We start from the raw sequence: 62,500 nt of genomic DNA, 5'->3' as shown, positions 1-62,500 counted from the left end.
GTGTGTGTGTGTGTGTGTGTGTGTGTGTGTGTGTGTGTGTGTGTGTGTGTGTGTGTGTGTGTGTGTGTGTGTGTGTGTGTGTGTGTGTGTGTGTGTGTGTGTGTGTGTGTGTGTGTGTGTGTGTGTGTGTGTGTGTGTGTGTGTGTGTGTGTGTGTGTGTGTGTGTGTGTGTGTGTGTGTGTGTGTGTGTGTGTGTGTGTGTGTGTGTGTGTGTGTGTGTGTGGGTGTGTATAGCTGAGCCATACTGGGTAAAGGAGCCCCTGTCGCTGCTGTATTCCCCTGGGGAGACAGTGAGGATAGACTGCCAGGCCGAGGGCATCCCCACCCCTACTATCACATGGAGTATGAACGGAGAGCCTGTCACAGGTACACATTCAACCATTTGTTTTTTCCATGTTTGATCTAATGAGGTTCTAATGTAAAGGCCAGACTGACTAAATCACCATGGAGATCCGTAACAGGGTTTGAATGATTAAATTAACATCATAGTCTTGTCAGCTGACGACATCAACCAAATAGATGTCTCTCTCTCTTGCCTCAAAATGTCTATTGTATTTCTGCTATCATGGACCTATTCTATCCCCTGACCTCAAACCTCTGACCTCTGACCTCTAACCCCTTCTCACAGGCTTTGGTTTTTCCATTTATGTTTTGAGGTTGGACTTCATTATGTATAGCTCATTAGCACTTAGGGCGCACCGATTGATGTCACCTCGTCAGTCAGTGTGTGTTACACCTGTGCTGGTTGCCATCTCGTTAGTGGGAAGGCGTTTCACCTGTGTTGGCCCAGGTGGCCCAGTGCCCCAGTGCAGCTTGGGAGATGTTAGGAGAACTACGCTGCACGTCAGCTGAGGTGCGATTTTGAGCTCAACCAGTTTAAGTTTGATAGAAGCCTGAGTGTTGGTGTCCCCCTGTTAGTTTGATAGAAGCCTGAGTGTTGGTGTTCCCCTGTTAGTTTAATAGAAGCCTGAGTGTTGGTGTTCCCCTGTTAGTTTGATAGAAGCCTGAGTGTTGGTGTTTCCCCTGTTAGTTTGATAGAAGCCTGAGTGTTGGTGTTCCCCTGTTAGTTTAATAGAAGCCTGAGTGTTGGTGTTCCCCTGTTAGTTTAATAGAAGCCTGAGTGTTGGTGTTTCCCCTGTTAGTTTGATAGAAGCCTGAGTGTTGGTGTTCCCCTGTTAGTTTGATAGAAGCCTGAGTGTTGGTGTTCCCCTGTTAGTTTGATAGAAGCCTGAGTGTTGGTGTTCCCCTGTTAGTTTGATAGAAGCCTGAGTGTTGGTGTTCCCCTGTTAGTTTAATAGAAGCCTGAGTGTTGGTGTTCCCCTGTTAGTTTGATAGAAGCCTGAGTGTTGGTGTTTCCCCTGTTAGTTTGATAGAAGCCTGAGTGTTGGTGTTCCCCTGTTAGTTTAATAGAAGCCTGAGTGTTGGTGTTCCCCTGTTAGTTTAATAGAAGCCTGAGTGTTGGTGTTTCCCCTGTTAGTTTGATAGAAGCCTGAGTGTTGGTGTTCCCCTGTTAGTTTGATAGAAGCCTGAGTGTTGGTGTTCCCCTGTTAGTTTGATAGAAGCCTGAGTGTTGGTGTTCCCCTGTTAGTTTGATAGAAGCCTGAGTGTTGGTGTTTCCCTGTTAGTTTGATAGAAGCCTGAGTGTTGGTGTTCCCCTGTTAGTTTGATAGAAGCCTGAGTGTTGGTGTTTCCCCTGTTAGTTTGATAGAAGCCTGAGTGTTGGTGTTTCCCCTGTTAGTTTGATAGAAGCCTGAGTGTTGGTGTTTCCCCTGTTAGTTTGATAGAAGCCTGAGTGTTGGTGTTTCCCCTGTTAGTTTGATAGAAGCCTGAGTGTTGGTGTTCCCCTGTTAGTTTGATAGAAGCCTGAGTGTTGGTGTTTCCCTGTTAGTTTGATAGAAGCCTTAGTGTTGGTGTTTCCCCTGTTAGTTTGATAGAAGCCTTAGTGTTGGTGTTTCCCCTGTTAGTTTAATAGAAGCCTGAGTGTTGGTGTTTCCCTGTTTGATAGAAGCCTGAGTGTTGGTGTTTCCCCTGTTAGTTTGATAGAGGCCTGAGTGTTGGTGTTCCCCTGTTAGTTTGATAGAAGCCTGAGTGTTGGTGTTCCCCTGTTAGTTTGATAGAGGCCTGAGTGTTGGTGTTCCCCTGTTAGTTTGATAGAAGCCTGAGTGTTGGTGTTCCCCTGTTAGTTTGATAGAGGCCTGAGTGTTGGTGTTCCCCTGTTAGTTTGATAGAGGCCTGAGTGTTGGTGTTCCCCTGTTAGTTTGATAGAAGCCTGAGTGTTGGTGTTTCCCCTGTTAGTTTGATAGAGGCCTGAGTGTTGGTGTTCCCCTGTTAGTTTAATAGAAGCCTGAGTGTTGGTGTTCCCCTGTTTGTTGTGCTCCATGTTCTTTTTACTCTCTATCCAGTTGTTGTGGGTTTTTCTTTTAAAACAAATCAAAATGTATTTGTCACATACACGTGGTTAGCAGATGATGTTGCAGGTGTAGCGAAATGCTTGCAAACCTAGTGGGTCTTTTAGAACCCCTTACTATTGGCTTTGCCAACTTTCAGAACCCCTTTTGAACCCCTCTGTTTTGGTTGTTTTAAGTGATTTTCTTTGTTCCCTTTTAAACACACTGTTAGGTAGAGTTCCTGTCACTGACATCAACCTTGATGGGTTATAAGGTGCATAAACACACAGGCTAAGAAAACAAAGCCATGGACTTAAAGTTGGAAACATTTGTGGAAAACCCTCCATGGAAGATGCTAAATAAATGTACAAAGGTGAATCTGCTCATCATTGCAAAGCATTGACTTCAAGGTGGCATCTGACGATCCAAAAGCGATCCAAAAGCGTTATTCTAGACTGCGTTGGTGGAGGAGGAAATCCTTCTGGAGAGGGAGGATGATGAAGAGGGTGGTAGGGGTGGTAGATGACACCCCATAGAGATAGATATGGTAGAGGACACCCCATAGAGATAGATATGGTAGAGGACACCCCATAGAGATAGATATGGTAGAGGACACCCCATAGAGATAGATATGGTAGAGGACACCCCATAGAGATATATATGGTAGAGGACACCCCATAGAGATAGATATGGTAGAGGACACCCCATAGAGATAGATATGGTAGAGGACAGCCCATAGAGATAGATATGGTAGAGGACACCCCATAGAGATAGATATGGTAGAGGACACCCCATAGAGATAGATATGGTAGAGGACACCCCATAGAAATAGATATGGTAGAGGACACCCCATAGAGATAGATATGATAGAGGACACCCCATAGAGATAGATATGGTAGAGGACACCCCATAGAGATAGATATGGAAGAGGACACCCCATAGAGATAGATATGGTAGAGGACACCCCATAGAGATAGATATGGTAGAGGACACCCCATAGAGATAGATATGGTAGAGGACATCCCATAGAGATAGATATGGTAGAGGACACCCCATAGAGATAGATATGGTAGAGGACACCCCATAGAGATAGATATGGTAGAGGACATCCCATATAGATAGATATGGTAGAGGACACCCCATAGAGATATACATGGTAGAGGACACCCCATAGAGATAGATATGGTAGAGGACACCCCATAGAGATAGATATGGTAGAGGACACCCCATAGAGATAGATATGGTAGAGGACACCCCATAGAGATAGATATGGTAGAGGACACCCCATAGAGATAGATATGGTAGAGGACACCCCATAGAGATAGATATGGTAGAGGACACCCCATAGAGATAGATATGGTAGAGGACACCCCATAGAGATAGATATGGTAGAGGACACCCGATAGAGAAAGATATGGTAGAGGACACCCCATAGAAATAGATATGGTAGAGGACACCCCATAGAGATAGATATGGTAGAGGACACCCCATAGAGATAGATATGGTAGAGGACACCCCATAGAAATAGATATGGTAGAGGACACCCCATAGAGATAGATATGATAGAGGACACCCCATAGAGATAGATATGGTAGAGGACACCCCATAGAGATAGATATGGAAGAGGACACCCCATAGAGATAGATATGGTAGAGGACACCCCATAGAGATAGATATGGTAGAGGACACCCCATAGAGATAGATATGGTAGAGGACATCCCATAGAGATAGATATGGTAGAGGACACCCCATAGAGATAGATATGGTAGAGGACACCCCATAGAGATAGATATGGTAGAGGACATCCCATATAGATAGATATGGTAGAGGACACCCCATAGAGATATACATGGTAGAGGACACCCCATAGAGATAGATATGGTAGAGGACACCCCATAGAGATAGATATGGTAGAGGACACCCCATAGAGATAGATATGGTAGAGGACACCCCATAGAGATAGATATGGTAGAGGACACCCCATAGAGATAGATATGGTAGAGGACACCCCATAGAGATAGATATGGTAGAGGACACCCCATAGAGATAGATATGGTAGAGGACACCCCATAGAGATAGATATGGTAGAGGACACCCCATAGAGATAGATATGGTAGAGGACACCCGATAGAGAAAGATATGGTAGAGGACACCCCATAGAGATAGATATGGTAGAGGACACCCCATAGAGATAGATATGGTAGAGGACACCCCATAGAGATAGATATGGTAGAGGACACCGCATAGCGATAGATATGGTAGAGGACACCCCATAGAGATAGATATGGTAGAGGACACCCCATATAGATAGATATGGTAGACTACACCCCATAGAGATAGATACGGTAGAGGACACCCCATAGAGATAGATATGGTAGAGGACACCCCATAGAGATAGATATGGTAGAGGACACCCCATAGAGATATATATGGTAGAGGACACCCCATAGAGATATATATGGTAGAGGACACCCCATAGAGATATATATGGTAGAGGACACCCCATAGAGATAGATATGGTAGAGGACACCCCATAGAGATATATATGGTAGAGGACACCCCATAGAGATAGATATGGTAGAGGACACCCCATAGAGATAGATATGGTAGAGGACACCCCATAGAGATAGATATGGTAGAGGACACCCCATAGAGATAGATATGGTAGAGGACACCCCATAGAGATAGATATGGTAGAGGACACCCCATAGAGATAGATATGGTAGAGGACACCCCATAGAGATAGATATGGTAGAGGACACCCCATAGAGATAGATATGGTAGAGGACACCCCATAGAGATAGATATGGTAGAGGACACCCCATAGAGATAGATATGGTAGAGGACACCCCATAGAGATAGATATGGTAGAGGACACCCCATAGAGATAGATATGGTAGAGGACAACCCATAGAGATAGATATGGTAGAGGACACCCCATAGAGATAGATATGGTAGAGGACACCCCATAGAGATAGATATGGTAGAGGACACCCCATAGAGATAGATATGTTGAGGACATCCCATATAGATAGATATGGTAGAGGACACCCCATAGAGATAGATATGGTAGAGGACATCCCATATAGATAGATATGGTAGAGGACATCCCATAGAGATAGATATGGTAGAGGACACCCCATGGAGATAGATATGGTAGAGGACATCCCATATAGATAGATATGGTAGAGGACATCCCATATAGATAGATATGGTAGAGGACACCCCATAGAGATAGATATGGTAGAGGACACCCCATAGATATAGATATGGTAGAGGACACCCCATAGAGATAGATATGGTAGAGGACACCCCATATAGATAGATATGGTAGAGGACACCCCATAGAGATAGATATGGTAGAGGACACCCCATAGAGGTAGATATGGTAGAGTACACCCCATAGAGATAGATATGGTAGAGGACACCCCATATAGATAGTTATGGTAGAGGACACCCCATAGAGATAGATATGGTAGAGGACATCCCATATAGATAGATATGGTAGAGGACACCCCATAGAGATAGATATGGTAGAGGACACCCCATATAGATAGTTATGGTAGAGGACACCCCATAGAGATAGATATGGTAGAGGACACCCCATAGAGATAGATATGGTAGAGGACACCCCATAGAGATAGATATGGTAGAGGACACCCCATAGAGATAGATATGGTAGAGGACACCCCATAGAGATATATATGGTAGAGGACACCCCATATAGATAGATATGGTAGAGGACACCCCATAGAGATAGATATGGTAGAGGACACCCCATATAGATAGATATTGTAGGGGACACCCCATAGAGATAGATATGGTAGAGGACACCCCATAGAGATAGATATGGTAGAGGACACCCCATAGAGATAGATATGGTAGAGGACACCCCATATAGATAGATATGGTAGAGGACAACCCATAGAGATAGATATGGTAGAGGACACCCCATAGAGATAGATATGGTAGAGGACACCCCATAGAGATAGATATGATAGAGGACACCCCATAGAGATAGATATGGTAGAGGACACCCCATAGAGATAGATATGGAAGAGGACACCCCATAGAGATAGATATGGTAGAGGACACCCCATAGAGATAGATATGGTAGAGGACACCCCATAGAGATAGATATGGTAGAGGACATCCCATAGAGATAGATATGGTAGAGGACACCCCATAGAGATAGATATGGTAGAGGACACCCCATAGAGATAGATATGGTAGAGGACATCCCATATAGATAGATATGGTAGAGGACACCCCATAGAGATATACATGGTAGAGGACACCCCATAGAGATAGATATGGTAGAGGACACCCCATAGAGATAGATATGGTAGAGGACACCCCATAGAGATAGATATGGTAGAGGACACCCCATAGAGATAGATATGGTAGAGGACACCCCATAGAGATAGATATGGTAGAGGACACCCCATAGAGATAGATATGGTAGAGGACACCCCATAGAGATAGATATGGTAGAGGACACCCCATAGAGATAGATATGGTAGAGGACACCCCATAGAGATAGATATGGTAGAGGACACCCCATAGAGATAGATATGGTAGAGGACACCCCATATAGATAGATATGGTAGAGGACACCCCATAGAGATAGATATGGTAGAGGACACCCCATAGAGGTAGATATGGTAGAGGACACCCCATAGAGATAGATATGGTAGAGGACACCCCATATAGATAGTTATGGTAGAGGACACCCCATAGAGATAGATATGGTAGAGGACATCCCATATAGATAGATATGGTAGAGGACACCCCATAGAGATAGATATGGTAGAGGACACCCCATATAGATAGTTATGGTAGAGGACACCCCATAGAGATAGATATGGTAGAGGACACCCCATAGAGATAGATATGGTAGAGGACACCCCATAGAGATAGATATGGTAGAGGACACCCCATAGAGATAGATATGGTAGAGGACACCCCATAGAGATATATATGGTAGAGGACACCCCATATAGATAGATATGGTAGAGGACACCCCATAGAGATAGATATGGTAGAGGACACCCCATAGAGGTAGATATGGTAGAGGACACCCCATAGAGATAGATATGGTAGAGGACACCCCATATAGATAGTTATGGTAGAGGACACCCCATAGAGATAGATATGGTAGAGGACATCCCATATAGATAGATATGGTAGAGGACACCCCATAGAGATAGATATGGTAGAGGACACCCCATAGAGATAGATATGGTAGAGGACACCCCATAGAGATAGATATGGTAGAGGACACCCCATAGAGATAGATATGGTAGAGGACACCCCATAGAGATATATATGGTAGAGGACACCCCATATAGATAGATATGGTAGAGGACACCCCATAGAGATAGATATGGTAGAGGACACCCCATATAGATAGATATTGTAGGGGACACCCCATAGAGATAGATATGGTAGAGGACACCCCATAGAGATAGATATGGTAGAGGACACCCCATAGAGATAGATATGGTAGAGGACACCCCATATAGATAGATATGGTAGAGGACAACCCATAGAGATAGATATGGTAGAGGACACCCCATAGAGATAGATATGGTAGAGGACACCCCATAGAGATAGATATGATAGAGGACACCCCATAGAGATAGATATGGTAGAGGACACCCCATAGAGATAGATATGGAAGAGGACACCCCATAGAGATAGATATGGTAGAGGACACCCCATAGAGATAGATATGGTAGAGGACACCCCATAGAGATAGATATGGTAGAGGACATCCCATAGAGATAGATATGGTAGAGGACACCCCATAGAGATAGATATGGTAGAGGACACCCCATAGAGATAGATATGGTAGAGGACATCCCATATAGATAGATATGGTAGAGGACACCCCATAGAGATATACATGGTAGAGGACACCCCATAGAGATAGATATGGTAGAGGACACCCCATAGAGATAGATATGGTAGAGGACACCCCATAGAGATAGATATGGTAGAGGACACCCCATAGAGATAGATATGGTAGAGGACACCCCATAGAGATAGATATGGTAGAGGACACCCCATAGAGAAAGATATGGTAGAGGACACCCCATAGAGATAGATATGGTAGAGGACACCCCATAGAGATAGATATGGTAGAGGACACCCGATAGAGAAAGATATGGTAGAGGACACCCCATAGAGATAGATATGGTAGAGGACACCCCATAGAGATAGATATGGTAGAGGACACCCCATAGAGATAGATATGGTAGAGGACACCGCATAGCGATAGATATGGTAGAGGACACCCCATAGAGATAGATATGGTAGAGGACACCCCATATAGATAGATACGGTAGACTACACCCCATAGAGATAGATACGGTAGAGGACACCCCATAGAGATAGATATGGTAGAGGACACCCCATAGAGATAGATATGGTAGAGGACACCCCATAGAGATATATATGGTAGAGGACACCCCATAGAGATATATATGGTAGAGGACACCCCATAGAGATATATATGGTAGAGGACACCCCATAGAGATAGATATGGTAGAGGACACCCCATAGAGATATATATGGTAGAGGACACCCATAGAGATAGATATGGTAGAGGACACCCCATAGAGATAGATATGGTAGAGGACACCCCATAGAGATAGATATGGTAGAGGACACCCCATAGAGATAGATATGGTAGAGGACACCCCATAGAGATAGATATGGTAGAGGACACCCCATAGAGATAGATATGGTAGAGGACACCCCATAGAGATAGATATGGTAGAGGACACCCCATAGAGATAGATATGGTAGAGGACACCCCATAGAGATAGATATGGTAGAGGACACCCCATAGAGATAGATATGGTAGAGGACACCCCATAGAGATAGATATGGTAGAGGATAACCCATAGAGATAGATATGGTAGAGGACACCCCATAGAGATAGATATGGTAGAGGACACCCCATATAGATAGATATGGTAGATGACACCCCATAGAGATAGATATGTTGAGGACATCCCATATAGATAGATATGGTAGAGGACACCCCATAGAGATAGATATGGTAGAGGACATCCCATATAGATAGATATGGTAGAGGACATCCCATAGAGATAGATATGGTAGAGGACACCCCATGGAGATAGATATGGTAGAGGACATCCCATATAGATAGATATGGTAGAGGACATCCCATATAGATAGATATGGTAGAGGACACCCCATAGAGATAGATATGGTAGAGGACACCCCATAGATATAGATATGGTAGAGGACACCCCATAGAGATAGATATGGTAGAGGACACCCCATATAGATAGATATGGTAGAGGACACCCCATAGAGATAGATATGGTAGAGGACACCCCATAGAGGTAGATATGGTAGAGGACACCCCATAGAGATAGATATGGTAGAGGACACCCCATATAGATAGTTATGGTAGAGGACACCCCATAGAGATAGATATGGTAGAGGACATCCCATATAGATAGATATGGTAGAGGACACCCCATAGAGATAGATATGGTAGAGGACACCCCATATAGATAGTTATGGTAGAGGACACCCCATAGAGATAGATATGGTAGAGGACACCCCATAGAGATAGATATGGTAGAGGACACCCCATAGAGATAGATATGGTAGAGGACACCCCATAGAGATAGATATGGTAGAGGACACCCCATAGAGATATATATGGTAGAGGACACCCCATATAGATAGATATGGTAGAGGACACCCCATAGAGATAGATATGGTAGAGGACACCCCATATAGATAGATATTGTAGGGGACACCCCATAGAGATAGATATGGTAGAGGACACCCCATAGAGATAGATATGGTAGAGGACACCCCATAGAGATAGATATGGTAGAGGACACCCCATATAGATAGATATGGTAGATATGGTAGAGGACACCCCATAGAGATAGATATGGTAGAGGACACCCCATAGAGATAGATATGGTAGAGGACACCCCATAGAGATAGATATGGTAGAGGACACCCCATAGAGATAGATATGGTAGAGGACACCCCATAGAGATAGATATGGTAGAGGACACCCCATAGAGATAGATATGGTAGAGGACACCCCATAGAGATAGATACGGTAGAGGACACCCCATAGAGATAGATATGGTAGAGGACACCCCATAGAGATAGATATGGTAGAGGACACCCCATAGAGATAGATATGGTAGAGGACACCCCATAGAGATAGATATGGTAGAGGACACCCCATAGAGATAGATATGGTAGAGAACACCCCATAGAGATAGATATGGTAGAGGACACCCCATAGAGATAGATATGGTAGAGGACACCCCATAGAGATAGATATGGTAGAGGACACCCCATAGAGATAGATATGGTAGAGGACACCCCATAGAGATAGATATGGTAGAGGACACCCCATAGAGATAGATATGGTAGAGGACACCCCATAGAGATAGATACGGTAGAGGACACCCCATAGAGATAGATATGGTAGAGGACACCCCATAGAGATAGATATGGTAGAGGACACCCCATAGAGATATATATGGTAGAGGACACCCCATAGAGATAGATATGGTAGAGGACACCCCATAGAGATAGATATGGTAGAGGACACCCCATAGAGATAGATATGGTAGAGGACACCCCATATAGATAGATATGGTAGAGGACACCCCATAGAGATATATATGGTAGAGGACACCCCATATAGATAGATATGGTAGAGGACACCCCATAGAGATAGATATGGTAGAGGACACCCCATATAGATAGATATTGTAGGGGACACCCCATAGAGATAGATATGGTAGAGGACACCCCATAGAGATAGATATGGTAGAGGACACCCCATAGAGATAGATATGGTAGAGGACACCCCATAGAGATAGATATGGTAGAGGACACCCCATAGAGATAGATATGGTAGAGGACACCCCATATAGATAGATATGGTCGAGGACACCCCATAGAGATAGATATGGTAGAGGACACCCCATAGAGGTAGATATGGTAGAGGACACCCCATAGAGATAGATATGGTAGAGGACACCCCATATAGATAGTTATGGTAGAGGACACCCCATAGAGATAGATATGGTAGAGGACACCCCATAGAGATAGATATGGTAGAGGACACCCCATAGAAATAGATATGGTAGAGGACACCCCATATAGATAGTTATGGTAGAGGACACCCCATAGAGATAGATATGGTACAGGACACCCCATAGAGATAGATATGGTAGAGGACACCCCATAGAGATAGATATGGTAGAGGACACCCCATAGAGATAGATATGGTAGAGGACACCCCATAGAGATAGATATGGTAGAGGACACCCCATAGAGATAGATACGGTAGAGGACACCCCATAGAGATAGATATGGTAGAGGACACCCCATAGAGATAGATATGGTAGAGGACACCCCATAGAGATAGATATGGTAGAGGACACCCCATAGAGATAGATATGGTAGAGGACACCCCATAGAGATAGATATGGTAGAGGACACCCCATATAGATAGATATGGTAGAGGACACCCCATAGAGATATATATGGTAGAGGACACCCCATAGAGATAGATATGGTAGAGGACACCCCATAGAGATAGATATGGTAGAGGACACCCCATAGAGATAGATATGGTAGAGGACACCCCATAGAGATAGATATGGTAGAGGACACCCCATAGAGATAGACATGGTAGAGGACACCCCATAGAGATAGATATGGTAGAGGACACCCCATATAGATAGATATGGTAGAGGACACCCCATAGAGATAGATATGGTAGAGGACACCCCATAGAGGTAGATATGGTAGAGGACACCCCATAGAGATAGATATGGTAGAGGACACCCCATATAGATAGTTATGGTAGAGGACACCCCATAGAGATTGATATGGTAGAGGACACCCCATAGAGATAGATATGGTAGAGGACACCCCATAGAGATAGATATGGTAGAGGACACCCCATATAGATAGTTATGGTAGAGGACACCCCATAGAGATAGATATGGTACAGGACACCCCATAGAGATAGATATGGTAGAGGACACCCCATAGAGATAGATATGGTAGAGGACACCCCATAGAGATAGATATGGTAGAGGACACCCCATAGAGATATATATGGTAGAGGACACCCCATATAGATAGATATGGTAGAGGACACCCCATAGAGATAGATATGGTAGAGGACACCCCATATAGATAGATATTGTAGGGGACAACCCCATAGAGATAGATATGGTAGAGGACACCCCATAGAGATAGATATGGTAGAGGACACCCCATAGAGATAGATATGGTAGAGGACACCCCATAGAGATAGATATGTTAGAGGACACCCCATAGAGATAGATATGGTAGAGGACATCCCATATAGATAGATATGGTAGAGAACACCCCATAGAGATAGATATGGTAGAGGACACCCCATAGAGATAGATATGGTAGAGAACACCCCATAGAGATAGATATGGTAGAGGACACCCCATAGAGATAGATATGGTAGAGGACACCCCATAGAGATAGATATGGTAGAGGACACCCCATAGAGATAGATATGGTAGAGAACACCCCATAGAGATAGATATGGTAGAGGACACCCCATAGAGATAGATATGGTAGAGGACACCCCATAGAGATAGATATGGTAGAGGACACCCCATAGAGATAGATATGGTAGAGGACACCCCATAGAGATAGATACGGTAGAGGACACCCCATAGAGATAGATATGGTAGAGGACACCCCATAGAGATAGATATGGTAGAGGACACCCCATAGAGATAGATATGGTAGAGGACACCCCATAGAGATAGATATGGTAGAGGACACCCCATAGAGATAGATATGGTAGAGGACACCCCATATAGATAGATATGGTAGAGGACACCCCATAGAGATATATATGGTAGAGGACACCCCATAGAGATAGATATGGTAGAGGACACCCCATAGAGATAGATATGGTAGAGGACACCCCATAGAGATAGATATGGTAGAGGACACCCCATAGAGATAGATATGGTAGAGGACACCCCATAGAGATAGATATGGTAGAGGACACCCCATAGAGATAGATATGGTAGCGGACACCCCATATAGATAGATATGGTAGAGGACACCCCATAGAGATAGATATGGTAGAGGACACCCCATAGAGGTAGATATGGTAGAGGACACCCCATAGAGATAGATATGGTAGAGGACACCCCATATAGATAGTTATGGTAGAGGACACCCCATAGAGATTGATATGGTAGAGGACACCCCATAGAGATAGATATGGTAGAGGACACCCCATAGAGATAGATATGGTAGAGGACACCCCATATAGATAGTTATGGTAGAGGACACCCCATAGAGATAGATATGGTACAGGACACCCCATAGAGATAGATATGGTAGAGGACACCCCATAGAGATAGATATGGTAGAGGACACCCCATAGAGATAGATATGGTAGAGGACACCCCATAGAGATATATATGGTAGAGGACACCCCATATAGATAGATATGGTAGAGGACACCCCATAGAGATAGATATGGTAGAGGACACCCCATATAGATAGATATTGTAGGGGTCACCCCATAGAGATAGATATGGTAGAGGACACCCCATAGAGATAGATATGGTAGAGGACACCCCATAGAGATAGATATGGTAGAGGACACCCCATATAGATAGATATGGTAGATATGGTAGAGGACACCCCATAGAGATAGATATGGTAGAGAACACCCCATAGAGATAGATATGGTAGAGGACACCCCATAGAGATAGATATGGTAGAGGACACCCCATAGAGATAGATATGGTAGAGGACACCCCATAGAGATAGATATGGTAGAGAACACCCCATAGAGATAGATATGGTAGAGGACACCCCATAGAGATAGATATGGTAGAGGACACCCCATAGAGATAGATATGGTAGAGGACACCCCATAGAGATAGATATGGTAGAGGACACCCCATAGAGATAGATACGGTAGAGGACACCCCATAGAGATAGATATGGTAGAGGACACCCCATAGAGATAGATATGGTAGAGGACACCCCATAGAGATAGATATGGTAGAGGACACCCCATAGAGATAGATATGGTAGAGGACACCCCATAGAGATAGATATGGTAGAGGACACCCCATAGAGATAGATATGGTAGAGGACACCCCATATAGATAGATATGGTAGAGGACACCCCATAGAGATAGATATGGTAGAGGACACCCCATAGAGATAGATATGGTAGAGGACACCCCATAGAGATAGATATGGTAGAGGACACCCCATAGAGATAGATATGGTAGAGGACATCCCATATAGATAGATATGGTAGAGAACACCCCATAGAGATAGATATGGTAGAGGACACCCCATAGAGATAGATATGGTATAGAACACCCCATAGAGATAGATATGGTAGAGGACACCCCATAGAGATAGATATGGTAGAGGACACCCCATAGAGATAGATATGGTAGAGGACACCCCATAGAGATAGATATGGTAGAGGACACCCCATAGAGATAGATATGGTAGAGGACACCCCATAGAGATAGATATGGTAGAGGACACCCCATATAGATAGATATGGTAGAGGACACCCCATAGAGATAGATATGGTAGAGGACACCCCATAGAGGTAGATATGGTAGAGGACACCCCATAGAGATAGATATGGTAGAGGACACCCCATATAGATAGTTATGGTAGAGGACACCCCATAGAGATAGATATGGTAGAGGACACCCCATAGAGATAGATATGGTAGAGGACACCCCATAGAGATAGATATGGTAGAGGACACCCCATATAGATAGTTATGGTAGAGGACACCCCATAGAGATAGATATGGTACAGGACACCCCATAGAGATAGATATGGTAGAGGACACCCCATAGAGATAGATATGGTAGAGGACACCCCATTGAGATAGATATGGTAGAGGACACCCCATAGAGATATATATGGTAGAGGACACCCCATATAGATAGATATGGTAGAGGACACCCCATAGAGATAGATATGGTAGAGGACACCCCATATAGATAGATATTGTAGGGGACACCCCATAGAGATAGATATGGTAGAGGACACCCCATAGAGATAGATATGGTAGAGGACACCCCATAGAGATAGATATGGTAGAGGACACCCCATATAGATAGATATGGTAGATATGGTAGAGGACACCCCATAGAGATAGATATGGTAGAGAACACCCCATAGAGATAGATATGGTAGAGGACACCCCATAGAGATAGATATGTTAGAGGACACCCCATAGAGATAGATATGGTAGAGGACACCCCATAGAGATAGATATGGTAGAGAACACCCCATAGAGATAGATATGGTAGAGGACACCCCATAGAGATAGATATGGTAGAGGACACCCCATAGAGATAGATATGGTAGAGGACACCCCATAGAGATAGATATGGTAGAGGACACCCCATAGAGATAGATACGGTAGAGGACACCCCATAGAGATAGATATGGTAGAGGACACCCCATAGAGATAGATATGGTAGAGGACACCCCATAGAGATAGATATGGTAGAGGACACCCCATAGAGATAGATATGGTAGAGGACACCCCATAGAGATAGATATGGTAGAGGACACCCCATAGAGATAGATATGGTAGAGGACACCCCATATAGATAGATATGGTAGAGGACACCCCATAGAGATAGATATGGTAGAGGACACCCCATAGAGATAGATATGGTAGAGGACACCCCATAGAGATAGATATGGTAGAGGACACCCCATAGAGATAGATATGGTAGAGGACATCCCATATAGATAGATATGGTAGAGAACACCCCATAGAGATAGATATGGTAGAGGACACCCCATAGAGATAGATATGGTAGAGAACACCCCATAGAGATAGATATGGTAGAGGACACCCCATAGAGATAGATATGGTAGAGGACACCCCATAGAGATAGATATGGTAGAGGACACCCCATAGAGATAGATATGGTAGAGAACACCCCATAGAGATAGATATGGTAGAGGACACCCCATAGAGATAGATATGGTAGAGGACACCCCATAGAGATAGATATGGTAGAGGACACCCCATAGAGATAGATATGGTAGAGGACACCCCATAGAGATAGATACGGTAGAGGACACCCCATAGAGATAGATATGGTAGAGGACACCCCATAGAGATAGATATGGTAGAGGACACCCCATAGAGATAGATATGGTAGAGGACACCCCATAGAGATAGATATGGTAGAGGACACCCCATAGAGATAGATATGGTAGAGGACACCCCATAGAGATAGATATGGTAGAGGACACCCCATATAGATAGATATGGTAGAGGACACCCCATAGAGATAGATATGGTAGAGGACACCCCATAGAGATAGATATGGTAGAGGACACCCCATAGAGATAGATATGGTAGAGGACACCCCATAGAGATAGATATGGTAGAGGACACCCCATAGAGGTAGATATGGTAGAGGACACCCCATAGAGATAGATATGGTAGAGGACACCCCATATAGATAGTTATGGTAGAGGACACCCCATAGAGATAGATATGGTAGAGGACACCCCATAGAGATAGATATGGTAGAGGACACCCCATATAGATAGTTATGGTAGAGGACACCCCATAGAGATAGATATGGTAGAGGACACCCCATAGAGATAGATATGGTAGAGGACACCCCATAGAGATAGATATGGTAGAGGACACCCCATAGAGATAGATATGGTAGAGGACACCCCATAGAGGTAGATATGGTAGAGGACACCCCATATAGATAGATATTGTAGGGGACACCCCATAGAGATAGATATGGTAGAGGACACCCCATAGAGATAGATATGGTAGAGGACACCCCATAGAGATAGATATGGTAGAGGACACCCCATATAGATAGATATGGTAGATATGGTAGAGGACACCCCATAGAGATAGATATGGTAGAGAACACCCAATAGAGATAGATATGGTAGAGGACACCCCATAGAGATAGATATGGTAGAGGACACCCCATAGAGATAGATATGGTAGAGGACACCCCATAGAGATAGATATGGTAGAGAACACCCCATAGAGATAGATATGGTAGAGGACACCCCATAGAGATAGATATGATAGAGGACACCCCATAGAGATAGATATGGTAGAGGACACCCCATAGAGATAGATATGGTAGAGGACACCCCATAGAGATAGATACGGTAGAGGACACCCCATAGAGATAGATATGGTAGAGGACACCCCATAGAGATAGATACGGTAGAGGACACCCCATAGAGATAGATATGGTAGAGGACACCCCATAGAGATAGATATGGTAGAGGACACCCCATAGAGATAGATATGGTAGAGGACACCCCATAGAGATAGATACGGTAGAGAACACCCCATAGAGATAGATATGGTAGAGGACACCCCATAGAGATAGATATGGTAGAGGACACCCCATAGAGATAGATATGGTAGAGGACACCCCATAGAGATAGATATGGTAGAGGACACCCCATAGAGATAGATATGGTAGAGGACACCCCATAGAGATAGATATGGTAGAGGACACCCCATAGAGATAGATATGGTAGAGGACACCCCATATAGATAGATATGGTAGAGGACACCCCATAGAGATATATATGGTAGAGGACACCCCATAGAGATAGATATGGTAGAGGACACCCCATAGAGATAGATATGGTAGAGGACACCCCATAGAGATAGATATGGTAGAGGACACCCCATAGAGATAGATATGGTAGAGAACACCCCATAGAGATAGATATGGTAGAGGACACCCCATAGACATGCAACTGATGGAGACAGAACTAAAGGCAAAATTGGAGCAACAGAAATTAGTTAGAGCACAGGGAAAGACAAGATGAGCATGCAGCCAAACAACGAGAATGTGCAGCCAGACTAGAACAAGAAGAATGTGTGCGTGCCATTCGCTTAAAAGAGATCGATCTGGAAACACTCCGAACAGGATCGTTAGCATGCCATTCGCTTAAAAGAGACCGATCTGGAAACACTCCGAACAGGATCGTTAGTGTGCCATTCGACTAAGAGAGATCGATCTGGAAACACTCCGAACAGGATCGTTAGTGTGCCATTCGACTAAGAGAGATCGATCTGGAAACACTCCGAACAGGATCGTTAGCGTGCCATTCGACTAAGAGAGATCGATCTGGAAACATTCCGAACAGGATCGTTAGCGTGCCATTCGACTAAGAGAGATCGATCTGGAAACATTCCGAACAGGATCGTTAGCGTGCCATTCGACTAAGAGAGATCGATCTGGAAACACTCCGAACAGGATCGTTAGCGTGCCATTCGACTAAGAGAGATCGATCTGGAAACACTCCGAACAGGATCGTTAGCGTGCCATTCGACTAAGAGAGATCGATCTGGAAACACTCCGAACAGGATCGTTAGCGTGCCATTCGACTAAGAGAGATCGATCTGGAAACACTCCGAACAGGATCGTTAGCGTGCCATTCGACTAAGAGAGATCGATCTGGAAACACTCCGAACAGGATCGTTAGCGTGCCATTCGACTAAGAGAGATCGATCTGGAAACACTCCGAACAGGATCGTTAGCGTGCCATTCGACTAAGAGAGATCGATCTGGAAACACTCCGAACAGGATCGTTAGCGTGCCATTCGACTAAGAGAGATCGATCTGGAAACACTCCGAACAGGATCGTTAGCGTGCCATTCGACTAAGAGAGATCGATCTGGAAACACTCCGAACAGGATCGTTAGCGTGCCATTCGACTAAGAGAGATCGATCTGGAAACACTCCGAACAGGATCGTTAGCGTGCCATTCGACTAAGAGAGATCGATCTGGAAACACTCCGAACAGGATCGTTAGCGTGCCATTCGACTAAGAGAGATCGATCTGGAAACACTCTGAATCCAGTCAGGCCATCCTACACCCTCAACAGAGTTTGATCTTGGTCGGAGCAGCCGGCTTGTACCACCTTTCAACGAAAAGGAGGTGGATGGATATTTGACTCTGTTTGAGCGGATTGCCACATCCCTAAAATGGCTGCGAGGTATTTGGTCACGGCTCCTCCAAAGTGTTCTTGTGGGAAAAGCTCAGAAAGTGGAGGCCGCTGTATCTCTTGACCAGATTATGATACTGTTACAGCTGCTATCCTTCGGGCTTACGAGTTGGTGCCAGAGGCATACAGACAACAATTCAGTAAATTACGAAAGACAGAATCACAAAGCCATGTTGAGTTCGCAAGGGAACAAGCATGTCTTTTTGATTAGTTGTGTGGTTCTCAAGAGGTCAAGGACCTTGATGATTTAAAAACACATACTTCTTGAGCAATTCAAGAATTGCCTTCACGAAAGGGTTGCTACCTACATTTATGAGCACAAGGATCTCACTCTTGAGAAAGCTGCAGTTCTTGCAGATGAGTTTGTGTTGACACATAAAACTACCTTCACAAACAAAGCACCCAGTAGTTCTCCCTACGCAAAAAGGAATCCAGAGAAGTCACCTCCTACTGCGAGGTTATAGTCCATTTCTGCAGATAAAGATTGGCAGAAAACAGGTTTTTCGTATCTGCCAGTTTGTCATTACTGCTGTGAGAAAGGACACATTGTCTCTGTGTCCTAAGTTGAAACAGAAAAATGAGCGAGAAAAATCTGTTTCTTCTTGTTGGAGCACTTCAGCCCATTAAGTCTCTGGTTGAGACTGGTGTATCTCCTCAACAAGATTTTGGATCAGATGTGTATGAACCCTTTGTTTCAGACGGGTTTGTGTCTGCAGAGTGGTGATGCTGTTAAGCAGCTGGTGAAGATACTGAGAGACACTGGGGCAGCCCAGTCCTTCATGTTGGAGGGTGTTTTGCCTTTGTCTGACTCTTCAGTAACTGGTTACAGTGTGTTAGTACAAGGCGTGGAGATGGGTTGCATGGAAGAATCGCCGACTCCTTCGCTGGAGTCTTATATTGCAGGAGTTTCCCCTTGAAATCAGACATGTCTGTGGTAAGGACAACTTGGTTGCTGATTGTCTTTCAAGGGTGGGCAGTCAAAAAGTGTTGTGTTTTGCGTTTAATCAGTGTGTTGCCCTGGCTCCATGATTTTCTTTGACTGAACGTTTTGCCATTTTGGAGATGAGTTTATTTTTATTTGGCCTGGTTCCAAGGTGACGAGAGTAATAGAAATGTATATGAGTTTCTCAAAACTTCAGTTTGATGCAGCTATAAAAACAAAAGATAAAATAAAAAAGATAATATATATTTACCAGAAAAAAGGTGGCTGTTTTTGTGTTGTATTTTATGATTGACAGACAGTTCATATTGGCGAAGGCGACGCATAAGTAGCAACGCATTTAAATTGATTATGTTGTGGAAGTTGTTTTCTGTTGGTGGTGAGCAAAGGGGGAAGGTGTTACAGGCTTTAGTTTTTCCATTTATGTTTTGAGGTTGGACTTTAGCACATATAGCTTGTTAGCATGTTGGGCGTCATTCACCTCGTCATTCAGTATGTGTTACACCTGTGCTGGTTGCCATCTCGTTAGTGGGAAGGTGAGAGGTGTTGGGAAGAGTTACACTTCACGTCAGCTGAGATGCGATTTCGAGCTCAACCTGTTTGAGTTTGATAGAAGCCTGAGTGTTGGTGTTTCCCCTGTTTGTTGTGCTCCACATTCTTTTACTCCCTATCCTAAGTTGTTGTGGGTTTTTCTTTTAGTTTGTCTTTTCAGAGGCAAACCTAGTGGGCATCCATGGTGGGTGTCTTTCAGAACCCCTTACTAGTGACTTTGTCAACTTTCAGAACCCCTTTCTGTTTTGTTTTGGTTGTTAAAGTAATTTTCTTTCTTAGTTCCCTTTTTTTGTGAGCAACATTTTGAGTTTGTCTTGTGGGAATGTAACACCCCTGACCTATAACCCCTGACATCTAACCTCTATCCCTTGACCTTTATCACCTGACCTCTAACGTCTATCCCCTGACCTCTAAGCCCTGACCTCATCTAACACCTGTTTCTGCTGATCAGTGATGGAACCTCTTTGATAATCCCTTTCTCCTCCTCTCCTTCCCCCTCTTCTTCTCTCCTCCTCTCCTTCCCCCCTCTTCTTCTCTCCTCCTCTCCTTCCCCCCTCTTCTTCTCTCCTCCTCTCCTTCCCCCCTCTTCTTCTCTCCTCCTCTCCTCCCCCCCTCTTCTTCTCTCCTCCTCTCCTTCCCCCTCTTCTTCTCTCCTCCTCTCCTTCCCCCTCTTCTTCTCTCCTCCTCTCCTTCCCCCTCTTCTTCTCTCCTCCTCTCCTTCCCCCTCTTCTTCTCTCCTCCTCTCCTTCCCCCCTCTTCTTCTCTCCTCCTCTCCTTCCCCCTCTTCTTCTCTCCTCCTCTCCTTCCCCCTCTTCTTCTCTCCTCCTCTCCTTCCCCCTCTTCTTCTCTCCTCCTCTCCTTCCCCCCTCTTCTTCTCTCCTTCTATCCTATTCCCTCTCTTCTTCTCTCCTCCTCTCCTTCCCCCCTCTTCTTCTCTCCTTCTATCCTATTTCCTCTCTCCCCTCGTATAGAGGTAGACATTGACCCTAGGCGAAGGGTGAGTGGAGGGGTGTTGATCCTAACAGATCTTGTGTTCAGTGATACGGCTGTGTACCAGTGTGAAGCCACCAACAAACACGGAAACATCCTCAACAATACATACATCTATGTCATCGGTGAGACACACACACACACACACACACACTCCCACACAAACACAAACACAAACACATAAACCCACATATACACGCACACACACACATATACACACACACATATACACACACATATACACAAACACATACACACACACATATATCCACACACACTTATATACACACACACACATATACACAAAAACACACATATACACACATACACAAACACAAACAGTGAGGGAAAAAAGTATTTGATCCCCTGCTGATTTTGTATGTTTGCCCACTGACAAAGGAATGATCAGTCTATAATTTTAATGGTAGGTTTATTTGAACAGTGAGAGACAGAATAACAACAAAAAAATCCAGAAGAACGCATGTCAAAAATTTTATAAATTGATTTGCATTTTAATGAGGGAAATAAGTATTTGACCCCCTCTCAATCAGAAAGATTTCTGGCTCCCAGGTGTCTTTTATACAGGTAACAAGCTGAGATTAGGAGCACACTCTTAAAGGGAGTGCTCCTAATCTCAGTTTGTTACCTGTATAAAAGACACCTGTCCACAGAAGCAATCAATCAATCAGATTCCAAACTCTCCACCATGGCCAAGACCAAAGAGCTCTCCAAGGATGTCAGGGACAAGATTGTAGACCTACACAAGGCTGGAATGGGCTACAAGACCATCGCCAAGCAGCTTGGTGAGAAGGTGACAACAGTTGGTGCAATTATTCGCAAATGGAAGAAAAACAAAAGAACTGTCAATCTCCCTTGGCCTGGGGCTCCATGCAAGATCTCACCTCGTGGAGTTGCAATGATCATGAGAACGGTGAGGAATCAGCCCAGAACTACACGGGAGGATCTTGTCAATGATCTCAAGGCATCTGGGACCATAGTCACCAAGAAAACAATTGGTAACACACTACGCCGTGAAGGACTGAAATCCTGCAGTGCCCGCAAGGTCCCCCTGCTCAAGAAAGCACATATACAGGCCCGTCTGAAGTTTGCCAATGAACATCTGAATGATTCAGAGGAGAACTGGGTGAAAGTGTTGTGGTCAGATGAGACCAAAATGGAGCTCTTTGTCATCAACTCAACTCGCCGTGTTTGGAGGAGGAGGAATGCTGCCTATGACCCCAAGAACACCATCCCCACCGTCAAACATGGAGGTGGAAACATTATGCTTTGGGGGTGTTTTTCTGCTAAGGGGACAGGACAACTTCACCGCATCAAAGGGACGATGGACGGGGCCATGTACCGTCAAATCTTGGGTGAGAACCTCCTTCCCTCAGCCAGGGCATTGAAATGGGTTGTGGATGGGTATTCCAGCATGACAATGACCCAAAGCACACGGCCAAGGCAACAAAGGAGTGGCTCAAGAAGAAGCACATTAAGGTCCTGGAGTGGCCTAGCCAGTCTCCAGACCTTAATCCCATAGAAAATCTGTGGAGGGAGCTGAAGGTTCGAGTTGCCAAACGTTAGCCTCGAAACCTTAATGACTTGGAGAAGATCTGCAAAGAGGAGTGGGACAAAATCCCTCCTGAGATGTGTGCGAACCTGGTGGCCAACTACAAGAAACGTCTGACCTCTGTGATTGCCAACAAGGGTTTTGCCACCAAGTACAAAGTCATATTTTGCAGAGGGTCAAATACTTATTTCCCTCATTAAAATGCAAATATTTTTCTAACATTTTTGACATGTGTTTTTCTGGATTTTGTTGTTGTTATTCTGTCTCTCACTGTTCAAATAAACCTACCATTAAAATTATAGACTGATAATTTCTTTGTCAGTGGGCAAACGTACAAAATCAGCAGGGGATCAAATACTTTTTTCCCTCACTGTATACACATGGTTTGGCCTGAAACTGGCCTGTAGTGTAGCCTGGTCCCAGATCTGTTTGTGCTCTTGACACCCAGGATACCTTTAGACAGCTGACTGACACCCAGGATACCTTTAGACAGCTGACTGACACCCAGGATACCTTTAGACAGCTGACTGACACCCAGGATACCTTTAGACAGCTGACTGACACCAAGGATACCTTTAGACAGCTGACTGACACCCAGGATACCTTTAGACAGCTGACTGACACCCAGGATACCTTTAGACAGCTGACTGACACCCAGGATACCTTTAGACAGCTGACTGACACCAAGGATACCTTTAGACAGCTGACTGACACCCAGGATACCTTTAGACAGCTGACTGACACCCAGGATACCTTTAGACAGCTGACTGACACCCAGTATACCTTTAGACAGCAGTAAAGGATATTATGTACATTTCTAATATTTTCTAATATTTTGGAAATATCTCTAAATGTCTGATCTAAATGAAAATATCTCTCTCTTTCTCGCTCTTTCTCTCAGAGCTGCCAGCTCAGATCCTGTCGTCTGATGGAGTGGTGTATAAGGTTACAGAGGGGGGCGTGGCCAGACTGCACTGTGAGGCCTTCGGGTCACCCCGTCCACAGGTCACATGGTGAGACTAATGTTATAATATGACATGTGGGGTTACTATGGTAACCCTGTGTCTCACTGGACTTCCTGACGGGCCACCCTCAGGTGGTAAGGGTAGGTAACAACACATCTGCCACGCTGATCCTCAACACGGGGGCCCCTCAGGGGTGCGTGCTTAGTCCCCTCCTGTACTCCCTGTTCACCCATGACTGCATGGCCAGGCATGACTCCAACACCATCATTAATTTTGCCGACGACACAACAGTGGTAGGCCTGATCACCGACAATGATGAGACTATAGGGAGGAGGTCAGAGACCTGGCCGTGTGGTGCCAGGATAACAACCTCTCCCTCAACGTGATCAAGACAAAGGAGATGATCGTGGACTACAGGAAAAAAAAGAGGACTGAGCACGCCCCCATTCTCATCGACGGGGCTGTAGTGGAGCAGGTTGAGATCTTCAAGTTCCTTGGTGTCCACATCACCAACGAACTATCATGGTCCAAACACACCAAGACAGTCGTGAAGAGGGCACGACATAGCCTATTCCCCCTCAGGAGACTGAAAAGATTTGGCATGGGTCCTCAGATCCTCAAAAAGTTATACAGCTGCACCATCGAGAGCATCCTGACTGGTTGCATCACCGCCTGGTATGGCAACTGCTCGGCCTCCGACCGCAAGGCACTACAGAGGGTAGTGCGTACGGCCCAGTACATCACTGGGGCCAAGCTTCCTGGCATCCAGGACCTCTATACCAGGCGGTGTCAGAGGAAGGCCCTCAAAATTGTCAAAGACTCCAGCCACCCTAGTCATAGACTGTTCTCTCTGATACCGCACGGCAAGCGGTACCGGAGCGCCAAGTCTAGGTCCAAAAGGCTTCTCAACAGCTTCTACCCCCAAGCCATAAGACTCCTGAACAGCTAATCATGGCTACCCGGACTTCTTGCACTGCCCCCCCACCCCATCTTTTTACGCTGCTGCTACTCTGTTAATTATTTATGCATAGTCACTTTAACTCTACCCACATGTAGATATTACTTCAACTACCTCAACTAGCCGGTGCCCCCGCACATTGACTCTGCACCGGTACCCCCCTGTATATATAGCCTCCCTACTGTTATTTTATTTTACTTCTGCTCTTTTTTTCTCGACACTTTTTTGTTGTTGTTGTTTTATTTTACTTTTTTATTAAAAATAAATGTACTGTTGGTTAAGGGCTGTAAGTAAGCATTTCACGGTAATGTCTACACCTGTTGTATTCTGCGCATGTGGCAAATAAAATTTGATTTGATTTGTTTTGACAGTAAGAGGCTAACCGTGTGTGTGTGTGTAGGGAGAGTGAGGATCTCCAGGACTTGTTGCTGTCGGACAGTCGTGTGTCTCAGCTGACCAATGGGACGTTAGAGCTGTTTAACAGTAGCAGAGAGGACAGTGGAGTCTACACCTGCTCCATTACACACAGCAATATCTCCATCACTGCTCACCTGGAGGTCCTCAGTGAGTACCACACACCTACACATGCTACCAGTCTCTACCTCTCTTTCTGTCTACTCCTCGATTTCTGTTCTGTTGATTTCTGCTGTACATACTGATGTTGTTCTAAACGAATTCCCTTCAGGACAGTAAAGGTTTCTTTCATTTATAATTCCCTTCAGGACAGTAATGGTTTCGTTCAATTATAATTCCCTTCTGGACAGTAATGGTTTCTTTCAATTAAATCAAGATATCAGATACTGTATTAGTCATGCCTAAAGTAATTTACCCTCCCCCCTCTCCCTCTCCCTCTCCCTCTCCCTCTCCTCTCCTCTCCTCTCCCTCTCCCTCTCCCTCTCCCTCTCCCTCTCCCTCTCCCTCTCTCTCCCCTCCCTCTCCTCTCCTCCCCCAGACCGTACAGTGATGCTGATTGGTCCCCAGGCTGTGCGGGTTAGGAGGGGAAGAAACTCCTGGTTGGACTGTCATTTCACCTTTGACCCCCAGCTGAACCGTCCCCAGATTTTCTGGAGGAAAGAAGGACGCAAGATCATAGAGTCACCACCTGGCGACAAGTAAACACACGCCTTTATCTCCTCAGACCTCCTTCTCCATGCCTCTATCTCCTCAGACCTCCTTCTCCATGCCTCTATCTCCTCAGACCTCCTTCTCCACTATTAGATCAGCAGGTCCACACTCCTCAGACCTCACGAACATGAGGAGAGAAGATGCAAGGAATCGAGGAATGATGAATTTAGAAAAAGCCACACCGAACTGGCATTAAACACCCACAAGACCTGTGTTCAAATACTGTTTGAAATCTTTAAAATACTTCTAGCAGTTGGCCTGCCTTGAGCCCCAGATCAGCTGGGCTTGCACTGTGCCATTTCTATTGGTTCCACTGCGCCAGGCAAGCTCAATCAAGCCCAGATAAAGCGTTTGAAATTGTTTCAAATAATATTTAAACTGATGGTCTGGGTACAACACAGACACAACCTTATGTACACGTGAATGAACATGTACAGTTGAAGTCGGAAGTTTACATACACTTTGGTTGGAGTCATTAAAACTTGTTTTTCAACAACTCCACACATTTCTTGTTAACAAACTATAGTTTTGGAAAGTCGGTTAGGACACAAGTAATTTTTCCAACAATTGTTTATAGACAGATTATTTCACTTATAATTCACTGTATCACAATTCCAGTGGGTCAGAAGTTTACATACACTAAGTTGATGTCATGGCTTTAGAAGCTTCTGATAGGCTAATTTACATAATTTGAGTCAATTGGAGGTGTAACTGTGGATGTATTTCAAGGACTACCTTCAAACTCAGTGCCTCTTTGCTTGACATCATGGGAAAATCAAAATAAATCAGCCAAGACCTCAGAAAAAAAATTGTAGACCTCCACAAGTCTGGTTCATCATTGGGAGCAATTTCCAAACGCCTGAAGGTACCACGTTCATCTGTACAAACAATAGTACGCAAGTATAAACACCATGGGACCACGCAGCCGTCATACCGCTCAGGAAGGAGACGCGTTCTGTCTCCTAGAGATGAACGTACTTTGGTGCGAAAAGTGCAAATCAATCCCAGAACAACAGCAAAGGACCTTAAAATAAAATGTTATTTGTCACATACACGTGTTTAGCAGATGTTATAGCGGGTGTAGCGAAATGCTTGTGCTTCTAGCTCCGACAGTGCAGTAATATCTAACAATTTCACAACATATACCCAATACACACAAAACTAGTAAGGAATGGGATTTAAGAATATATACATATATGGACAAGCAATAACAGAGCGGTATGGACTAAGATACAGTAGAATATTATAGAATAGAATGCAGTATATACATATGAGATGAGTAGTGCAAGATATGTAAACATTATTAAAAGTGACTAGTGTTCCATTTCTTAAAGTGGCCAGTGATTTCAATAGGCAGCAGCAGCCTCTAATGTGCTAGTGATGGCTATTTAACAGTCTGATGGCCTTGAGATAGAAGCTGTTTTTCATTCTCTCGGTCCCAGCTTTGATGCACCTGTACTGACCTCGCCTTCTGGATGATAGCGGGGTGAACAGGCAGTGGCTCGGGTGGTTGATGTCCTTGATGATCTTTTTGGCCTTCCTGTGACATCGGTAATGCGTTCTGCAGACCGCACCAACCTCTGGAGAGTCTTGCGGTTGCGGGCGGTGCAGTTGCCGTACCAGGCAGTGATACAGCCCAACAGGATGCTCTCAATTGTGCATATGTAAAAGTTTGTGAGGGTTTTAGGTGCCAAGCCAAATTTCTTCAGCCTCCTGAGGTTGAAGAGGCTCTGTTGTGCCTTCTTCACCACACTGTCTGCGTGGGTGGACCATTTCAGTTTGTCAGTGATGTGTACGCCGAGGAACTTGAAGCTTTCCACCTTCTCCACTGCTGTCCCATCGATGTGGATAGGGGGGTGCACCCTCTGCTGTTTCCTGAAGTCCACGATCATCTCCTTTGTTTTGTTGATGTTGAGTGAGAGGTTATTTACCTGGCACCACACTCCCAGAGCCCTCACCTCCTCCCTGTAGGCTGTCTCGTCATTGTTGGTAATCAAGCCTACTACTGTTGTGTCGTCTGCAAACTTGATGATTGAGTTAGAGGCGTGCTTGGCCACGCAGTCATGGGTGAACAGGGAGTACAGGAGGGGGCTGAGCACGCACCCTTGTGGGGCCCCAGTGTTGAGGATCAGCGAAGTGGAGATGTTGTTTCCTACCTTCACCATCTGGGGGCGGCCCGTCAGGAAGTCCAGGAACCAGTTGCACAGGGCGGTGTTCACACCCAGGGCCTCAAGCTTAATGATGAGCTTGGAGGGTACTATGGTGTTGAATGCTGAGCTATAGTCAATGAACAGCATTCCTACATAGGTATTCCTCTTGTCCAGATGGGATAGGGCAGTGTGCAGTGTGATGGCAATTGCATCGTCTGTGGATCTATTGGGGCGGTAAGCAAATTGAAGTGGGTCTAGGGTGACAGGTAAGGTAGAGGTGATATGATCCTTGACTAGTCTCTCAAAGCACTTCATGATGACAGAGGTGAGTGCTACAGTGCAATAGTATTTTAGTTCAGTTACCTTTGCTTTCTTGGGCCCAGGAACAATGGTGGCCATCTTGAAGCATGTGGGAACAACAGACTGTGAAAGGGAGAGATTGAATATGTCCATGAACACACCAGCCAGCTGGTCTGCTTATGCTCTGAGGACGCGGCTAGGGATGCCGTCTGGGCCGGCAGCTTTGTGGGGGTTAACATGCTTAAATGTCTTAATCACGTCGGCCATGGAGAAGGAGAGGCCACAGTCCTTGGTAATGGGCCCCGTCAGTGGCACTGTGTTATCCTCAAAGTGGGCGAAGAAGGTGTTTAGCTTGTCTGGAAGCGAGACGTCGGTGTCTGTGACGTGGCTGGTTTTCCCTTTGTAATCCATGATTGTCTGTAGACCCTGCCACATACGCGTGACTGAGCCGTTGAATTGTGACTCCACTTTGTCTCTATACTGATGTTTTGCCAGTTTAATTGCCTTGCGGAGTGAGTAGCTACATTGTTTGTATTCTGCCATATTCCCAGTCACCTTGCCTTGGTTAAATGCGGTGGTTCGCGCTTTCAGATTTGCGCGAATGCTGCCGTCTATCCACGGTTTCTGGTTAAGGTAGGTTTTAATAGTCACAGTGGGCACAACATCACCTGTACACTTCCTGATAAACTCAGTCACCGTTTCAGTGTATATGTCTAAATTCTTTTTTGGAAGCTACCAGGAAATTATCCCAGTCCACGTGATCAAAACAATCTTGAAGCGTGGATTCTGATTGGTCAGACCAGCGTTGAATAGTCCTTAGCACGGGTACTTCCTGTTTGAGTTTCTGCCTATAGGAAGGGAGAAGCAAAATGGAGTCGTGGTCAGATTTGCCAAAAGGAGGGCGGGGGAGGGCCTTATAACCATCCCGGAAGTTAGCAATGGTCGAGGATTTTAGCAGCGGGAGTACAACAGTCGATATAATAATAATAATAATAATATGCCATTTAGCAGACGCTTTTATCCAAAGCGACTTACAGTCATGCGTGCATACATTTTTTGTGTATTGGTGGTCCCGGGGATCGAACCCACTACCTTGGCGTTACAAGCGCTGTGCTCTACCAGCTGAGCTACAGAGGACCACTGTCAACAGGATATGTTGATAGAACTTCGGCAGCCTAGTCCTCAAATTTGCTTTGTTAAAATCCCCGGCTACAATAAATGCAGCCTCAGGATATGTGGTTTCCAGTTTGCATAAGGTCCAGTGAAGTTCTTTGAGGGCCGTTGTGGTATCGGCTTGAGGGGGTATATACACGGCCGTGACTATAACCAAAGAAAATTATCTTGGGAGATAATACGGTCGGCATTTGATTGTGAGGTATTCTAGGTCGGCTGAACAAAAGGACTCGAGTTCCTGTATGTTACTACAATTACACCATGAGTCGTTAATCATGAAACACACACCTCCGCCCTTCTGCTTCCCGGAGAGATATTTATTCCTATCTGCGCGATGAACTGAGAACCCATCTGGCTGGACCGATTCCGACAGAATATCCCCAGAGAGCCATGTTTCAGTGAAACAGAGGATGTTACAGGCCTTGATGTCTCTCTGGAAAGAAATCCGAAGCCCGTAGTTCATTGACTTTGTTAACCAAAGATTGAACATTAGCGAGTAGAATACTTGGAAGCGGTGGGTGGTGTGCGCACCTCCTAAGTCGAACCAGCAGGCCGCTCCGAGTGCCTCTCCTCCGCCGGCGATGTTTTGGGTCAGCCGCTGGAATCAGTTCAGTTGCCCTGGGGAGAGCAGACAAAGAATCTGCTTCGGGAAAGTCATATTCCTGGTCGTAACGCTGGTGAGTTACCATCGATCTGATATCCAATAGTTTTTCCCGGCTGTATGTAATGATGCAAAACACTTTCTGAGCTAATAATGTAAAACAATTATACATACATAAAAATAAAAATAAATACTGCAAAGTTTCCTAAGAGCTAGTCGCGAGGCCGCCATCTTCGTCGGCGCCAGAGTACTTGTAAAGATGCTGGAGGAAACAGGTACAAAAGTATCTATATCCACAGTAAAACGTGTCCTATATCGACATAACCTGAAAGGCCGCTCAGCAAGGAAGAAGCCACTGTTCCAAAACCGCCATAAAAAAGCCAGACTACGGTTTGCAACTGCACATGGGGACAAAGATCGTACTTTTTGGAGAAATGTCCTCTGGTCTGATGAAACAAAAATAGAACTGTTTGGCCATAATGACCATTGTTATGTTTGGAGGAAAAAGGGGGTTGCTTGCAAGCCGTAGAACACCATCCCAACCGTGAAGCACGGGGGTGGCAGCATCATGCTGTGTGGGTGCTTTGCTGCAGGAGGGACTGGTGCTCTTCACAATATAGATGGCATCATGAGGAAGGAAAATTATGTGGATATATTGAAGCAACATCTCAAGATATCAGTCAGGAAGTTAAAGCTTGGTCGCAAATTGGGTCTTCCAAATGGACAATGATCCCAAGCATACTTCCAAAGTTGTGGCAAAATGGCTTAAGGACAACAAAGTCAAGGTATTGGAGTGGCCATCACAAAGCCCTGACCTCAATCCTATAGAAAATGTGCGAGCAAGGAGGCCTACAAACCTGACTCAGTTACACCAGCTCTGTCAGGAGGAATTGGCCAAAATTCACCCAACTTATTGTGGGAAGCTTGTGGAAGGCTACCCGAAACATTTGACCCAAGTTAAACAATGTAAAGGCAATGCTACCAAATACTAATTGAGTGTATGTAAACTTCTCACCCACTGGGAATGTGATGAAAGAAATAAAAGCTGAAATAAATCATTCGCTCTAATATTATTCTGACATTTCACATTCTTAAAATAAAGTGGTGATCCTAACTGACCTAAGACAGGGAATTTTTACTATGATTAAATGTCAGGAATTGTGAAAAACTGAGTTTAAATGTATTTGGTTAAGGTGTATGTAAACTTCCGACTTCAACTGTATGTATTGAAATCAGATGATTGATTTGTGTTGTTGTCATGGTAACCAGGTACACTGTGTTTGAGAATGGAACCCTCAGAGTGACAGACGTCCAATCAGCAGACGGAGGGCTGTACTCCTGTGAGGTCATCACAGATCTGGACAGTGTAATGGCCAGCGGTTCCATCACTGTAGTGGGTACGTGACGTGTGTGTGTGTGTGTGTGTGTGGGTCGGTGTGTGTGTGTGTGTGTGTGGGTTGGTGTGTGTGTGTGTGTGTGTGTGGGTTGGTGTGTGTGTGTGTGTGTGTGTGTATGTGTGTATGGGTTGGTGTGTGTGTGTGTGTGTGTGTGTGTGTGTGGGTTGGTGTGTGTGTGTGTGTGTGTGTGTGTGTGTTGGTGTGTGTGTATGTGTGTGTGGGTTGGTGTGTGTGTGTGTGTGGGTTGGCGTGTGTGTGTGTGTGTGTGTGTGTGTGTGGGTTGGTGTGTGTGTTGTAACCCCTCCCCTCTCCTCTCCTCAGCCCGTCCCAGCCCTCCAGTGTCTCTGTCTCTGTCTGAACAGCAGGACCGCAGCCTGACTCTCAGCTGGAAACCTGGACACACACACAACTCCCCCACCACAGGTACACACACACACACACAAACACACACACACACACACACACACACACACACACACACACACACACACACACACACACACACACACTGAACTCCCCCACCACAGGTACACACACACACACACACACACACACAAATCCCCCACCACAGGTACACACATGCACCAACACACACACACATGGCCTTGAACATATTTACTATACTACTGTATTAGAGGATATAGGTGTCAGAGTATCAGACGATCTGAGATGACTTCTTTCAGAGAAGTATTGAAGACTGTTAGTCACACTGGATAAAAGCGTCTGCTAAGTCACCAAGCGACTAAGCGTCAGTGTATTTGGAAATTCAGTTTACTAATTGAAAACTACATTTCTCCTGTTAACAGACTGTTTATTTCTCTGTAGAGTTTGTGGTGGAGATGAGGGAGGAGCAACATTCTGAGGGGGAGGGGAAGTGGGAGGAGGCAAAGAGTGTGACTGGAGATGTCAATCATCTGGAGTTGTCCCTCCTCCCGTACTCCACCTACCGTTTCCGGGTCAGCGGGGTCAACGACCAGGGGAGGAGCAACCCCTCAGAACCATCTGAGACCTACAGCACCCCACCAGCAGGTATGATACACACACACACACAACGCCAATCAATATGATACACACAACGCCAATCAATATGATACACACAACGCCAATCAATATGATACACACAACGCCAATCAATATGATACACACAACGCCAATCAATATGATACACACAACGCCAATCAATATGATACACACAACGCCAATCAATATGATACACACAACGCCAATCAATATGATACACACAACGCCAATCAATATGATACACACAACGCCAATCAATATGATACACACAACGCCAATCAATATGATACACACAACGCCAATCAATATGATACACACAACGCCAATCAATATGATACACACAACGCCAATCAATATGATACACACAACGCCAATCAATATGATACACACAACGCCAATCAGTATGATACACACAACGCCAATCAATATGATACACACAACGCCAATCAATATGATACACACAACGCCAATCAATATGATACACACAACGCCAATCAATATGATACACACAACGCCAATCAATATGATACACACAACGCCAATCAATATGATACACACAACGCCAATCAGTAGTCCAGGCAGCCATTTATTGATTAATTGTTCGGCTTGGGGTAGAAGCTGTAGCTGTGTCTGTCCCATAAATAGCCTCCTGCTGTGTCTGTCCCATAAATAGCCTCCTGCTGTGTCTGTCCCATAAATAGCCTCCAGCTGTGTCTGTCCCATAAATAGCCTCCAGCTGTGTCTGTCCCATAAATAGCCTCCAGCTGTGTCTGTCCCATAAATAGCCTCCAGCTGTGTCTGTCCCATAAATAGCCTCCAGCTGTGTCTGTCCCATAAATAGCCTCCAGCTGTGTCTGTCCCATAAATAGCCTCCAGCTGTGTCTGTCCCATAAATGGCCTCCTGCTGTGTCTGTCCCATAAATAGCCTCCAGCTGTGTCTGTCCCATAAATAGCCTCCTGCTGTGTCTGTCCCATAAATAGCCTCCAGCTGTGTCTGTCCCATAAATAGCCTCCTGCTGTGTCTGTCCCATAAATAGCCTCCAGCTGTGTCTGTCCCATAAATAGCCTCCTGCTGTGTCTGTCCCATAAATAGCCTCCAGCTGTGTCTGTCCCATAAATAGCCTCCAGCTGTGTCTGTCCCATAAATAGCCTCCAGCTGTGACTGTCCCATAAATAGCCTCCAGCTGTGTCTGTCCCATAAATAGCCTCCTGCTGTGTCTGTCCCATAAATAGCCTCCTGCTGTGTCTGTCCCATAAATGGCCTCCAGCTGTGTCTGTCCCGAGCTCACTGGCAGGGAACTGAGGGCCCAGAATATTTGATACAATGTTGCAAGTTTTTTTGTTGTTGTTGAGGACAGCCCTAGATCCAAGACACTGAGACATTGGTGTTAGATCAATACACTGAGACAATGGTGTTAGATCAATACACTGAGACAGTACACTGAAACATTGGTGTTAGATCAATACACTGAAACATTGGTGTTAGATCAATACACTGAAACATTGGTGTTAGATCAGGGAATGGCCGGCAGGGATGTAGCTCAGTTGATAGAGCATGGCGTTTGCAACGACAGGGTTGTGGGTTCGATTCCCACGGGGGGCCAGTATAAAAAAATATGTATTCACTAACTGTAAGTCGCTCTGGATAAGAGCGTCTGCTAAATGACTAAAATGTAAAAAAAATGTAAATGTAATGTATATCCAACTGTTATTTTCTAACAGGTAATAAACACACTCTTATCTCTCTGTTGATGAGCAGGTCTGCAGTCGATCCCCCCCCATGGAGGGAAGTTGGAGATAGCCGGAATGGTGGTGGGGCAGTGGGCCGGGAACAAACCACTGCGTGGCAGAGGGGGGTTCAACATGCAGGTGGTGTCGGTCGGGGCAGGGAGAGGGTAAGACACTCTGCTGCTGCTCTTTAAATTAAACTGTCTCTATACTTACTTGAGTCTATAATATACATTTTTACTGATTGCTCTCTCTCTCGCTCGCTCCCTTTTCTGTCTGCCTGTCTCTCTCTCTCCCCCAGAAGGGGTAAGGACATCCCAGTGAAAGGAGGGCAAGGAGGTAAAAAGGTAACTGCCAACAGAATAAAGGTCTGACATCACAATAAGGTCAAGCCATAGAATAAGCGGTGTCGTCACACTAAATGTAAAGACACCAGTTAGATGTAGCTTTAAATAAGCATTAAGTTTTCTCTCTCTCTCCTTCCCTCCAGACCTCACCCCCCCCCTCCACCAGCCCCCCCAAGTCCTCTGAGGGGGAGGGGCTTAACTCTGGGGGTGTGGCCCAGAAGCTGAACGGCAGCCCTGCAGCCTCTGCTATTGGCCAGCCTCTGGATTTGCCCCCACTGGCCCAGCCAACCCCGTGTGCCTTAGCCAGCAAAGACAACCAATCAGAGGAGGCCCCTTGTTGCCTTGACGGCTGTCCGTCAGACGGAATGTAATGAAGGAGTTGTGACTAGGCTTTCCCAGGATGCAACAGGGTGTTCTGAAAGTGCCGTCTTTGTTCCACTGCCTTCCCCTGTCTTTCTGTTAGCCCCGCCCACCAACACACCAACCAGGAAGTCAGAGAGGGGGAGGTGCTCTCCTCCATCAGTCGATTTGGTTGGTTGATGGATGTGTTCCGCTAGCCTTTCCCCCCCCCCCTCTCTGCTTCTCCGTGTGATTGGTTTGGCAGAGCAGTAAGCCCCACCCCTTAATTTTGTCATGTGGTTTTATTTTAACGATGAGAGGTTTTTCTCCATGAGTCCATTTGTCTGTAAGCCCCGTCTCCACCCCATAACCCCTGACCCCTAAAGCCCCGCCCCCATGGCCCATCGCTATTGTAGCACCAGCACACTCTCTCATAATGTTCTAATGATCCCTCCCTAGTGTTAATATTGATAGTGAATCTACACTCCCCTACCAGGGTCCGCACGGTTAGACCTCTACTACGGTGTTTAGTAGTTGTAGTAGTGTGTTTGACACTCCACACACACTAACGTTGACACTAAACTCACACTGTTGGCTAGTCTGTTAGTTCCGGTGCCTGGGTTATTATTAGTGTGTAGAGGTTTCGTTGCCCAGCCGTGTTGAGACCCCCTGACCACAGATGTAAGTTGTTGCCATAGGGACCTCATGGCGAGCAGTGTTCTGTGTGAGGTCAGGCTTTAGATGTGGCAGAGGAGGAAGAGAGGAGGAGGAGGATGATGACATACTAATGAATGAATGAACCACCGATGATGATCTATTAGCCTCTAACCTCCCAGAACGCTCACTTAGCGTGTTAGCATTTCCCCGCCAGACCAACTGTATTAGCTACGCTGCGTTGTGTTGCTAATCACCCTGCGCGTCAGTGTGTTAGCATAGCTTAGCCCAGACCCTTCAGTAGCATTTGCACCGCCGCACCGCTAATGCATTAGCATGCTAACGTAGCCCAAACCCTTGAATAACATTAGCACTTACGCTAATATTTTAGCGTGCTAACTTTGTCTAGCCCAGCTGCGTTGAGACCCCATGACCACAGATGTAATGCACCTTAACCTGACGCTCTTACCCTTATATTATATTACTGCATTATCCCCTATGCTCTGATTGTATATCCCAACGGGGAGCACTTACTAATGTAGGATTCATTATGATTATTGATGACCAGACAGTCTGTCTGAGAGGGTTCCCCTGTGACCTCTAGAGATCTACTTTAACATTAGACACCTTTAGAGACTCCTTTGTACGTTAATATGCCCCTGTTAAGAAGACCTGTTTTAAATGTGAACAGAGTGGTCTTCAGAAGAATCCCACTGGATCCCCTTATAGGTTGAAACCCAGTTAGGCCAAATTCGGTGCCAGATCAGGTTTTAGAGGTCTGAGTGCTGCCCCTCTGACTGGCACCAAGGCAGCGTCTCAAATGGCACCCTATTTCCTACGTGGTGCACTACTACTCCTGTTCATCAGAAGCAGTGCATTATGGGGGGTAGGTTGCCGTTATAGACAAGACCTGATGAAGTCCCAAAGCATAGACCCACACCAACCCTGTCAGCTGGCTGGCCAATCAGGACAGCACCGCCTCCCCAACACTGCCTGGTGATTGGTTAGCAGTCGCCACGGCGATAGCCCAGCGTTCTAAGCTCTTTAACCAACAGGAAGCACTTCCCCCAAACCACCTAGCCAATCAGCAGGGATTTGGGGCGGGAACACTTGAATGTTCTGCCCACAATCTAAAGATCCTAAATCGTTTTATCATTATGATAGAGGACAAAATAAGTATTCCCTTAATAGGTGTGCTCTGAGAGGAATCAGAGTATTGACTTTTTTTAATGTTAGTAGTTGTAGACCACAGAGCAGAGCAGTAGGATGGATCTGTCTGTCTCCTGGCCATCTATAGAAATAACATGGACTGAATCAACTCAACTAAACCAATGTCTGTAAGCGTACAGACATGGATGCTGCCCAAATGGCAGCTAGTCCTTCTACTGCACTACTTCTGGTCAGGCCCATAAGGCTGCCCCCATAGGGCTTTGGTCAAAGGCTGCCCCCATAGGGCTTTGGTCAAAGGCTGCCCCCATAGGGCTTTGGTCAAAGGCTGCCCCCATAGGGCTTTGGTCAAAAGTAGTGCACTATATAGGGAATTACATTTTACATTTTAGTCATTTATCAGACGCTCTTATCCAGAGCGACTTACAGTTAGTGAGTGCATACATTTTCATACTGGCCCCCCGTGGGAAACGAACCCACAACCCTGGCGTTGCAAGCGCCATGCTCTACCAACTGAGCTACAGGGGACTTGAAATGGCACACTATATGAACTCCTGACGAGGCAAGGCAACAGACGGAGACCATGTCAATGACTTGATGCTCCATCTATCTGATGGTGTTCCTTAGACATTGTTTCCCAAACTCGGACCTGGGGACGCCAAAGGGTTTTTGCCCTAGCACTACACAGCTCATTCAAATAATCAAAGCTTGATGATATGTTTTTTTGAATCAGTTGTGTGGTGCTAGGGCAAATACCAAAACTGGCACCCCTTGGGGTCCCCAGGGTTGGGTTTAAAGGATGCATCCTATTCCCTACATCCTATTCCCTACATCCTATTCCCTACATCCTATTCCCTACATCCTATTCCCTACATCCTATTCCCTACATCCTTACTGACTTGATCCTCTTTGTTCCTGTGAAGAACCTGCTGCTGATCTTCAGCATTATTGGGGATGGTTTTCCACCACAGGGCTCTTGTCAAAGTAGTACACTATGTAGGGAATAGGATGCTATTTGGGATACTGTCAAAGTGTTGATGTTTAAATCACTGAGCCCACCGTTACGATCTGTTACACTGAGACACAACAAACAAACGGCCGTTAACTTGTCAAACAACCACCAAATGAAAGCCAGTGTTTGATTGATGGCTGATTATTGGTAGGACTGTAGCTGAAGCATACAGAGTGTTGCTAGGAGTGTTGCTAGGAGTGTTGCTAGGAGTGTTGCTATGAGTGATGCTACTGTAGTCGTAGGACAGTATTGTACTAAGCTCTACAGGACTGTAGTTAACACACAAACAGGAAGGGTGACATTCTGTCTGCTAAATAGACCAGTTCCATCTACATAGACCCCACAGAGCGCAAAGTTGCCAAAGCAAACGTAACATCTAAATACACTTCAACCAAAATGAGTTTGGAACGCTGCGGCTCGAGACTCCATGGCGTGCAAAGTATTGCGGGACTGCTTACAAGCAAATCATCTCTGCCTTCTGATGGTTGTTGTAAAACGAGACTTTCGAGATGAATCCCACATGAAGTATTGGGAACAACAAGTATTTTAATCCAGTCATCTCAGGGCTATCTAGCAGACAGAGTTTAACCCTTAGACTGGCTAGAGAAGAGCCCCTCTGGTCATATAATACCCGACTAGACGACTACGACTCCGACATGCACATACAGTACGTATTCACAGGTTGCACCTCCGTCACTCGGTCGCATCATGCCATTAGACGACTACGACTCAGACATGCACATACAGTACGTATTCACAGGTTGCAGCTCCGTCACTCGGTCGCATCATGCCATTGTTGTGAACGTTCTCAAGACGTCCTCTATCTGTGGCGCCATAGTGATGCCCTAGAGTGGTGCCCTAGAGTGGTGCCCTAGAGTGGTGCCCTAGAGTGGTGATGCCCTAGAGTGGTGGGGCCCTAGAGTGGTGGTGCCCTAGAGTGGTGGTGCCCTAGAGTGGTGCCCTAGAGTGGTGATGCCCTAGAGTGGTGGTGCCCTAGAGTGGTGGTGCCCTAGAGTGGTGGTGCCCTAGAGTGGTGGTGCCCTAGAGTGGTGGTGCCCTAGAGTGGTGGTGCCCTAGAGTGGTGATGCCCTAGATTGGTGGTGCCCTAGAGTGGGGCCCTAGAGTGGTGGTGCCCTAGAGTGGTGGTGCCCTAGAGTGGTGGTGCCCTAGAGTGGTGATGCCCTAGAGTGGTGGTGCCCTAGAGTGGTGGTGCCCTAGAGTGGTGGTGCCCTAGAGTGGTGATGCCCTAGAGTGGTGGTGCCCTAGAGTGGGGCCCTAGAGTGGTGGTGCCCTAGAGTGGTGGTGCCCTAGAGTGGTGGTGCCCTAGAGTGGTGGTGCCCTAGAGTGGTGGTGCCCTAGAGTGGTGGTGCCCTAGAGTGGTGGTGCCCTAGAGTGGTGATGCCCTAGAGTGGTGGTGCCCTAGAGTGGTGGTGCCCTAGAGTGGTGGTGCCCTAGAGTGGTGGTGCCCTAGAGTGGTGGTGCCCTAGAGTGGTGATGAGCCCAGTCATTCTGGAGAGAGGCTAACTACTGTTTAGTCTAAATTACACTATAGTGCCTGGAAATACCATGACATTGCTAAAGTAGTCAAATATTTAGTAGGAAACAACTTTGCCAGCGTTATCATGTCGTCAAATTTACTTTAGACAGATGGCAATGTTGTCATAAGCTAGCAAAGTTTGTCAAAAAAATTATACAAAAATGGCCTCACCTCAATCTTAGCTAGCTAGCTAGCTAATGTTATACTGCATCTAAAGTCAATCTGGTGGGCTCCCCTCAATCTTAGCTAGCTAGCTAACGTTATTTACATTTTTTACATTTTAGTCATTTAGCAGACGCTCTTATCCAGAGCGACTTACAGGAGCAATTAGGGTTAAGTGCCTTGCTTAAGGGCACATCGACAGATTTTTCACCTAGTCAGCTTGGGGATTAGAACCAGCGACCTTTCGGTTACTGGCACAACGCTCTTACCCACTAAGCTACCTGCCGCCCATACTGAATCTAAAGTCAATCTGGTGACATCAAAATGATAATTTGCCTCCTTTTGAATATCATTGTATTTCCAAGCCACTGTAATGCACTTTTGATTAAATCGCTCATTGACGATACATTTAGTAGAATGCTCAGTCGGGCATCAGTTCAAACGAACGTTCAAAACAATATTGTGACGGAACATGCAAATAATGAATAATGCTTTAACCTTTCACATGACATTACTGTAGCACAATAAGATGATGGAGTACTGCAGGTCATGAGTATCGCTGTTCGGACAGGAGGAGGAGTGGGCCTACTTATGTTGCTCCACTAGCTGGCAAGATTACACACATCCCTGTCGACTCACTCCTAAGAATATTTACTCATTCACACAGTAAACACACATAAACAGTAGTTGTTACCAGACACCCTCTCTGTGTTTATGCAGAAGTGACGTAGTGTTGCTGTTCGCCGTCAGTTACTGTCTGTGGGTGAACTTGGTAACTCTCTTTAGTTACTGTTGTAGCGAGCTGCAGTCTGACATACACAGCCCTCTTGACTCGCTCGTAAGAATACTTGCGCACACACACACATTGATGTCATACCCAGAGTTAGACACTAGATAGTATGGATAAAGTCAACAGCATCATTACTCTCCCATTATCTGTGTCTGATCTTGTTTAATTAGATTTTATTGATCAGTGATTTTAATGCTTATTTTAATATTCCTCTATTCTCTCGCACCCATCTCTCTCTTCACCCGTCTCTCGCTCTTTCTCTCTTCCTCCCTCTGTCCCCCTCATTCGGTAGTTCCGCTTAAAGCAGCCCATAGAGTACACAGTCTGATACACATTTTCACCAACACACAATAATAGAGAAATTGATATTCCATCTTTCAATCAGTCCTTATCTGTCTCTCTATCAGTCCTTATCTGTCTCTATCAGTCCTTATCTGTCTCTATCAGTCCTTATCTGTCTCTCTATCAGTCCTTATCTGTCTCTCTATCAGTCCTTATCTGTCTCTATCAGTCCTTATCTGTCTCTATCTGTCTCTATCTGTCTCTATATCAGTCCTTATCTGTCTCTATCAGTCCTTATCTGTCTATCAGTCCTTATCTGTCTCTATCAGTCCTTATCTGTCTCTCTATCAGTCCTTATCTGTTTCTATCAGTCCTTATCTGTCTCTATCAGTCCTTATCTGTCTCTATCAGTCCTTATCTGTCTCTCTATCAGTCCTTATCTGTCTCTCTATCAGTCCTTATCTGTCTCTATCAGTCCTTATCTGTCTCTATCAGTCCTTATCTGTCTCTATCAGTCCTTATCTGTCTCTCTATCAGTCCTTATCTGTCTCTATCAGTCCTTATCTGTCTCTCTATCAGTCCTTATCTGTCTCTATCAGTCCTTATCTGTCTCTATCAGTCCTTATCTGTCTCTATCAGTCCTTATCTGTCTCTATCAGTCCTTATCTGTCTCTATCAGTCCTTATCTGTCTCTATCAGTCCTTATCTGTTTCTTCTAGGATCATTTATATTGGCTGTTTTCTGACCCTGCCCCTAACCACCCACACTAACAGTAAAGGTTATATTATTATTGATTATCAGTTTGTCTTTGTAAACTAGCCAGAGTCTGCAACAAAAAAAAAGTTTAAAAAAAGTTATTAAATTGTGCTTCAAACCTTTTTTTCTTACTGTTTTTAATGTCTCTTCTAACCCTTCTATCAAAGCAACCGTTAGTTCTGAGAGGCTTTAGCCAACCATAGAGATTTAAATTGGAACCATTTGCGATGATCCTTCTTGGTATTTGATATGCCATCAATCATTTTAAAGATCACTTCGTCGTTGTTACTATGTCAGTTAAGTATCGCCTGTCTAAAGTTTTTTAAATGATCATCGTATATTCTCGGATTATTAACGTCCCTTATAAAGATTTCATGGTCGACTCAAGTGAAGCTAAATTTTGCACAGAGTTGGAAGTCCCCCAAAAAACAATGGCCTATCATGAGAGTGATTCTATGATGACATCACAGCACGTGATTGGTTTACCCCTATAGAGTGGAGTTTTGTGATGAGTAGAACAGAGCTGTGTTGGTTACAGTAGGACTATTATAAGGTTTTGGTAAAAATACAATGTTTCAGTACATGTATGGATGTATAGCTACACTGACTGACTGAGTGGTCCAGACAAGATAGGCCTACAGGGAATAAAGGCTATTGATTGCATTCCAAATGTCACTCTATTCCTTATAATAGTGCTCTACTTTTGACCTTGTGTTGCAGGGAGGTTTCTATCATGCGCAGGTTTAATTTCTGAGACGCTATTGGTCCTGGTCAGGAGTAGTGCACTAGAAAGGGAATATAATGCCGTTTGGGATGCAGCCAGGGAGTGGAGATGGAGTGAGTGGTCAGTTCAGGTCACATGATGATGATATGACGCCATACAGGTGTCAGTCTGTGAGTCTGTACTAGTAAAATATACTGTACCAACACCTTCTGAAACACGTGTACTACATCATGTACTGTAAACTGTAAACCAGCAGTAATGTGTGTACTACATCATGTACTGTAAGCCACCCCCCCGCCCAAAACAACATCAGTGCATTAAAGGGTTAATCTTCGTCACTACTATTATTGCTGTTATAATTATGATCGGTATAATTTGTCATCGTTAGCTAAATGGAAGCACCAGAATGTTGTGGAGAGAGCCCTTTTATATTTGTCTGGCTGTGGAGGAAGTGATGTCACAAAGGTGGACCAGAACAGGAGAAGGGGAGGCTTGATGATGTAAAGATGGCGGTCGTGTTTGTACGGTTGGGAAACGACTTACTGTGCTGAAATAAAATTTATTCTTTTAGTAAAAAAAAAAGTACTACTGCCTGTTTTCTTTTTCTATTTGGGACCAGAAAGTAAGTGTGCAGTGGGAACACGATATGCAATCATGCACACACACACTGCAACAAGCCACACCTTTAGCTTTCCAGTGGTCCGGTTATTCTTATGCTGTTAGATTCTTATTATAATAAAAATATGCCATTTAGCAGACGCTTTTATCCAAAGCGACTTACAGTCAAACGTGCATACATTTTTTGTGTATGGGTGGTCCCGGGGATCGAACCCACTACCTTGGCGTTACAAGCGCCGTGCTCTACCAGCTGAGCTACAGAGGACAAATTAACCCAAACTACACTGCTCATTTTCGAATTAGCCACAGTGCAGTTGAATCTGATGCGCAGCATTACCCACTGCAAACTGGTCACATTGAACGAGACCACAAACTGCCTGCGGGGAAACCCACGTAATCTCGCATAGCCTGCCAACCGCACCCAGCGTGCATAGCCTGCCAACCGCACCCAGCGTGCATAGCCTGCCAACCGCACCCAGCGCTCCATTGCAGATTAGTGATGGGCATTCCGAGTCTTTTCGGTGAGCCGGCCCATTTGGCTCCCAAACGGCTCTTAGTTCAAAATGCTTAAATTGACCTAGAACCATGAAAAAATTGCAAATCTCCACAATGTAAAGCCCAAAAGGTAGGCTACCATTTAGTCGTGAAATGCGCACCTGGCTATATTATTAGATGGCCTGCAAAAAAAGTTTTTTTATGCACTCAACAAATCAGCGTGGACCAGATTAACGCGCTATCCCGACTATGAATTGTTTCTGCAGTGAGGATTCACCCTCTTTAGGGAATGATTGTGTAATTTATCTACAGAAAAACGTTTTGAGCTCAAAAAGCAGCAGTGTGCAAATCAGGGAGGCAAATGATCGGCTCTTTTACAGACGCGATTCGGTTCCCGACGTTCACCAAAAAGATCCGTTCAAAAAGAGCTGTTCGTTCGCGAACGACCCATCATTATTGCAGATGGCATGAAAACAGACCAACAGTGAAGGGAAGCGGACGAGGACCGGGGACAGGTCCAGCTCTACCCCATGGCCTCTCACCCAAAACGGGTAGAATAGGAGCCTGACCAAGGGGTTGGCCTGGTGGAGGAAGTGATGTCACAAAGGTGGACCGGAACAGGAGAAGGGGAGGCTTGATGTTGATGTAAAGATGGCGGTCGTGTTTGTACGGTTGGCAAACGATTTACTGTGCTGAAATAAAATGTATTATTTTAGTTTAAAAAAAAGGATGGAATAAAACAGGAGATAACCAGCCAGACCACTGGGAGCCGCAGTTGCTGATGTAGCTAGCTGATGCTAATATTGCACAAAGTATTTGAAAACCAAGGTGCCAGGGTTCCAGGCTAGAAGCACGGTTTCGACTGCTCCTACAGTCTTGCTTTGGTACTGCAGTTTAACTGAAGCCCGGCTCAGAAATACAATTTCCATAGAGAAGTCAGATTTGAAAATTCCTAATAAAACACTTTAGTCATCACCTTTGTGTACAAAACATCAATTTAATTATTAGTGGGGCTTGCGAAGCAATAGTCCCCACTTAAAATCTTCAACATACTCCTGAATTATGGGGTTTGATTAAATCTTAATGTTTTTTGAGCCTCCCGAATGGCGCAGTGGTCTAAGGCACTGCATCTCAGTGCTAGCTGTGCCACTAGAGATCCTGGTTCGAATCCAGGCTCTGTCGTAGCCGGCCGTGACCGGGAGACCCATGGGGCGGCGCACAATTGGCCCAGGGAAGGGGAGGGAATGGCCAGAAGGGATGTAGCTCGGGGTTTGCAACGCCAGGGTTGTGGGTTCGATTCCCACGGGGGTATGAAACATTTAAAAATAATGTATGCACTCACTAACTGTAAATCGCTCTGGATAAAAGCGTCTGCTAAATGACTAAAATGTAATACTTCTGACTTAAGTTTCAAGTTGTAATGTCACATGCCCCTTAAAAAAAATGTACTATGGTACTACTATGGTACTTTCATTCATACCGTTGTACTTCTTTGTGTAACCGGTGTGAAATGGCGGTGCTCGCTAGTACCGTTTCAAGCGGTGACGTCACTCGCTCTGAGACCTTGAAGTAGTTGTTTCCCTTTGCTCTGCAAGGGCCGCGGCTTTTGTGGAGCGATGGGTAACGATACTTCGAAGGTGACTGGTATCGATGTGTGAAGAGGGTCCTTGGTTCAAGCCCAGGTTGAGGAGAGGGTCGGAAGCAACACTGATACATGTGGTACTTTCACGTATACCATGGTATAGTTTGAATCATGGAAATGTGCCATGATGGTTTTAGCTTTGAAGTCTCCCGAGTGGCGCAGTGGTCTAAGGCTCTGCCACTAGAGATCCTGGTTCGAATCCAGGCTCTGTCGTAGCCGGCCGCAACCGGGAGACCCATGGGGTGGCGCACAATTGGTCCAGGGTAGGGGAGGGAATGGCCGGCAGGGATGTAGCTCAGTTGATAGAGCATGGGGTTTGCAATGCCAGGGTTGTGGGTTCGATTCCCATGGGGGGCCAGTATGAAAAATAAAATAATGTATGCACTCACTAACTGTAAGTTGCTCTGGATAAGAGCGTCTGCTAAATGACTAAAATGTATGAAGGTACTGCCATTCACCTAAATAACACCATGGTATTGCCTCATTTTTACCATGGTATAGATGTGATTCATGGAAATACCATGATTTTAACTTTCATTCTACATTCTACCATGGTAATGCACAATTATAATAAATGGTACCAAACATTTTCAAATCAAATCAAATTTTATTGGCCACATGCGCCGAATACAACAGGTGCAGACATTACAGTGAAATGCTTACTTACAGCCCTTAACCAACAGTGCATTTATTTTTAATAAAAAAAGTAGAATAAAACAAAAAAGTGTTGAGAAAAAAAGAGCAGAAGTAAAATAAAATAACAGTAGGGAGGCTATATATACAGGGGGGGTACCGGTGCAGAGTCAATGTGCGGGGGCACCGGCTAGTTGAGGTAGTTGAAGTAATATGTACATGTACTTTGATTAATTGTGCGTTACCATAGTACAATGGAGGTATAATGCATTAAATAAATAAACCCCCCAAGGTCAAAAGAGGTTGGTTGGTATTATATTGATGAATGTATAAACCAGTATGGGCAAGGTTCTGATCAAGTCAGAGGCGGGCTACTATTGTTGGCCCTAGTTTGTCTGTAACATCAAAGTTTAAGGGAAATAGTTGCTATGAAAAAGGGTTAATACTTTCTGTATTAGTACCGTTTTCTGCTCATGTTTGGGTTCCCTATGTTGCCAACCTGAAATGTGGGAGAATGTGAGATACAGTATTGTAGCCTAATCTTTGGCATTTTTTAATCATTTATAGTATTTCTAGTCAAGGGGTGTTGTGCTTGTTTCGGCCTGCAGAGGGAGCCGCTCGCTCTAGTGGCTGCTTCACGCGCTCTCACTGGCTCTCGCGCTAGCCTGCCGAGTCAGTTGAATGAGAGCGCCATCTGAAAACTGAAGAGAGAAGAACCAGATAAACGACATATTTTAAACGTTATCATCACGGTGAGCGAGTTAAAAAGTATAGGATATGAAACACCAAGTTAAGGGGAGTGTAATGATATTATTGTTATTTTTCTGTGATGTTTTGATAATTTAATTAATTTATATAAGTGGCCGTTAGCATAGAAGATAATGTCGGCTAAAGTTAGCTCCAGTCAAGCTAGCTTGTCGTAGTTATGGCAACAGGACCAAATCGTTCACACAGAGTGTAAACAAAGGGAAACATTGTAACTTGCTGTTTTTAGGGATATGCTGAGAATTGCATGATGAAAATGTATCTACAAGATAAGATGATAATTTATACCTTTTAACAAATTCTTATTTTTTTGTATGTTGTCTGTTCAGAATTGTATAGGAGCCAAGTCAGTTGAATGAGAGAGAGAGACAACTGAAAACTGTATTGAAGAGAGAGACACCAGATAAACTATTTTAAATCTTTAAAGTTTCAGACTCCCTTCATTCTTCTCACCGTACCCTATCCATGTCCCAAGGTTTAACAGGGTTCACTACACTACTAGACCCTGTGGTTTTTCACTATGAGCTAAAGGGGTTTAACAGGGTACTAGGCCTACTACTCTTTGCCATTGCAGAGCGAGTAGTTAATGTTGCATTATGTGACTACCATAAATTACTATGCTTTTGGTCACTTTACCCGAAAAACGGTGGGACACACTCCATCATAATATATTGTAAACAGCTACCATGCTTTCATGTTTCACTACATGCTGCTAATACAAAAACATGGTAATTTTTTCATTGTACTACCATGGTATATTTTTGTAAGGGGCACAAGTATAGTGAAATGCCTTTCCTCTAAACCCAACAATGCAGTAATCAATATCAACGTAATAATAAAAATAACAAGCTAGAACAAAAACACAAGAAATGTAAATAAGAAAAACAAGATAGTAAGTAAGCATACTGCACTGAACAAAAATATAAACGCAACATTTCCTATACAACAATTTCAAAGATTTTACATTTACATTTTTACATTTACATCATTTAGCAGACGCTCTTATCCAGAGCGACTTACAAATTGGTGCATTCAACTTATGATAGCCAGTGGGACAACCACCTTTTTTTTATGGGGGGTGGGGGAAGAAGGATTACTTTATACTATTCCAGGTATTCCTTAAAGAGATAGGGTTTCAAGTGTCTCCGGAAGGTGGGCAGTGACTCCGCTGTCCTGGGGTCGTGGGGGAGCTTGTTCCACCATTGGGGTGCCAGAGCAGCGAATAATTTTGACTGGGCTGAGCGGGAACTGTGCTTCCGTAGAGGTAGGGGAGCTAGCAGGCCATAGGTGGATGAACGTAGTGCCCTCGTTTGGGTGTAGGGTCTGGTCAAAGCCTGAAGGTAAGGAGGTGCCGTTCCCCTCACAGCTCCGTAGGCAAGCACCATGGTCTTGTAGTAGATGCGAGCCTCAACTGGAAGCCAGTGGAGTGTGCGGAGGAGCGGGGTGACATGAGAGAACTTGGGAAGGTTGAACACCAGACGGGCTGCAGCGTTCTGGATAAATTGTAGGGGTTTAATGGCACAGGCAGGGAGCCCAGCCAACAGCGAGTTGCAGTAATCCAGACGGGAGATGACAAGTGCCTGGATTAGGACTTGTGCCGCTTTCTGTGTAAAGTAGGGTCGTACTCTGGAAATGTTGTAGAGCATGAACCTGCAGGATCGGGTCACCGCTTTGATGTTAGCGGAGAACGACAGGGTGTTGTCCAGGGTCACGCCAAGGTTCTTTGCACACTGGGAGGAGGACACAATGGAGTTGTCAACCGTGATGGCGAGATCATGGAGCGGGCAGTCCTTCCCCGGGAGGAAGAGCAGCTCCGTCTTGCCGAGGTTCAGCTTGAGGTGGTGATCCGACATCCACACTGATATGTCTGCCAGACATGCAGAGATGCGATTCGCCAGAAGGGGGAAAGGAGAAAATTAATTATGTGTCATCTGCGTAGCAATGATAGGAGAGACCATGTGAGGATATGACAGAGCCAAGTGACTTGGTGTATAGAGAGAATAGGATAGGTCCTAGAACTGAGCCCTGGGGGACACCAGTGGTGAGAGCACGTGGTGCGGAGACAGATTCTCGCCACGCCACCTGGTAGGAGCGACCTGTCAGGTAGGACGCAATCCAAGAGTGAGCTGCGCCGGAGATGCCCAACTCGGAGAGGGTGGAGAGGAGGATCTGATGGTTCACAGTATCAAAGGTAGCGGATAGGTCTAGAAGGATAAGAGCAGAGAAGAGAGTTAGCTTTAGCAGTGCGGAGAGCCTCCGTGACACAGAGAAGAGCAGTCTCAGTTGAATGACCAGTCTTGAAACCTGACTGGTTTGGATCAAGACGGTCATTCTGAGAGAGATAGCAGGAGAGTTGGCTAGAGACGGCACGCTCAAGAGTTTTGGAGAGAAAAGAAAGAAGGGATACTGTTCTGTAGTTGTTGACATCGGAGGGATCGAGTGTAGGTTTTTTGAGGAGTGGTGCAACTCTCGCCCTCTTGAAGACGGAAGGGACATGGCCTGCGGACAAGAATGAGTTGATGAGCAAGGTGAGGTAAGGGAGAAGGTCTCCGGAAATGGTCTGGAGAAGAGAGGAGGGGATAGGGTCAAGCGGGCAGGTTGTTGGGCGGCCAGCCGTCACAAGTCGCAAGATATCATCTGGAGAGAGGGGAGAAAGAAGTCAAAGCATAGGGTAGGGCAGTGTGAGCAGGACCAGCGGTGTCATTTGACTTAATAAACGAGGATCGGATGTCATCAACCTTCTTTTCAAAATGGTTGACGAAGTCATCCACAGAGAGGGAGGAGGGAGGGGGAGGAGGAGGAGGATTCAGCAGGGAGGAGAAGGTGGCAAAGAGCTTCCTAGGGTTATAGGCAGAGGCTTGAAATTTAGAGTGGTAGAAAGTGGCTTTAGCAGCGGAAACAGAGGAAGAGAATGTAGAGAGGAGGGAGTGGAAAGATGACAGGTCCGCAGGGAGTCTAGTTTTCCTCCATTTCCGCTCGGCTGCCCGGAGCCCTGTTCTGTGAGCTCGCAATGAATCGTCAAGCGACGGAGCAGGAGGGGAGGACCGAGCTGGCCGGGAGGATAGGGGACATAGAGAGTCAAAGGATGCAGAAAGGGAGGAGAGGAGGGTTGAGGAGGCAGAATCAGGAGATCGGAGGGAGAAGGATTTAGTAGAGGGAAGAGATGATAGGATGGAAGAGGAGAGAGTAGTGGGAGAGAGAGAGCGAAGGTTGCGACGGCACATTACCATCTGAGTAGGGGCAGAGTGAGTAGTGTTGGAGGAGAGCGAGAGAGAAAAGGATACAAAGTAGTGGGCAGAGACTTGGAGGGGAGTTGCAGTGAGATTAGTAGAAGAACAGCATCTAGTAAAGATGAGGTCAAGCGTATTGCCTGCCTTGTGAGTAGGGGGGGACGGTGAGAGGGTGAGGTCAAAAGAGGAAAGGAGTGGAAAGAAGGAGGCAGAGAGAAATGAGTCAAAGGCAGACGTAGGGAGGTTAAAGTCACCCAGAACTGTGAGGAGTGAGCCATCCTCAGGAAAGGAACTTATCAAGGCGTCAAGCTCATTGATGAACTCTCCAAGGGAACCTGGAGGGCGATAAATGACAAGGATGTTAAGCTTGAATGAGCTAGTGACTGTGACAGCATGGAATTCAAATGAGGAGATAGACAGATGGGTCAGGGGAAAAAGAGAGAATGTCCACTTGGGAGAGATGAGGATTCCTGTGCCACTGCCACGCTGACCAGATGCTCTCCGGGTATGCGAGAACACATGGTCAGACGAGGAAAGAGCAATAGGAGTAGCAGTGTTTTCTGTGGTAATCCATGTTTCCGTCAGCGCCAAGAAGTCGAGGGACTGGAGGGTAGCATAGGCTGAGATGAACTCTGCCTTGTTGGCCGCAGAACGGCAGTTCCAGAGGCTGCCGGAGACCTGGAACTCCACGTGGGTCGTGCACGCAGGGACCACCAGATTAGAGTGGCAGCAGCCACGCGGTGTGAAGCGTTTGTATGGCCTGTGCAGAGAGGAGAGAACAGGGATAGACAGACACATAGTTGACAGGTTACAGAAAAGGCTACAATAATGCAAAGGAGATTGGAATGAAATGAACTAAACATCTGGGAAAGCGAGAGAGCGGGGCCTCCCTCACTTACGTTTCACTGAAACACTAAAATATAACTCTCCCAACTTCCACTTTAGAAATTATAATTGTTGTAAACTACAGCGGTTCAATGTTTTCTAGGAATAGACTCTAACTTAGTTTATTCAACTAGCTAACTTGGTACAATATTCTTCCGTGAAAACCGTCCAGGGCACCAAATCCTATGACGCCATAGCCAACTAGCATGCCAGCCTCCAATAACACGGTTTAGCACCAATACTCGGTTACAACAAACCACCAGTGTGTTAACACGCCAAACAGATCATTTGTGTCCGTGTCTAACGTTGTGTAAAGTTTTGGGTTAGTTTTGACTGTTTGAGTGAGTACTTCGTCAACTTATTCAGCCAGTTAGTTAGCTAGAATAGTTAGCATACTAGCTAGCCATTGCTCTCTGCCAACTAACCAACCCCTCCTCCCACGGCACGAAACACAGAGAGAGCCAAGCTAACGTTAACTAGTCACCCATGTCCCGAATTCCCTTGAACGACTCTGGTTATGTAAAAACAAAACAAAAATAAATGTAGATTATAATTTACCCTTAGTAGCTGCTGTTAGCCAGTTAAGTGCAAAGCTAGCCACTGTATCGATTCAGCCAGTTCGCGTCTGTCCCAACGGAGAGAAAGTGTCTCCAAATATTACAGCTAGGACGTTCCAGCTATTGTTTAGTTAGCTATCCAAGTAGCAACAAGCTAGCTACATTTCGATTACAGTAGCTACTAACTACCTAACGTTAACACTTCAGATAATGAGGTTAGAAAAACAGCTGAATGGTAGGTAGCTAGCTGGCATAATTACAGGTACTCTTAAGTGTGAAATAACATTGGAAACAACTACAGTGGGGAAAAAAAGTATTTAGTCAGCCACCAATTGTGCAAGTTCTCCCACTTAAAAAGATGAGGCCTGTAATTTTCATCATAGGTACACGTTAACTATGACAGACAAAATGAGAAAAAAAAATCCTGAAAATCACATTGTAGGATTTTTAATGAATTTATTTGCAAATTATGGTGGAAAATAAGTATTTGGTCAATAACAAAAGTTTCTCAATACTTTGTTATATACCCTTTGTTGGCAATGACACAGGTCAAACGTTTTCTGTAAGTCTTCACAAGGTTTTCACACACTGTTGCTGGTATTTTGGCCCATTCCTCCATGCAGATCTCCTCTAGAGCAGTGATATTTTGGGGCTGTCGCTGGGCAACACGGACTTTCAACTCCCTTCAAAGATTTTCTATGGGGTTGAGATCTGGAGACTGGCTAGGCCACTCCAGGACCTTGAAATGCTTCTTACGAAGCCACTCCTTCGTTGCCCGGGCTTTGTGTTTAGGATCATTGTCATGCTGAAAGACCCAGCCACGTTTCATCTTCAATACCCTTGCTGATGGAAGGAGGTTTTCACTCAAAATCTCACGATACATGGCCCCATTCATTATTTCCTTTACACGGATCAGTCGTCCTGGTCCCTTTGCAGAAAAACAGCCCCAAAGCATGATGTTTCCACCCCCATGCTTCACAGTAGGTATGGTGTTCTATGGATGCAACTCAGCATTCTTTGTCCTCCAAACACGACGAGTTGAGTTTTTACCCAAAAGTTCTATTTTGGTTTCATCTGACCATATGACATTCTCCCAATCCTCTTCTGGATCATCCAAATGCACTCTAGCAAACTTCAGACGGGCCTGGACATGTACTGGCTTAAGCAGGGGGACACGTCTGGCACTGCAGGATTTGAGTCCCTGGCGGCGTAGTGTGTTACTGATGGTAGGCTTTGTTACTTTGGTCCCAGCTCTCTGCAGGTCATTCACTAGGTCCCCCCGTGTGGTTCTGGGATTTTTGCTCACCGTTCTTGTGATCATTTTGACCCCATGGGGTGAGATCTTGCGTGGAGCCCCAGATCGAGGGAGATTATCAGTGGTCTTGAATGTCTTCCATTTCCTAACAATTGCTCCCACAGTTGATTTCTTCAAACCAAGCTGCTTACCTATTGCAGATTCAGTCTTCCCAGCCTGGTGCAGGTCTACAATTTTGTTTCTGGTGTCCTTTGACAGCTCTTTGGTCTTGGCCATAGTGGAGTTCGGAGTGTGACTGTTTGAGGTTGTGGGCAGGTGTCTTTTATACTGATAACAAGTTCAAACAGGTGCCATTAATACAGGTAACGAGTGGAGGACAGAGGAGCCTCTTAAAGAAGAAATTACAGGTCTGTGAGAGCCAGAAATCTTGTTTGTTTGTAGGTGACCAAATACTTATTTTCCACCATAATTTGGAAATAAATTCATTACAAATCCTACAATGTGATTTTCTGGAGAAAAAAAATCTCAATTTGTCTGTCATAGTTGAAGTGTACCTATGATGAAAATTACAGGCCTCTCTCATCTTTTTAAGTGGGAGGACTTGCACAATTGGTGGCTGACTAAATACTTTTTTTCCCCACTGTATGCACACACCAATTTTCCATTATTGATTTTTTTTGAATTTTTTGAAACAAGTAATTTTTTTCATTTCACTTCATCAATTTGGACTATTTTGTGTATGTCCATTACATGAAATCCAAATAAAATTCAGGTTGTAATGCAACAAAATAGGAAGAAAATACCAAGGGGGATGAATCCTTTTGCAAGGCACTGTAGGTTTAAGGAAGTGTGTAGGTTGCATTCTTTATCGTAGAGCTATTAGGGTGATTTATTTAGATCCGCCTGCTCGAGACAAATTCAGTGATTGCTTTGCCATGTTTGTGCTGTGTAGCAGTCAAGCTGGATAAACGTTTTTCTAAGGACCGCCCCTTTGACGTAACTTTGCTGTGAAGTGATATAAATGGATGTAATGATGCAGCCGACCAACAGAGGGAGGCAAATACACGTTTATTCGACAGAGGACGTTGACATTTGATTTATTTATTTTATTTAACCTTTTATTTAACTAGGCAAGTCAGTTAAGAACAAATTCTTATTTACAATGACGGCCTACCAAAAAGCAAAAGGCCTCCTGCGGGGACGGGTGCAGGGATTACATTTTATATATATATATATATATATATATATATATAAATACAGGACCAAACACACATCACAACAAGAGAGAGACAACACAACACTACATAAAGAGAGACACCACAACACTACATAAAGAGAGACACCAAAACACTACATAAAGAGAGACGCCACAACACTACATAAAGAGAGACGCCACAACACTACATAAAGAGAGACGCCACAACACTACATAAAGAGAGAGAGACACCACAACACTACATAAAGAGAGAGAGACACCACAACACTACATAAAGAGAGACACCACAACACTACATAAAGAGACACCACAACACTACATAAAGAGAGAGAGACACCACAACACTACATAAAGAGAGACACCACAACACTACATAAAGAGAGACACCACAACACTACATAAAGAGAGACACCACAACACTACATAAAGAGAGACACCACAACACTACATAAAGAGAGACACCACAACACTACATAAAGAGAGACACCACAATACTACATAAAGAGAGACACCACAACACTACATAAAGAGAGACACCACAACACTACATAAAGAGAGATGCCACAACACTACATAAAGAGAGACACCACAACACTACATAGAGAGAGACGCCACAACACTACATAAAGAGAGAGAGACACCACAACACTACATAAAGAGAGAGAGACACCACAACACTACATAAAGAGAGACACCACAACACTACATAAAGAGAGAGAGACACCACCACACTACATAAAGAGAGACACCACAACACTACATAAAGAGACACCACAACACTACATAAAGAGAGAGAGACACCACAACACTACATAAAGAGAGACACCACAACACTACATAAAGAGAGACACGACAACACTACATAAAGAGAGACCCCACAACACTACATAGAGACACCACAACACTACATAAAGAGAGAGAGACACCACAACACTACATAAAGAGAGAGAGACACCACAACACTACATAAAGAGAGAGAGACACCACAACACTACATAAAGAGAGACACCACAACACTACATAAAGAGAGAGAGACACCACAACACTACATAAAGAGAGACACCACAACACTACATAAAGAGAGAGAGACACCACAACACTACATAAAGAGAGAGAGACACCACAACACTACATAAAGAGAGACACCACAACACTACATAAAGAGAGAGAGACACCACAACACTACATAAAGAGAGACACCACAACACTACATAAAGAGAGAGAGACACCACAACACTACATAAAGAGAGACGCCACAACACTACATAAAGAGAGACACCACAACACTACATAAAGAGAGACACCACAACACTACATAAAGAGAGATGCCACAACACTACATAAAGAGACACCACAACACTACATAAAGAGAGAGAGACACCACAACACTACATAAAGAGAGACGCCACAACACTACATAAAGAGAGACACCACAACACTACATAAAGAGAGAGAGACACCACAACACTACATAAAGAGAGACGCCACAACACTACATAAAGAGAGACACCACAACACTACATAAAGAGAGACACCACAACACTACATAAAGAGAGACGCCACAACACTACATAAAGAGACACCACAACACTACATAAAGAGAGACGCCACAACACTACATAAAGAGAGACACCACAACACTACATAAAGAGAGACACCACAACACTACATAAAGAGAGACGCCACAACACTACATAAAGAGACACCCCAACACTACATAAAGAGAGAGAGACACCACAACACTATATAAAGAGACACCACAACACTACATAAAGAGACACCACAACACTACATAAAGAGAGAGAGACACCACAACACTACATAAAGAGAGACACCACAACACTACATAAAGAGAGAGAGACACCACAACACTACATAAAGAGAGAGAGACACCACAACACTACATAAAGAGAGACACCACAACACTACATAAAGAGAGAGAGACACCACAACACTACATAAAAGAGAGAGACACCACAACACTACATAAAGAGAGAGAGACACCACAACACTACATAAAGAGAGACACCACAACACTACATAAAGAGAGACACCACAACACTACATAAAGAGAGAGAGACACCACAACACTACATAAAGAGAGACACGACAACACTACATAAAGAGAGACACCACAACACTACATAAAGAGAGAGAGACACCACAACACTACATAAAGAGAGAGAGACACCACAACACTACATAAAGAGAGACCTAACACAACAACACTACATAAAGAGAGACACCACAACACTACATAAAGAGAGACACCACAACACTACATAAAGAGAGAGAGACACCACAACACTACATAAAGAGAGAGAGACACCACAACACTACATAAAGAGAGAGACACCACAACACTACATAAAGAGAGACACCACAACACTACATAAAGAGAGACACCACAACACTACATAAAGAGAGAGAGACACCACAACACTACATAAAGAGAGACGCCACAACACTACATAAAGAGAGACACCACAACACTACATAAAGAGAGACACCACAACACTACATAAAGAGAGACACCACAACACTACATAAAGAGAGACACCACAACACTACATAAAGAGAGACACCACAACACTACATAAAGAGAGACACCACAACACTACATAAAGAGAGACACCACAACACTACATAAAGAGAGACACCACAACACTACATAAAGAGAGACACCACAACACTACATAGAGAGAGACACCACAACACTACATAAAGAGAGAGAGACACCACAACACTACATAAAGAGAGACACCACAACACTACATAGAGAGAGACACCACAACACTACATAGAGAGAGACACCACAACACTACATAAAGAGAGAGAGACACCACAACACTACATAGAGAGAGACACCACAACACTACATAAAGAGAGAGAGACACCACAACACTACATAAAGAGAGACACCACAACACTACATAAAGAGAGAGAGACACCACAACACTACATAAAGAGAGACACCACAACACTACATAAAGAGAGACACCACAACACTACATAAAGAGAGACACCACAACACTACATAAAGAGAGACACCACAACACTACATAAAGAGAGAGAGACACCACAACACTACATAAAGAGAGACACCACAACACTACATAAAGAGAGACACCACAACACTACATAAAGAGAGACACCACAACACTACATAAAGAGAGACACCACAACACTACATAAAGAGAGACGCCACAACACTACATAAAGAGAGACACCACAACACTACATAAAGAGAGACACCACAACACTACATAAAGAGAGACACCTCAACACTACATAAAGAGAGACACCACAACACTACATAAAGAGAGACACCACAACACTACATAAAGAGAGACACCACAACACTACATAAAGAGAGACACCACAACACTACATAAAGAGAGACGCCACAACACTACATAAAGAGAGACGCCACAACACTACATAAAGAGAGAGAGACACCACAACACTACATAAAGAGAGAGAGACACCACAACACTACATAAAGAGAGACACCACAACACTACATAAAGAGAGTGCCACAACACTACATAAAGAGAGACGCCACAACACTACATAAAGAGAGAGAGACACCACAACACTACATAAAGAGAGAGAGACACCACAACACTACATAAAGAGAGAGAGACCCCACAACACTACATAAAGAGAGACACCACAACACTACATAAAGAGAGACACCACAACACTACATAAAGAGAGAGAGACACCACAACACTACATAAAGAGAGAGAGACACCACAACACTACATAAAGAGAGACCTAACACAACAACATAGCATGGCAGCAACACACGACAACACAGCAAGGTAGCATCCCAACATGGTAGCATCCCAACATGGTAGCATCCCAACATGGTAGCATCCCAACATGACAACAACATGGTAGCATCCCAACATGGTAGCATCCCAACATGGTAGCATCCCAACAAGGTAGCATCCCAACATGAAAACAACATGGTAGCATCCCAACATGAAAACAACATGGTAGCATCCCAACATGAAAACAGCAAGGTAGCATCCCAACATGAAAACAGCAAGGTAGCATCCCAACATGAAAACAGCAAGGTAGCATCCCAACATGAAAACAGCAAGGTAGCATCCCAACATGGTAGCATCCCAACATGGTAGCATCCCAACATGGTAGCATCCCAACATGAAAACACAGCAAGGTAGCATCCCAACATGAAAACAATAATGGTAGCAACACAACATGGTAGCATCACAACATGACAACAACATGGTAGCATCCCAACATGAAAACAATAATGGTAGCAACACAACATGGTAGCATCACAACATGGTAGCATCCCAACATGGTAGCATCCCAACATGAAAACAATAATGGTAGCAACACAACATGGTAGCATCACAACATGAAAACAACATGGTAGCATCACAACATGAAAACAATAATGGTAGCAACACAACATGGTAGCATCAACATGGTAGCATCACAACATGGCAGCAGCACAACATGGTAGCAGCACAAGACATGGTACAAACATTATTGGGCACAGACAACAATACATCACGCGAAGCAGCCACAACTGTCAGTAAGAGTGTCCATGATTGAGTCTTTGAATGAAGAGATGGAGATAAAATTGTCCAGTTTGAGTGTTTTTTGCAGCTCGTTCCAGTCGCTAGCTGCAGAGAACTGGAAGAGGAGTGACCCAGGGATGTGTGTGCTTTGGGGACCTTTAACAGAATGTGACTGGCAGAACGGGTGTTGTTTGTGGAGGATGAGGGCTGCAGTAGGTATCTCAGAAAGGGGGGAGTGAGGCCTAAGAGGGTTTTGACATAGTCCTAGGAAGGTCTGGATGGCTTTCTTCTGACTTATAAAACGGTGGAAAATCAATAAAAGAAGTCATGCAAACAGATACATATTTTTTAAAGTAATTCTAGTGCCCGATTTCGGGGACTGTCAGCTTATATTAAGGTGATTCATTCACACTCCCAAATATACACTGCGTGCACATTGTAATGTTTTTTCTAAACTTCAAATTTCGTCAGCCATTGTTGGTACATCAAAGCTGTTGGTACATCAGACTGTTGGTACATCAAAGCTGTTGGTACATCAATCTCTTGGTACATCAAAGCTGTTGGTACATCAAAGCTGCTGGTACATCAAGCTGTTGGTACATCAAAGCTGTTGGTACATCAATCTGTTGGTACATCAAGCTGTTGGTACATCAAGCTGTTGGTACATCAAAGCTGTTGGTACATCAAGCTGTTGGTACATCAAGCTGTTGGTACATCAAAGCTGTTGGTACATCAATCTGTTGGTACATCAAGCTGTTGGTACATCAAGCTGTTGGTACATCAAAGCTGTTGGTACATCAAGCTGTTGGTACATCAAGCTGTTGGTACATCAAAGCTGTTGGTACATCAAGCTGTTGGTACATCAAGCTGTTGGTACATCAAGCTGTTGGTACATCAAAGCTGTTGGTACATCAATCTGTTGGTACATCAAGCTGTTGGTACATCAAGCTGTTGGTACATCAAAGCTGTTGGTACATCAAGCTGTTGGTACATCAATCTGTTGGTACATCAAGCTGTTGGTACATCAAGCTGTTGGTACATCAAAGCTGTTGGTACATCAAGCTGTTGGTACATCAAGCTGTTGGTACATCAAAGCTGTTGGTACATCAATCTGTTGGTACATCAAGCTGTTGGTACATCAAGCTGTTGGTACATCAAAGCTGTTGGTACATCAAGCTGTTGGTACATCAAGCCAGCTGAATCACAGGGTTGATATTAGAGCCAAAGACAACCTAGCAACTCATAGACAGTAGGCCTCTCATAGACAGTAGGCCTATCCCCGACATCAGACCACCCATCTCTATAGTATGCACCACATTTCATCTCACTGTGGTTCAAACCATGTTGTAGCAACACATTCCCAGTAGCTGGCATATATTCAAGCCATTGTATAGAGCTGTTGGAGAAGGTTTTCTGACTATGCATGTAATTGTCTTTGGTAGGGAACTTGGTTTAAAATACTTTCATACAGACTGATGCTATTGTAATAGATTGGAATGGGTCGACACCCCGACACTCCAGAAACTCCTGCCTATACTTGATACATGCTTCCCTCAAGATGACTACATCGTTCACACAATAAGCTCTTATTTAATCTTTCATGACAAAGACCCCATCAGAAACAGACTCCGTAAACTCAATCTTTTCTTTAGCCATCATAGTATTCACACCTTAAAAATGAGGCTCAGGGAATTCACCAACATAACTCTCATTCTCTTTCAGATTAAATCTATATTGAAAAAAATCCCTTTTGTCACACCAGCCTTCGCTTTGGCTCCCCCTCCTGTCCATCTCAGGCGTTCGGCGTCGCCAGCCTTCTAGCTGCTGCCGAACCTGCTGCTGGCAAACGCCCTTCACTCATCAACCCCGGACTCGTCATCATTACACACACCTGGTTCCAATCCCCACTCTATCACTGTATATATACTCCCTCTGTCATTTGTCTTTGTCGGTCATTGTATATTTTGCTTGTTTTCCTGAGAGGAATCTCTCCTACTATTTCCTGAGTACTTTATATTTTGTGCTGTGGATTTCATCCTGCTTTAAGCTATGGTGCTTTAATCAATTCAGTAGTTCTAAACTTGCGACTGCCTCCTGCCTCCTGCCTACTCCTCTCTACACTTCTGACACCTTTTTAGAGTCATTAAACCCCATAGGAGCAAACATTGGCAGGAAGACTATCAATATAACGCTGTTTGTGAAGTCTGTAAAGCACATCAGTTTACTACAATGATTGAAGGTTTAATACCATTCTGAACAAGATACTTCATCAAAATGTTTAGAATAATGTGCTATAAATGTGTAGTCACTATATTTCGACACTTTTGGAAGAACTTAATCATCTTAACCCTCAGCACACCATTGCTTATTAAACTTACAACACTGACATAGTTACAGTGAGGGAAAAAAGGATTTGATCCCCTGCTGATTTTGTACATTTGCCCACTGACAAAGACATGATCAGTCTATAATTTTAATGGTAGGTTTATTTGAACAGTGAGAGACAGAATAACAACAACAAAAATCCAGAAAAACGCATGTCAAAAATGTTATTAATTGATATGCATTTTAATTAGGGAAATAAGTATTTGACCCCTCTGCAAAACATGACTTAGTACTTGGTGGCAATACCCTTTTTGGCAATCACAGAGGTCAGACGTTTCTTGTAGTTGGCCACCAGGTTTGCACACATCTCAGGAGGGATTTATTTATTTTTATTCAATTTATTTAAAAAATTTGACATGCGTTTTTCTGGATTTTGTTGTTGTTATTCTGTCTCTCACTGTTCAAATAAATCTACCATTAAAATTATAGACTGATCATTTCTTTGTCAGTGGGCAAACATACAAAATCAGCAGGGGATCAAATACTTTCTTCCCTCACTGTAGCATTCATGCTTTATTTCTGGGGCCAGGTCTTACATTTACATTTACATTTACGTCATTTAGCAGACGCTCTTATCCAGAGCGACTTACAAATAGGTGCATCCACCTTATAGCCAGTGGGATAACCACTGATCAGAGCCTGAAGGTACGGAGGTGCCGTTCCCCTCACAGCTCCGTAGGCAAGCACCATGGTCTTGTAGCAGATGCGAGCTTCAACTGGAAGCCAGTGGAGTGTGCGGAGGAGCGGGGTGACGTGAGAGAACTTGAGAAGGTTGAACACCAGACGGGCTGCGGCATTCTGGATGAGTTGTAGGGGTTTAATGGCACAGACAGGGAGCCCAGCCAACAGCGAGTTGCAGTAATCCAGACGGGAGATGACAAGTGCCTGGATTAGGACTTGTGCCGCTTCCTGTGTAAGGCAGGGTCGTACTCTCCGAATGTTGTAGAGCATGAACCTACAGGATCGGGTCACCGCCTTGATGTTAGCGGAGAACGACAGGGTGTTGTCCAGGGTCACGCCACGGCTCTTCGCACTCTGGGAGGAGGACACAACGGAGTTGTCAACCGTGATGGCGAGATCATGGAACAGGCAGTCCTTCCCCGGGAGGAAGAGCAGCTCCGTCTTGCCAAGGTTCAGCTTGAGGTGGTGATCCGTCATCCATACTGACATGTCTGCCAGACATGCAGAGATGTGATTCGCCACCTGGTTATCAGAAGGGGGAAAGGAGAAGATTAGTTGTGTGTCGTCAGCGTAGCAATGATAGGAGAGGCCATGTGAGGATATGACAGAGCCAAGTGACTTGGTGTATAGCGAGAATAGGAGAGGGCCTAGAACTGAGCCCTGGGGGACACCAGTGGTGAGAGCACGTGGTGCGGAGACAGCTTCTCGCCACGCCACTTGGTAGGAGCGACCGGTCAGGTAGGACGCAATCCAAGAGTGAGCCGCGCCGGAGATGCCCAGCTCGGAGAGGGTGGAGAGGAGGATCTGATGGTTCACAGTATCAAAGGCAGCAGACAG

General features: G+C 44.8%; 1 protein-coding gene across 1 annotated transcript; it reads left to right on the top strand.

Moving 5' to 3' along the window:
* The first annotated feature begins 21,891 nt into the window (after nt 1–21,891).
* LOC311120465 (neural cell adhesion molecule L1.1-like) lies at nt 21,892–43,076 on the top strand. Its single transcript, XM_084195052.1, has 10 exons — nt 21,892–22,110; nt 24,457–24,568; nt 25,879–26,042; nt 26,431–26,590; nt 32,097–32,224; nt 32,546–32,647; nt 33,050–33,253; nt 35,004–35,139; nt 35,274–35,319; nt 35,463–43,076. Exons 4-10 carry the CDS (start codon nt 26,442–26,444, stop codon nt 35,688–35,690), a joined length of 993 nt encoding a protein of 330 aa, XP_084051178.1. The 5' UTR covers nt 21,892–22,110; nt 24,457–24,568; nt 25,879–26,042; nt 26,431–26,441; the 3' UTR covers nt 35,691–43,076.
* The last annotated feature ends 19,424 nt before the right edge of the window (nt 43,077–62,500 follow it).

This window comes from Coregonus lavaretus (assembly GCF_964263955.1).
Source record: "Coregonus lavaretus genome assembly, contig: HAP1_SCAFFOLD_3216, whole genome shotgun sequence".
NCBI classification, from domain to species: Eukaryota; Metazoa; Chordata; class Actinopteri; order Salmoniformes; family Salmonidae; genus Coregonus; species Coregonus lavaretus.
The sequence above is the reverse complement of the archived record's forward strand: the minus strand, read 5'-3'. Positions and strand labels throughout refer to the sequence as shown.

Coding starts and splice junctions, on each gene's coding strand:
- LOC311120465 (XM_084195052.1), top strand. CDS start 26,442: ATGCTGATTGGTCCCCAGGCTGTGCGGGTTAGGAGGGGAAGAAACTCC. Junction 32,648..33,049: donor ACACAACTCCCCCACCACAG/GTACACACACAC, acceptor ATTTCTCTGTAG/AGTTTGTGGTGGAGATGAGG. Junction 35,140..35,273: donor TCGGTCGGGGCAGGGAGAGG/GTAAGACACTCT, acceptor TCTCTCCCCCAG/AAGGGGTAAGGACATCCCAG.